The sequence below is a fragment of the Hakea prostrata genome, chromosome 10 (genome assembly GCF_041222555.1).
Source record: "Hakea prostrata isolate BN-2017 chromosome 10, UWA_Hpros_2, whole genome shotgun sequence".
Classification (NCBI taxonomy): domain Eukaryota; kingdom Viridiplantae; phylum Streptophyta; class Magnoliopsida; order Proteales; family Proteaceae; genus Hakea; species Hakea prostrata.
Genome location: NC_142609.1, coordinates 30,976,970 through 31,049,058, shown reverse-complemented (window position 1 = coordinate 31,049,058; position 72,089 = coordinate 30,976,970). Strand labels below are relative to the sequence as shown.

The 72,089-nt window shown below is 39.4% G+C and overlaps 1 protein-coding gene across 1 annotated transcript; it reads right to left on the bottom strand.

Moving 5' to 3' along the window:
- Window positions 1-15,486: 15,486 nt before the first annotated feature.
- LOC149002464 (P-loop containing nucleoside triphosphate hydrolases superfamily protein) lies at window positions 15,487-62,712 on the bottom strand. Its single transcript, XM_089137005.1, has 5 exons — window positions 62,358-62,712; window positions 53,317-53,448; window positions 36,366-36,557; window positions 16,399-16,748; window positions 15,487-15,856 (listed from the first exon to the last, which is right to left on the bottom strand). The coding sequence occupies exons 1-4, from the start codon at window positions 62,649-62,651 to the stop codon at window positions 16,410-16,412; spliced, it is 957 nt and encodes a 318-aa protein (XP_088993131.1). The 5' UTR covers window positions 62,652-62,712; the 3' UTR covers window positions 15,487-15,856; window positions 16,399-16,409.
- Between the last annotated feature and the right edge of the window lie 9,377 nt (window positions 62,713-72,089).

The following is a 72,089-nucleotide window of genomic DNA, read 5'->3' as shown; positions in this document are numbered from 1 at the left end:
TTCAAGGCCTCCAACAATGAAGCTGAATGTGAAGCACTACATGTCGGACTTTGACTTGCTGCAAGCACTCGGTGTTCGAGATCCTGGGAGGTCGAAGCAATTCCACGACTAGTCGTGAACCAAGTGAACCAGGCATATGAAGCGAAGGAGATGAGGATGGCCAAATATCTAACTAAGGTAAAGCAGCACAAGCATCACTTCACAAACCTGTTGGTACAATAAGTACTTAGAGTAGCAAAATGACCAGGCAGAGGCATTATTTGGCCTGGCCATAGAGGAGTTAACTCAAGAACCTTAGCACCTATGAAGTCAAGTAGATGCAAATAGAAGTTAATCACGGCTAGACAGAGTTGATCATTTGTTTTCTAGAGAACAACCAACTCACTGAGGATAAGAAAGAAGCCCAAATTATTTAGTAGCATGCAACTTCGTACACAATCAGAGGTGGTTTACTCTATAAGAAATTGGTCACTGGACCATTACTCGGGTGTGTGGGACCCACTTGAACCAAAAAAGAATCTCAAGGAGATACATGAAGGAATGTGCGGAGCACACATTGGGGCTAGGGCACTAGACAAAGCCCTGAGGAAGGGGTATTTTTGGCCGACCATGCAAGAAGATGCCAAGGCCTATGTCTAGAAGTGTGATAAAGGCCTAGTGCACACTATAGTGTTTCACAAGGCCACTGACCTCTATATTGTGTCCCACATGTTTTGCAATGTGGGGATAGATCTAGTGGCAAGCTGCCAAAGGCCTTGAGGGGAGAGAATACTTGTTGGCTGCTATTCACTACTTTACAGAGTGGGTTGAATGAGAACCCTTAGCAACAATCACTACTACCCAAATGGAACACTTTATTACATACTACATTATTTATAGGCATGGAGTGCCCAAAATTATAGTGACCGACCACAACACACAATTTGAAAGCCCGACATTCGAGATATTTCGTAAAGATCAGGATATAGAGCATTGTATGTCTTCGGAGCCTATCCCTAGAGTAACTGACAATTTAACTTACCAATTGCACAATGATTTATGAGTCGAAGAAAATTAAGGCTCAATCAAGTGAAAGAGAGATGGGTCGGTGACTAACCAAGTGTGTTGTGGTCATACCGAACTCCACGGATGACCACCGGTGAAACTCCCTTCTTCCTTTCTTATGGAGCAGAAGCACGAATCCCAATTGAAGTATAGGTTGGTTTGCTTAGAGAGGTAGAATTTGAGGAGGAGGCCAACACAGAAGGTCTTAGAGCTAGTATAAATCTCATTGATGAGGTCAGAGACAAGGCACAATATTGCCTAGAGGAATACTGCGGAGGCGCATACTACAATGCCAAAGTGGAGATGAAGCAATACCTCCCCGGAGACTTGGTCCTGTGCCCAACAGCAACACTTGATCCAACCAATCAAGGAAAGTTACCACCATACTGAGAGGGTCCCTACATAGTGATCCAACAAGTTTGAATAAGTGGTGCTTACCACATGCCCGACCCAGAGTTTAGATAGGAAATTTCTCCATCTTGGAACTCTAACAACCTCGGAAAGTACTATCGAAGAAACTAGTTCTTTTTGGTTCTCTTATCAATCTCTCAAATTCCAGTCTAATTTCTACATGTTTCTTTGCCATAGTTTTATATTTCACTTAGCTACTATGTTTTTTATTTTCTTTAATTAGTTTGTTGCAGCCCTCATAGGATAAGATATTTTTGAAATTTCTACTTTAACTAATAGACTTGATATACTACAAGAAGCAATCAGATAATATTTTCCTTGCTTCAAATCTGTCCAATTCAACTTGTAATACTTTTCTTAGGATTAAATTCTGTTTCTTACATATTTATCTTTAGCTCCTGCATCTTTTCATATTTGCTTCTATTTTGTATTTGTCCCCTGTAGAAGTTCCACGCTTGCAAATCCTTTCTCTTGAAATCCTACTTCCAGGAAGATTCCCAACTTGCATTACTTAGAACAAACAAACATAAATTGGCCTTCTTTACAAGTCTAATTCTTTTATGTTGCTTTGTTCCATCACCAATTTATCTTTATTAGTTCTTAATAACTCCTTTATCCATTTAGAGAGGAAAGAAAAGAGAAGGGTGGTGATAGGATTCTTTATTAGATCTCTGATGGTGACTTGCAGTGCATCTTTGTACCTAAGGTCTAGGGCGATGCTTGGGCATGTCCCGTTTTATCTCGATGGTGTTTGATCCCTGCATGGTCTGGGGATGTGAGATTTGGGTATTTTGTCTATTGTGTTTTTGTCACCTAGTAATGTTTGTGCTCACCATTGCTTCAATTTGATGGTTTCTTGGATATGGGAGGGTCTATTTGGATGGTTGATCCGCCAGTTTTCATAATTGAGATCCCAGTGGTGTTGATGATACAAATCAGTAAGTTGTATGCCATCAGAGCCAGACTGCAAAACTCATATGTTTATACCTCAACTAAAAGGATATTCACAGGAGTGTACCAACCTTGGAAGGTTGAGGTGACGACGGATGTGATTGCTACCACTAGTTTTGTTGGCATCAAATTTAGCAATTCTTGGCCTTCATTTGTGGAGTAGTCACCCCATAGAATTAGGAGCATTGGTGTTGAACTGTTCGACAAATATGTTAGGGTGATGAGTAGTTGAAACCTAGTTTTTGAATCTTCAAATAATAATAGATTTTGTGACTTCAAATGTCTGTTTGGGCATATCTTGGGCTACTGAATCTCCCTTTTGAGTTTGATGGAGGAACTTGTGGGTGATTTGATGGGGACTATTTTTTGGGCTCCATTGACTACCGCAGTGACATCTACATTTTACAATGTAGCTATTAGAGAGTTTTCTCATAAGTTAATGTGGGTGTTTTGGGTTGTCGAATGGCTTTGTGCTATTGTTTCTTACCGTACACCCTTTCTTGTCCTGTGGTTTCGCTGATCTCCTTGAGGTCGACGAAGTTATAGTTGATGTTGCACATTGTACGATTGCTTTTGTCTTCCTCTGTGGTTGTCCTATTGCTTAGAGTAAGTTTGTACCTCTCATGGATGTTCCGGTAGTTGAGGTATACTGTTTTGACTGTACCATGCATAAAAAATAAAAAAATAAAATAGGGAAATAGTATATAGAATCAAATTATTTATAGAATAATCGAAGAAATCAAGAAAGAGCGAATATAAAATAAAATCAAATAAAATAGAGAAAGAGTATAGAATCAAATTATTTATAGAACAATCGAAGAAATCAAGAAAGAAAGAATATAATATTAAATAAAATAAGAATAAAGAAAATAAAGAAATAGTATATAGAATCAAATTTTTATAGATTAATCGAAGAAATCAAGAAACAGAGCCAAAAAAATTCGAGACAGCGAGAGGAAAAAATAACTAAATTGAGAAATGAAGAGACAATGCCTAACATATAGAAAGAAAGGTGAGCCCATGAATGCGAAAAACAAAAGCCTTGCACTGCAAAGGAGAAACTGAATTGGCAATGCCCTAAATCACAAAAGCAGAACATCATAATGTAGAGAAAACCTACCAAATTGTACACCCAGTTGGAGTGTGGTTTCTGTCGGGTTATGAAGAACCCACCGAATAGAACAATCAGCAAATAAGAGAAAAGAAGAACACAATAATAACAACTAAGAGAAAAGAAAGATACAATAATATATGGGCAAGAGAGAAAACTCCACTATAAATAAATAAATATCTAAGAGAGAAGATATTTGGGATGATTAAAGAAGAAGGAAGATGCATTCTTTTATAGCCTCTTCCTCTCCACATATTCCCACATCAGTCGATGTGGGACTAATATTACAACAATCTCCCACTTGGAGATTAGATTGAGAACCAATCAATCTCCACACCAGTCTCTATCTTGCCACCACCATGCTGTCTATGTCTCTATCAAGCCATACAAGGATCTCGCACCAAATGAACTTGTCGGTATTGATTGCTTTTGTCAATGCATCTGCTAGGTTCTCTTTCGTGTGGATTTTCTCGCATATCCACCCTTCCGTCTTCCACCACTTCACGAACAAAATGATATTGTACTTCTATGTGTTTTGTCCCGGAATGAAAAGTCGGATTCCTTGCAATGTGCAAGGCACTCGATCGTCACAATACAAGAGAATCTTCTCGTGTTTGTGCCCAAGTTCTTCCATGAATCTTCTTATCCAGATTGCTTCTTTACAAGCTTGTGTAGCTGCCATATACTCAGCTTTGTAGACAAGTGCTACAACCGTCTCGTAGTTTAGATACCCACTCACACAGCTCCTTCGCAATTGTAAACACATAGCCGTAGTGGATTTCCTTTTATCAAGATCCCTTGCAAAATCGGAATCAACATATCCTCTCGACAAGGAATTCAAATCCTCCATAACATAGAGCAGCATCCAAGGTTCCTTTAATGTATCTTAGGATCCTCTTCACTATAATCCAATGCTCTTGTCCTGGATTCGCCATATGCCGACTAATCACTCCCACCGCATGTGCAATGTCCGGTCTTGTACATATCATAGCGAACATCGGACTTCCCATCGTTGATGCATACGGTACTCGAGACATCTCCATCCTCTCGCTTCATTGCTAGGACACATACTTGAGGATAACTTGAAATTAACAGAAGAGGAGTAGAAATTGGCTTACAGTCTTGCATATTGAAGCGGCGCAAGACTTTCCTTAAGTAACTCTTCCGAGATAGCCAAATCTTCCCGTTATTTCTGTCTCGGTGAATTTGCATCCCTAGAATCTTGTTTGCGGGTCCCGGATCCTTCATTTCAAATTCCCTAGCCAATCGAGCCTTTAATTCTATGATCCGATCTTTGTTGGGGCCTCGACACCAACATATCATCGACATACAACAGTAAAATGATGAAATCATCATCACCAAACCTCTTGTAATACGCACAAGGGTCCGAAGCAAGTCTCGTTGTATCCAAGGCTCAATATGAAGGAATCAAATCTCTTATACCAACATCTTGGCGCCTGTTTTAAGCCGTATAGAGATTTGTTCAACCTACAAACCAAGTTCCCCTTTTCTGGTTCTTCAAAACCTTCTGGTTGGAGCATATAGATTTCTTCTTCAAGATCTCTATGAAGAAATGCAGTTTTTACATCTAACCGCTCAAGATGTAGATCAAACGTAGCACAAAGTGCCGTAACTATCCGGACAGTAGTAAGTCGAACCATCGGAGAAAAGATTTTCGTGAAATCGACACCTTCTTTTTGAGCATATCCTTTGATCACCATTCTTGCACGATACCGCTCTACTTGATCATCACTGTTTCGTTTGATCTTGTAAACCCATTTGTTACCAATGGGCTTCCTTCCGTGCGGTAAAGGTACAAGCTCCCACGTCTTATTCTTATGAAGAGCTTCTAGTTCTTCCTGCATAGCTGCCATCCAAAGTGACGCTTCGAGCTATCAATCGCTTCTCTCGAATGTTGATGGCTCACCATCTTCTCGTTAGAAGACAAGATGCAATGTTGCTCTCCATAATATAATCGACCGCAAAGTTGGTGTATGTCTTTCACGAGGTGACCGTCGAACTTCTACAGCTTGTAGACTCAATCGGTACTTGTTCCTCATTTTCTCGATTCTCGCTCCGGAAGAATTTTCTGCTCAGAAGAATTTTTCGGATTGGACTTCTCTTCCTCCCGAACCGTTGTACTCTCCGGAATTTCTATTGAAATGCTACTCACATCTTCCTTTTGCAGCTTATCTTCTCGCAAAAATGACATCTCTCGCTGATGACGACTTTGTGGGCGGTGGGATCCCACAATCGATACCCCTTGACTCCATCAGCATTTCCCAAGAATCTCGCATTTTCCGGATTTTGGATCCAACTTCGAAATTTCTTGGGTATGATACATCACGTACACAGGACTCCCAAATGTGTGCAGGCGTGAATAATCAACCGGCTTGCCAATCCACATCTCCATCGGTGTCTTCAAATCAATCGATCTTGTTGGTGATCGATTAATCACATAGCAGGCAGTGTTTACGGCTTCTGCCCAAAAGGACTTAGCCATACTTGCAGTTCTCAACATCGCTCTCGTTCTTTCGAATAGAGTTCTATTCAACCGCTCCGCTACTCCATTCGTTGAGGAGTGTAAGCCACCGTGAGTTGTCTCTTGATGCCTTCTTGATTACAAAACTCAAAGAAGTCATCCCCTCGTATATTCACCGCCATTGTTCCGTCCCGAGGCACTTGATTTTCTTCTCGTTTCTCGTTCAACTTGCGCTTTGAATGTTTTGAAAACCGAAAACACATCCGACTTCTTCTTGATAGGAAACACCCAACATCTTCTGGAATAATCATCAATGAAAGATACATAGTACCTTGCTCCTCCCAGAGATGTAACCGGTGCTTGCCATACATCAGAGTGAACTAATTCCAGAATACTTTTACTCCCCGGAATCGGATGCATTGAACTTCAATCTATGTCGCTTGCTTGTAACACGTTGCTCACAAAAGGGTAATGAAACCTTTGTGAGACCCGGGAGTAATTTCTGCGTTCTCGAGAACCTTCAACCCTTGCTCGACATGTGGGCCAATTTTTGATGCCACACTTTTGTCATCTCTTCCGCATTTCCGGTTGATGCAACCGATGCTTCTCGCCTCCGGACATGTTTCTCCCATTACTTCGTACAAATTTGCAGCGCCCCTTTCAGCTTTCATTACAACTAGCGCTCCTTTGACGATCCTCATCATTCCATTTTGGATGCGTGTCTTGCACCCAATTTCATCTAATTGTCCCAAAGACAATAGATTCTTCTTTAAGCCCTTCACATGCCGCACATTTTGAATAGTGCGTACCATACCATCGTACATCTTCAACTTGATGGTGCCAACTCCAACAATCTCCAAGGCATGATCATTTCCCATGTACAAAGACCCCGTAGAGATAGGTTCATAAGTTTGAAACCAATCTCTGCGAGAGGTCATGTGCCATGTTGCTCCCTAATCCAAGATCCAAGCATCACTATGTTCCAATCTATCCTTGGTCGCCATTGCTGATTCGCCGTAAAGAATATCTCCTTCAAAGCAATGCACCCTTGAGATGTCTCTCGCCTTATCTACACCCTTTTTGAATCGACACTCATTTTTGAAGTGTCCCCTTTTGCCACAATTGTAGCACTTGAAATTCTTCTTACCCCCGGATTTTGACCTCCCTTGATTGTGACTCCCATCGGAATCACGTTCCGTTGACCTTCCTCGAGTCATAGACAAAGCTTCGCTTGTTGTGAGCTTGCTTGTCTATCTTCCCCGCCTTTTCGTCTACTTTCTTCTTCAAGAATTGTAGCAGCGACATCATCAAATACCAAATAATCGAGAGGATATTATCTGGTTAAATTGATGATGATTGGGTCATATGAATCGGGAAGACTTTGGAGTAGAATTTCAAAGCACGTTCTGTGGTGAAACATTATGTCCCAACGTTGAAAGTTGAGAACATAACGAAATCGAGTATGTAAGTGCTCAGAATCGATGTAGATTCCGACATCCGTAAGGTATACAACTTTCTCTTCAAAAAGATTTTGTTGTGAAGTGATTTGGCTTCATACAATTTGATGAGATGATCCCAAACCTCCTTAGCAGTTTTCTTCTCTTCTACGCCCGCTAAAATATCATCCGATAATGCTAGATGCAAATCAAAAAGAGCGATCGCATCTATTCCGTTACACTTTTCGTTGTCCGTGAACTCCGCCGGCCGAACACCGATGGCTTCCAGTGCGCTTATCTTTTATCAATAATGCCTTCATCTTCAATTTCCATAATGAGAATTTCGTGCCGTCAAACTTGCCGATATCAATTTTTACCGCCATTGCTTCTATCACGAATCGTTGTTGGCTGCAGAATAACTCCCACTATTTCACGTGAAACTTGTCTTCTCAAAGTTATCTCCACCGGTATATGGTTGAACCAAAATGCACCAGGAAAATTTCAGAAAGACCGGAGGGACACAAGCGGTCCGCTTAAAAACCAGACTCCTTAGACAAAATTTTCCTAGACATGCACTTAATCACCCAATACACCTTTCTAGGATACCCGAAAAGAAACCACGTGAAATTGCGACTTCGCAAAGCACCTCCGTAGGATAAAAAACAATATCTTACTTATTTTTCTCGATGTGAAGGATCCACCTAAGTGGCAATCACAGAGCATACTATAAGTAGATACTCACACCCTAAACCAAACAAACAAACCCCCAAGGAATTTTCCTTTTCTCGATGTGGAAGCTCGGACTATGCCGCAACCACAGAGCATACTTCAGAAAAACCTCGCTCGATACCACCGTGTCGGGTTATGAAGAACCCACCGAATAGAACAATCAGCAAATAAGAGAAAAGAAGAACACAATAATAACAACTAAGAGAAAAGAAAGATACAATAATATATGGGCAAGAGAGAAAACTCCACTATAAATAAATAAATATCTAAGAGAGAAGATATTTGGGATGATTAAAGAAGAAGGAAGAGGCATTCTTTTATAGCCTCTTCCTCTCCACAAAACCCCCCCCGCGGGGGGGGGGACAAAAAAAAAAAAATAAAAAAAAAAGAGAGAGGGGAGGAAAAAAAAGTAAAGGAAGAAGAACACCCTCTCCTCCCGCTTAGAAAAGGCGGAGCAAAAGAAAAAAAAAAAAAAATTAAGAATGCAATGATTCCACTACCAGCAGGAGAAATTTTAACCATGAAACCTCCGCTCATACCTCTACAAAACTTGGTTGTCTAATAATGACTCCCTCTCTTTGTACATGAAATGCTATCACAGATGATACTTTATAATTTTTTTGATAGACTAAAGTGAAACTATGTACTGTCATCTAATACTTGCCCTGTAACAGAAACAATGAAAACAAACACCCATTCCTGCCTTTCCCGAACCCCCACCAACACAAAGAATTTTAAAAAAGATGGAAAATATTGTTAGCAGCACCAATAGGGGTGTGTTGGCTGTAGCTCCTAGTTTCACCACAAGATCATATCAATAAATATATCAAAAAATGTTGAAAATATTAAAAAGTTAGGTGATAAGCTCTTTACTTTCTTGTGTATTATGTTAATTTAGTGGTTAGCATAAAAAGGGGGGAAAACTCAAAACCCAGTTCAATCCATCACTGGAGTAGGTTACTGCCAATATTGATAGAGTAGAAAAGAACATCATTTTTTTTAGGGATAATTACTGTTGCCCCCTTGTACTTTGATTTTATTACTATTTTATCCCCTGTACTTTTTAAAATTGCTAATCCAACCTTTAACTTTGTCTACAATTACTAATGCCCCCCTACCATTAAATTCCGTTAGTTTACTGATGATGTGGCATCTCTATATTTATTCAATATCCCAAAATTAACCCCGCAATTATCTTTTTACTTATTTACTCTTTTGTCAAGTTATAATACTATCCTTAATTAACAATGGGAAAAAATTAACTTTTCTTTTTAAAAATAAACCACCAAATAAAGGAAAGATGTGATTTTTCTTCTCTAAAAAGAAATCACCAAATAAATGAAAATAGAAACTAAAATATTAAGAAATATCAAATTAAATTCAAAGTTTGAATTGAAAATCACCTAATATATGCTGACCATAATATATATTACCAAATTTTCTATCAATTAACATCTTATATGCTAATTTGTTTGTAAAATTTCCATCATGGTGATAATGAAAAATTTAAGTGGAATGTGAAAGTTTCAACAACCATAAGTATGTGGTCCCACCAAATCCAAAACTAATTTTAAAATATAAGATTTTAAGGATATAATTGTCATTCAATATAGTTTCTATAAATGAGTGTAATGTAATATTTTTGACTTCTTAATTCTAAGGGCAAAATAGACATTTCATATTTGATGTTAACAGCCACTTAACACCGTTAAAAATGAGGGGGGCAATAGTAATTTCACAAAGAATAGGGTTTGATTAGTAATAAAACCAAAGTATAAGGGGGCAATAGTAATTATCCCTTTTTTTATAGTAAATAAATAAGAAGTAAAGAGCTGCAGTTCTTTGGAGTATATGAGAGGAAGTAAGCAAGGGGATAGAGACCCAGGATTCATCGATCGTCTACAAGAACCAGTATTCATTGAGAGGTAATTCCTTTCCAATATGGTGCATTGTAATTCGGAATTATCATTGTCCATACAGGTATTTTAGGCATTGTGATTTGTGAAACAACAGATAATAGTTGATCTTATCTGTGTTCTTCAAGCAAAAGGAAGGAAGACTTAAAATTAAGGTAACCTGTTTTGGATATTTCCCACCACCATCCTTCATCCACATCATAGTGGATACTACCTATCCGATGCTTTTCTTCCAGTTCACTAATTTTCTTGAAACTCGTATATTTATTCCCCCAGGTCAATTTGAAAATCTGATGGGTTTTAAGGTCTAGAGTTCTTCAATTAAGTAGACCAATTAATTCATTGTCTCGTATGTGGCACCCGATCTAATTTGAGGTTTTCAAATTCAACAACATATATTAAATTCAAAAGAATCCAACATTATTTGAGCACGAAACAAAGAAAGAATATTAATTTTCTAGGTATTTAAATTTTTAAATCAGAAAAATTAGAAAATATTAGCATACTTCAAAAATCAAATCCAACAACATATATTTCTAGATCTAGCTACTAAACTAAACATATATTAAAATCAAAATAATACAACATTGTTTGACCATGAAACAATAAATAATATAAAATGCGGGAAAATTTCAGTTATCTTGCGAAAAACCTTGAAATGGCCATCAAGAATTGTCCAAATCACCAAAGGAATGAAGAAGAAAAAAAATGCTTTAAATGACCTAAAATCAACTTAGAAAGCTCAAAATATAGGGGAAATGCAGCGTAAAAAATCTGGTTTCTACCTGAATTTCAAATAAAACTTTGCATTTCGACAAAGTTACATCTGAAAAAGAAGACTCTTAAGTGAAACAACCACTTGGTCAAAGCGGCAACCTAGGTTTTGACCTAGCATGGCAGGTTCCAAATGTTTTGGCCTAGTTTCGATGAAATTTTTTTCTTCGTGCCAATTGAAATTTGTTATTTGTTTTGGTATCCACATGTTTCATTTTGACATTTTCAAAATGAAAATTTTCTCATGTTTCAATAGAATTTTGTACCATGTGTAGCATAGGAGAAGCATGAGGAGATGGGTAGATAGGTCAAAATCAAACTACCTCCTATAGATGACTATGCCCTCCATGACCAACCTTCAAACAAGCCAGTCCAGAAGGGATGGAATTTTGCCAGATATACTTGTCATGCCCGGATTTACTTCCTCTAGCCTATTTTAAAGAGAAGAAATGATGAAACCCAAAACAAACAAAAACCCAAATCAACATTGTACTTAAGCTTACACAACGTGAGACAACAAATTAGAAAGCTTGTTCGTGGTCTTTAACTAAGATGCATTGATGGAGTGTAATTGAGAACAGATGAACTTTGAGAATGAGAAATATAGTCATAATGATGCATCTTCAGTTTTGAGAGCAGGGTATCTACCAAGCAGCCAATTACTTCAAAAACGTCTGGAGAATAGAAGAAAAAGAATTTTGACATGCCATTGTAATAAATTGAAGGAATTCCTATTAAGAGGAGGACATTTTCTTCATGTCACACACCCACCCTAGGTGTGCAGGTCATCACCCAGATCCCAAAGCCTGCCCGTACCAGGCCCCCTCCTAACCAATGATGCAGTACCTTAAGCAATCATAAATTCATAGTACATAATTTCAGGCACAAAGTAAGCTGCCAAAAGAAGAGAGGTCAATGGAAGTTCGTAATTTTGAACTAAATTGAATACAAAATCATGTTTGAAATAATAATTGGACTAAAGTTTAATTGCAGTGATTCAATTGTACTGTTCCTTTTCCAAGTAAAGTAAGAGTTATATAGGAATTCTACTGTCTACCAGATCACTCATTCATGACCCCGCTCTACAGATCCACATGTGAACCATACACATGCACAATGAGAACACAGGGTCATGCCCTGCATCAATTGTCTCAGTACCTTCTAAAACAAAGGGAACGCTCCTAAATTACGCCACCTGCTCAATTGGAACCTCAATTCCTGAACCATCATCTAGAAGAAAGAGTCCCACGGGGGATAGTTCCACCACCAAACTCGTGAGGAGAAGCACACATGTCCAAATGTGAAAGAATTATCTGCTAATGCCATTCGCAAGTACAAAAATAGGAATACTAGTCAGATATCTAAGTAACACTCTTTAAATAAGTACCAACCATCCTGGAGAGGGTCTCATCTCATAATACACACAACAGGGCAAGGGGTCTGATCTCCATTCCATTCCTCATCACAACTGGGTATATTGGTGTTAAGTCTGCTCCACTTTCCATCTCTCAAAAAGAATGCACAACCATTGGTCAAGGGCTGGCATGTGTTAGGAAAATACATAGCAATGCAGAAGTCAACCATCCAATGTGCTACTCAAGACTAGGGGCCACTAACCCTCAAGTTCCCTCTTGTGTTTGGTTAGTACCCCTACAACCCTATTGGCATTACTCCGAACCCTCCCTCAAGTCCCCTCTCATGTTGGGATTGTCCCTCAATTTGCCACGATTGGCTTGCTAGTGTTACCTTGTGGCCCCATAGATTTTGCCCAGAGTCTTGGAAAACCAATAAGTAACACCTATAACAACAACACACACAGAGCACTCTTCCATTTTTCATTTCCTCACATCACACATGCTGAAATAAAGAAACCACACCACGGGTTGCTCCTAGTTTAGCCTCCCATTGGTAGGGAAGAAACACATATGGGACACAACATAGCAATGCAATCTAAATGATGCTCATGCATGGGATGAGATGCAGTGCAGCAGAGGTTGTGGTTTAGCCCAACACTCCCACAATGAGTACATAATACAATCGCAACACTTCCATATCATTTGCATTCCAGATGCATAATACCATTCCCATTCATACCATTTCCATATGCAAAATGCTATTCCCATTTATTCCATTTTCCAATCACTCAAGCAAAACCATGTACACCAATACTGTATCCTTAACATAAATCCAATTAGCATCTATCTCATCATTCCATCGTTATGCATAGCCCTAGATGAATGCATGACATGTTGATCAAATATCATAATGCACAATCATCATGTTTCGCACACAAGCATCTATAGAGGAATTAAATATAAACAACCTAGAGGCTAGCATCTAATTCCCATCACCTGATGCTATGAATCTCGAATAATTTGAGTGCGATCTCCTAAGATGTCCTCCCAAGCTACAAGGTAGTCCCCTAAAAACCATATTTCTAAGTTAGTAACTTCGTTCAGCCCTATTCTTTGACAACTGACCATTTTGATACAGCAACATTAACCGATCGATTGGCTGGTACCCAGTTAATAAACAGATCAATTGACAGCCTTATACTATGCAGAACCAATCTAGATTTTGGGGCTTCTTTTTCCCCCTTGATCCGAATGAGTCCTTCCTTGATTTACCTTACTAATCCATGTGTTTATGCTAGTGCTTTTGGTTTAGTAATTATAATTAATTACTTCATTTAGCCTATTTTGATTAAAAACACATTACTAGGATAGAAGGCTTGGTTCAATTGCAAATTTTGCTATTATTAAAACCCACAAGGGTTCTTTGGGTTCCTCTTGGTGAGGAGATCACTGAAACATTGGATTACAAAGCCCCTTTTGATAACCCCTTATCTAACCCATAATCATTAGTTGACTCATTTAATTTTACTTGAAATTGATGAAAGCTATATGTAGAGGTAGACAGCTGTGATATTTACTTGATTTGAATGTCTATCGTAGAGTTCCCAGTAGTTTTTTGGAGTTCTAATGGTTGAATTCTAGCTCTCTTGCCTATAACCTCCCTTTCTCCCTTCTTCAAGCCCCCAAATGACTCTAAAAACAAATAGGGATTATAAGTAGAGCTTTAGGACAACATCTGATGGCATTTAGGTCGTTTTGTTGGGTTAGTTTTCGTGCATAGATTTCAATTCAGTAACCAGACGATCAATTGAACTGGGAACCAACCAGTTGATTGGCAATTGACCAGCCAAATTTGACCACTGCTTACTCTTTAGACCATAACTCCCTTGAAACTTGTATGTTTGACTTGATTATTTTTGCATTGGTTTGTAGGACTTAAAGAGCTTCATTTCATGTGAGGAATACTTCGTCTCATTCCATTTGTAACTTCCCCTAATATGGGTTGGAAGTCGGCTGTTGTGCTGCTAGGAAGGTATTCGACCCATGCCTATATTTTGGAACATAGCTCCATTGATATTAGTTCAATTGATTCGATTCTTTTTGCATTGCTCTCTAGGCTTAAAGAGACTTTTTTTCTTTTTTCATGTGAAGGACACTTGATTTGCTTCCATCTATAACCTTCCCTTTATCTGGGTTGGAACTCAAGTATCATACTGTCAATAGAGAATTTGTTTGTCCAATGTTACCAGATCCTCGAGTCCATCCCTACATCACACCAAGGGATTAGGATGCTAGGTAGGGATTTCACACTTCATCACGCTCATTCTCCTATTTTACGTGGAACAGCTACTTCCAGTACTTAGGTCTCATATCATCCATCATATGGAAACCATCTGAGATGGAATTTCACTCTGGAACAAGCAAAAACATATTTGATATAGCTATACCCTCTTATTTTTTGGATGAATAAAATCAAACAGACAACTACACCCATGTTATACACTGTACTACTGCAAATGTTGAATACAAGATTTGGAAGAAAAAAAATTATTGGACTCTGCCCGATTTATTTATTGTCAAATTATCATTATCCGGAATTGCCTTCTTAACAGGACATGTTTGTCAAATAGATTTTATACTGCACTGCCATGGCTGAGTAAAAGATCCGTTTTCCTTTCTTTTCTTTTTTTGGGTTGAAAAAAAAGATCAATTTGTAGAACATTATGAAGTTTTCAGCCCAACAGATTTCATTATACCCTCCCCTCCTTTCTTTTATTTTCTCTCTTTCCTCCCCTTTTTCTTCTTCTCTTCATTGATAAGGGAGTGTTTGAAGTCGAAGAATATTGGCGGGGTGTAGGAACTGGCCTGTGAAAAATTCCATTTGCATCAACCACCATGCGCCTCTTTCCTGAAATAAGCACAAAGAAACAACAGCTAGACAATCTTTATGCCTGCTAGCTTATATTATGATACGAAACCTGTGGACAAGGAAGGTGCCACCAAGGAGGGACAAGCTGAAGCCTATGTTGCAAGGGAGCAGAACCTCCAAGGTCTCAGCAGATGGGGAGGATCCCTGCTTATCTGAAAGAATATACTTGTTAAAGGGCAGGAGGGACATTTGTCATACCCTAGTTAGTTTATCAATGATTGCCAATAAATATTCACCAATCCCTGGGTCTAACAATCTTGACAGACTTGTATAAAGTGAAGGATTGAACCCTAAGAAGGCAATGAAGATAGATATTTCCCCCTATCTCTATCTCATCTCCTCCTAATGGCTCTGTTTCTCCTTTAACCCCTTGCTTCTTATTTCTGATCATAAGACATTCTCAATTCTCAAAACTTCAAATCAAAATCAGTATGGTCATTAAAAGAGTCTCCACAAATCCTTTTCTGAACAAAAGCATAATTGGCCCATAACAACAGATGAAAATCGGTGGGCAATCTAAAATGAATGTTATCAACCTACAAAATGACTGATCATGTGCAAATGTAAAACATGTAAAATTACTTGTTCTAGTTTATCACAGTATGACTTCTTTGAATGATGATCTATTGACCACTCAAATCAGTAACCAGAATGATTAGTCATCTCCCTTACATCGAGGGTAAAGATGGTCAGAGCTCCTGTCAGAGACACCAATAACCTGTCAACATAACCAGATCAAACATCAGTCTCGTCATTATGCTTCTAGTAAGAACAAGAAAATGATACAACTGCGTAATACTCATCAATCCAGCCTTCTGTTTTTTTCTTCCTTAACATTATGCAGTATAGTACACTACAGCTTCTGTGTTTCAAACAAACAACTATGCTAGACAGGAGGTATTTAGTTTGTCTCAGAAGGGAGAAAATGACTGCTAAGCCTAAACATATCCTGAGAAATGACAAGAAACAGGAAATCAGACCAATACAGGGAAAAAGAGAAGGCATGAAAAATTTAAAAAGACCTTCCTCTAAGTAGGTTCTTCTCTCCCCCCCCCCCCCTTTTCCAAAGTCTTCAATTGAAGTCCAGGATAAATATGGTGGACGATATGAATGGTGATAGATTACCGCCATGGCTCATCTCTGCCAACACATAAATAGGAACTACTAATTGCTTTTGTCAATTCTCACATTAAGTGTATCAAACTGCAAAAATAATTTCAACATTAACATGGGTATGCACAGGTCTAAAGATGAGCTCACCACTGAACGAACTAGATAACAGCAGTGCGTTGCTGGACTTTAGCCTTCTCTGCATCAATTATAGACTCAACCAGCCTAACTGCATTCTCAAGCTTTCCTTCTGCATTCACAACCACATAGTCAAAGTCCTCGATATGTTTCACCTCCTCACGAGCCGTAGCAATTCTCACAAGAAGTGCCTCAGTGGTCTCTGTTTTACGACCAATAAGCCGCTTCACAAGAGCAGATTCACTTTCAGCAACAAGGAAAATGAAGATAGCAGACTTCCCAAGAATGGATCTCAGAGTGGCAGCCCCTTGTATGTCCACCCTCAGTACAATGTCAAACCCCCTGGACATGAAATCGCGAATCTGGGAAATTTAGAACAAAAATATCAAGCTACCATCCAAAATGACAATGCAAAATCTTTTTTTGATAAAGACAACAGCACCAGAGGAAATATATCTGGAGTTACTGTGTCATGTGTCGCCCTTCAAACCTTGAACAGAGTTTTGAAGGACTGTAATTAAACCGACCATATGGGGTCAGGAAAATTAAGGGCCCATGACACCATTCACATAACTTTCAACTTCATTTTCTTCATATTTGATCTATATCGATGGCCTAGCAAGGATCTAGTTTCTCAAGTTTATTTCTTTTTCTTTCTTTTTTTTTTTTTTTTTTTTTTTTTTTTTTTTTTTTGGGGGGGGGGGGGTACAAGGGTGCTTTTTATATATAGATGGGGATATATTACATATACCATCAACGAGCTTTAACCCACGACCTCTTTGCTAAGATGTGTTGGTTATTAACAATTGAGCAACCCTACAATGGTACTGGAGAAGACTTTTGATATTGGTAGTATCTTTTAGAATTCCAAGAGTAAGTTAATTTTTTTGGATTGTGATTTTCTTTATGAACTAGGGATGGAGTTCAACATATTAAGGTTTCAGTTTCTATGCATGGGAGAATCAATATTCTTGTTTGGAGTTCTAGACTGCATTTAAGACTTCTTTATGTAACCAAGAGGCAACAACAGCCTTCCCTTCTCTTTTCCCCCCTTTCAGCATATACGCTGAAATGCATGGGTTGCTATTACAACATACGGAGTATGAAAACCACTTGCTTGTGTGACTGGTAGTTGTGGGACTCGGTAATATCCAAGTTGAGATTCCTATGACTGGTAAACTAGTGGCTGGTAGAACTCCGGTTCTACATCTATCGATTCATCTCCATCACTCATCCATTTTCATCTCCAACACCATAAGAGCTAACCTCCATATCAGATCCAAGTCTTCATCTTCCACCTTCATATTACCTATAGATCCCAAGATCTAAACTTTTATTTAATGGCCATCACTGAGAGCACACACTGAAGTTCTATAAATTTCTTCCAATCAATACTGGCAGCCATTGATGAAACTGAATAACAATAGTTGTGCGCCCACCCCAGCCAAACTCAAAGGGTCTAGCAGGTGTGTACAACCATCCTGCAGCCCAGATACTTCAAATGCATATATGGATAGAAGAAATATGCGGTTCAGGAATCTATCTACATGATGTAAGACCCCACGCCCACCCCAAGAAAGGCCCCAAGGCCTGAAATAAGGCCTAGGCTTGCTGCCTGGCAGCCAAGTGTGAGCCAGGATTTAACATCAAGAGGAGACAAGTACTGATATTTCACATAGAACACAATGAATTTTCTAACCATTATCTTCATCGTTAAAAATTTTCTCCAATCTGGGGCCAAAGTAGACATTTCACACATGGAAAGCGGGATAGAGTGGAAATTTCAAAATTTTAGGAACGGAATGGGGGAAATTAAAAAAATGGGGGGGGGGGGGGGGGGAAGTGTTAATGCTTCATACATGGAAATAATATAGGGGAAATTTCAAAAAATTAGAAAAGCGAAAGGGAAATTTCAAAAATTGGGCCATTTTGGCCCTAATGTAGCTCCTCCCATGTCAGCAGCATAGGTTGGTTTGAATGCAGGGGCATTTTTGTCTTTTTAGGCAGTCCAATTTGACCCAGCTAGGTCTAGTTACATTCAGAATTTTAGTAACAGTGCAATTCTATTTTCAGCAAATTACATATAGACCCCCTGGGTTTTACAATCAATTACATCTACTACCCTTGAAAAGAAATCAATTACAAATACCCCCTAACGGTTAAGTATTGCTGTTACGTGATGATGTCATTCATTAGATAAAGAGCCAAAATACCATTTTTACCCTTCCTTATTGAAGTATTTTTCTAGTACCAATTTTACCCTTTTAAATATTTTTCTATCATCTTCCTCCCCCATCACTCTCACCCTCCCACTACTCTATAACCCTTAAAACCCACCACCATCCCAGTGAGCCAATCCACCTGCATCTGCCTCACTCTCCAACTCCCGGTGCCCTTACCCCATCACCCTCATCCCCCTAACTCTATTGAACAGCCATGAGTCCAAACGCAGCTATTCACTTTTTTTTCATTTGGGTAGACGGAGCTAATGCAAGATCCAGCTTTTTCATATTCTGAAAGTCAGTTACAAAATATGGAAAATCTCCACAAACTTGTTACTTAGATCCAAGACCTATAAATCGCCCTAAATCAAGTTGGATAACTCTAGTTTCAAAAGACCATCAAAATGATAAGAATAAACTTGAAAGGTAGCACCAATCTTGAATCGTGTAGCAATAGAAGACGTCGATAAACACTGAAAAAAACTTCACCCAGAAAATAATCAACACCAACTTTAAAAAAAAATTCAATTCTTCATGTTGAAAAGTACCATCCAATAATGAGAACAATCAACAATGTTGAAGACGAACAAAGTCCATAAGTATAATAGGATCAAAGACATTATCCCCTAATGCTAGTAATAGGGAGAAACATCCACACTAAATCTTCAAAATTGTAACTCCAAAGTCCATATAAATGCTTCGCACGAAGACAAGTAGTAGGTAAAGTATGGGCAGGCAAAACACATTATCCACATAATGCCGATAGTAGGGGGAAACATCCACACTAAATCTTCAAAATTGCAACTCCAATGTCCATACAAATGCTTCGCAAGAAGGCAAGTAATAGGTAAAGTATGGGTAGGTAAAAAGCAATATTGACTATTGTGGAACCAAGTAGATAGGTAAAAGACAGTATAGGTTACTGTGGATCAAGTAGGTAAAGTAGTATGGGCTACTATGGACCAAGTAGGTAGGTAAAAAACAGTATGGGTTACTGCAGACCATATAGGCAAAGTAAAAGACAGGATGGATTACTGCGGACCAAGTAAGTAAGGTAAAAGACAGTATAGGCTACTACAGACTAAGTAGGTGAGGTAGTATGGGTTACTACGAACCAAGTAGTTAGGTAAAGTACAATATAGGTAAAGGTAGGTAATGATATTGTTGTAGAATGCCATAAGTTGAGGACAAAGATCTTCACAAATTATATCCATTAGCATATCTTAAGCAGACATAGAATAAGGTACCATTCTCCCCCTCACATGTAGCATTACACGTGGACAATTAATGATAACCAGTTACAAGCATCTTAAAGTATGAACACAAACAAACCCCAGAAGGAAAAATAGCAACCACAAAGTAGAGTATTATTCACCAATAAAGCTGATCAAGCAACAGTAAATCATCTCACAAGACAAAGTCTTGCTCACCAAGGGGAAAAAAATTCCTTATAGACAACCACTAACCCTCAAATAGGCAAGAGCAAATTAGATCAAGAGAAAATTACTAAACCAGCTTGGAATCTCAGAATTGCAGTAGTCACTTCAGCAATCCACTATAATATTCAATAGTGGCACCGACGATAATACTTAGAAACCAAGTAGAATCACACCAACAAGGCAGAGAATACCTTAGAAGAAGTGCAATAACAATTGTTGCAGTAGTAGATAATATCAAATATGTTTACCAAAAATACACAACAGCCATTGTAAATGAAAATTGGATTAAATTCATAGTTAGTAAAAAAACATCCAAGAGGTCCTCGCCAGTGTAGTCTGATCTTCAGAAGAAAATAGACATCTTGCACTGTACCTCGGACCATAGCAGCAAACTTCCGCTAGATTTGAAACTCTAACAGATCTCAATATGAAGGAAAAGTAGTCCTCTAGGCCTTTGTAGAAGTGTTAGATAAAGAGAAGGCTAAACTTGATTTTGAAATAAACAATGGAAGTAGTAGTAGTAAAGCAAAGCCAGTAGCAGCAGAATTTTTCGGAACAGAGAAATTCAATGAAACATGGGTACTAGCATACGACTTGCAGCAGAACTTATAGCACAAAAAATGGAAGACAATACTTAGGTCTTGCAATCCGAATTATGGGCATATCTTCGCAAGAATCAAGAGGAATCCCAGGACATCAGTATAGTGCGGATCAAACTTCAGATTTGCACAAAAAGTAGGGTAGTAGCAGCCTCAATTGAATCAAATAGGTAGACATATCTCTAGAAAGCCTGGGCCTTTTGTAGTATTAATACATAGATACTTGGTGTTAGATACTTGGTGCTTCAAAAGTCAAAGAATGACAGCCATTCACAATTACTGCAGAAGGTTGGGGCTGACCTAGATAAGAAAAAGGAAAAAAGAAGAAGAAAAAAAACTGGGCAGCCAAGAGAGAGAAAACAGTCCCTAGGCTGATTTAACTTGCTCTGATGCCATGTTAGAAAATAAACTTTAATAAACCAAAACAGTGCAACAACAAAAGAACTGAGAAGAAGAAAGAAGAAGAATTGATAGGAATCACATAAGCCTGCGATTCTAGGGTAACCTAGAATCGCAGCCTCTTATTTATAGATATAAATAGTCTAGATTACAACTTGAGAAGCAAGCCATCTTGCCCTCTAAAAACATAAATAAAAAGTACAACTTATTGATAGAATTTTCTAATCTTCTAACTCCTAAAATCTGTCCAAAATAGGAAGTACTGAAAAAGGAAAGTTCTGAAATTAGTAACAAACAGAAAATAAAAACTATGCTTTCTAGAAACTCCCAAAACTTGTGTAGCAAGATTTCTACATTAGAAATAGAAAGTAGAGTAGCATATCTACAAAGGAAACAAGGAATAATGGCATAACACTGTTCATGTTACTACTGTTCACGTGAACAGTAACAGCCCAAACTTCAACAATTATTGCCGTCAATGACACCCAAAAAAAAGGTTTGTCACTAAGATTCTAGATTAAAGAAGGGGGAGACCCCCTTAAGGCATTGCTGCTTAAAATGATAGGCTAAATTGTTGTTTTATCTGATTAGGAATGAAATATTAGGCTCATGATTTAGGAACCACATACCCCTCTCTGTTACTTTTTACATTCATCTACCGCTTTCATTTAAAGAGCTCAGATTGGATGGAAACCTCAAGTTCATCACAATTCACAAACCCCTCTCTATCGTAGTGATCGATTGCAATAGTGTACTAAATAAGAGGGAAGGAAGGGGGAGAGAAACTAGAGAAGGGAGACTGCGAAAGGCATCGATAATCTCAGAGTGCAGAGCAAGCAACAAACTGGAGACCAAATAAATCAGTTCCTTATTGCACCCCCTTTGATCTTCTATTAAAACTTCAAGTTGATTTTTGAAACTACATTTCATATAATCTTCATCCCAACCAAATTATATCAAACTTTCATCTAATCAGTTCCTCACTCGACTATTTCTTCTTATGCAATGTGGGTATGATCTGGGTGAGAACTTGGATGTGGGCCATTTGATCATTAAAGACAATCTAAGTAGGTTAGTAAGGGTAATTAGGTTATCGTAATTAATATTAAGATAAGTAATGGTATTATGGTCCTTTCAATTTCAAGTTTAACAGTGTTAACTTTCAGGGGCTGTCTTTGTAATTGAATTTTTTTTTCAAGGGTAATAGATGCAATTGACTGCAATCTAGGGGGTCTATATGTAATTTTCTCTTCTATTTTGATTTGTTAATTGAGTCAGCCTAGAAGAAGATAAGTAGAAGTCCTATTTTAAATAGAAGTTCTATTTAATACAGAAGTGCTTTTTAAATTATATTTCAAAGTTGAGTGCTGTTAGGCGTTGTCTAATAAAGACAGCCTAATGCTTGTAACAAATAAGTTTTAAATGAATAAAATTATTGTAGAGAGTTACAGCAGATATCAAGGGATCAAGCAGGATTCTAGGGTTTTCATGTGCAGGAATTCCTGCGGCAGCTTGGTTGGTTGTTTCTCTTTCATTCATTCAGCCACCACAGCCCCTAAAACTGGTAAGCCATCAACCCTAGCCTTCCCTCCTCTCTTCCCTGCATCACACCTAGCCCAATTCCCCCTACACCATTCGACCCTCCCCAAAACCCTAAATTCTTCCTAACCCCACCATTGAATTCCCTTCCCTAAGGTCTGCCACCATCTCACTCCCCCTAGCACTTGACTCCAAGTAGCGCCCTAGTCACCCCTAGAAATCCTAGAAATTAATACCCTAACTTTCCAAGAACCTAGAACTCTGGAACTTGAATCTGAAACCAAAACTGGCAAGGTTCAGATTTGTGTTTCAACAACTGGAAGCCCATAAACCCTAGCCGAACCTAGTACACCCCTCCTATAAACCCTAAAAATCCTAAACAGCCTGTAATCCCCCTAGCCACAAGGTTTTGTGAACCCTAACTGCGTGTTATGCATCAAGGATCCTTGGGTTTCGGTCCTCATCCCAGTGAGGCTACATCACCACATCAATGAAGCAACCAACTAAGGGCTTTGTGGTTTCTCAATACATGACGTTACTGCACCTACAGTTAGGGCACCCACACCAAAATTTCCCAGCATATAACTGAAAATTATGTCAATATAGAGATATTACCCACTACCATATTGAACACCCTACGAACTATAAATGTCTTTGGTTTATAGTCAGGACCCTAAAATCAAGCACAATCTAGTATAGGTATTCCACAATTAATCCCCTATGACTAGTCACAAAATAACAAGGATTCAGCTTAAATAATTACTAGGAGGAGAATGCTTACAGCCCTTGTTCCAAGATCACAATGTTATAGAAGTGCACAGGATGCCACTGAAACTCTTCTTCCATGTTTTCTTCCTTTCTTGCCTCCTTCCACAAGCTTACTCAAACAACTTTATATTGTCTTTAAAAACTCCAGATATATTTTCAAGATTGCTCACACAAGGTAGATAAAACAATAAAAATAAAAAGCCCAATATGTTTCAATCAGAATGATTAAGCTCATTTTTATTCCGCTACCTCTCACCAGATGTAGTTGCAGGAAGTATAAGGTTGAAGAGTTGTGAAAACCTCCCAAGTCGAAAGAGCCAAAAGCAACCAAAAGAAGGACAGATATGGAGTCTTAGTATAAACGAGGGAGAAAAAAAAAGGAATCTTAATTCTTGAGGTGGGTATGATGTACATGCAATGCACCAAAATATTAAACTTGAGCTTTCACGTGAATGAGGTATGAGCACGAGGTGGATTAATCTTCTAGCAGAATTTCAGCACTACAACAGCGTAAAACCCTCCATCTTGTCTCTTTAGGCGTAAAAGGTTGATAGCCCTTAATTTGACTTCTGAATATTAAGAACAAAACAAAGATCAGATTCAGGAACCCTTGATAACCTTATCACACATACAAAAAACTTACTGGAAGAGCTTTGAAAAGCTTGTGATGGGACCTACAAAGCTCTTAATGAGCAAGCAATCAAGAAAGTCTCCAAGGATAACAAGTTGTCAAAACTCTTCACATGGGAAGCAAGTCTACATTTCAGGTTTGAAAATTTCAAACCCAAATGAAGTATCTTAAAGTTAGTCCTGACGTAAACCAAAACTCTATGGTTTCCCTTGTATTGATGTAGCCCTAGAATTAGGTTCGCCCAAGATCCTCCTCAGTGAACCAGCAGTCTCATAGGAGTTTTCTTGGGGGAATAGGGTTTCAATCAGCTAAACAGTACCCTAGAAGGGTTCAGTCAGGCTTAGGACCAAAGGGTATGGGCTCTGAGACTTGTACTCTTGCTGTAAATTAAGTTTCAGGTCTAACGGTAGGTTTAGGTTCAGTTTTCTGGGGTTTAAAAGCTTGGGAGGGATGATACCAAAGCACCGTGCTGCTGCTGCTGTCTAGTTCCAAGATAGGTTTTATAGGTTAGGGCATAGGGAATACTGGTATTGAGTTTTGGTTGGGCTTGGGAAGGAGCTGTTGTAGTTATTTATAATTTCACATTATGTCTAACAGGTTTACTTCACTCCTAGGTGGTTCAGGAGAGGTTTGGAGAGTCGGGATTCTTGGACTTGATTGGAGATTGGGATCCAATGTAGAAGAAGGGGTGGGGAAGCTAAATCCTAAAAGGGGAAGGTGATTGGAGTTGGGGTTGGAGAGATATAGGAGTTCTAAATAGGGTTTAGGGTTTATAAAGGTTGAAGATGAATTGCAGAATTTTAAAACCTAATGGAGGAAGGGCTATGAAGGAACAAAAAGTAGGGATAGGGGAAGGGGCAAATCCTATAGGGAGAAAAGAGAAGGGATGGAATGGGGATCTAGGAGTTCTCAGAGGGGGCGCCACGCCACGAGGGACGAGGGCTGGTAGGTAGGCAGAGGGGGAGGGGTTAGGGAGTGGTTGTAGTGGTTTGTACTTACTTGGAGGCTGATTAATGCGCTGGAATTGAATAGGACCGTGAACTTGAAGAGTCAAGGCGGGCCTTCCCAAGAAGCCCAGACTGCTTGCACAAAACACAGTTATTTTATCAATTTCAACAGCTTCGAGAATGGAGATACCAAACCCCAAAAAAATATAAAGGACGTAAGATCTATAATAGGAAGGTTAAAAGTGCAAGAATTAAAGTAGACCTAGTTCGGTGTAGCACCCCACACCCGGTGAGGGTGAAGAAGAAAAATAGAACCCCACAGCAAAACAAAAAACACCCAGCAGGGCCAAGGGAAAACACCGTCCCAAGAGATGGAAATTGATGAAGTTAGAGGGGAACGGGAAAGGACAAGAGGGAGAGAAGAATAACACGAAGCAAAGACGGCAAGGAGAACACACAAGAACACAGAAAAGAGGAAAGGAAAAAAAAGATAGGGGGAAGGGGGAAGCACAAAAGGAGGGGGGGAAGAGAGGCAGCAGAGGGGGGGGCCCGGGGACCGGAGGGGGGGGGAGGCCAAAAAAAGGGGGGAAAGGGGAAGGGAAGGGGAGGGGAGGGGGGGGGGGACACCGGGGGGGGAAGTGTGATGCTTCATACATGGAAATAATATAGGGGAAATTTCAAAAAATTAGAAAAGCGAAAGGGAAATTTCAAAAATTGGGCCATTTTGGCCCTAATGTAGCTCCTCCCATGTCAGCAGCATAGGTTGGTTTGAATGCAGGGGCATTTTTGTCTTTTTAGGCAGTCCAATTTGACCCAGCTAGGTCTAGTTACATTCAGAATTTTAGTACAGTGCAATTCTATTTCAGCAAATTACATATAGACCCCCGGGTTTACAATCAATTACATCTACTACCCTTGAAAAGAAATCAATTACAAATACCCCTAACGGTTAAGTATTGCTGTTACGTGATGATGTCATTCATTAGATAAAGAGCCAAAATACCATTTTTACCCTTCCTTATTGAAGTATTTTCTAGTACCAATTTTACCCTTTAAATATTTTTCTATCATCTTCCTCCCCCATCACTCTCACCCTCCCACTACTCATAACCCTTAAAACCCACCACCATCCCAGTGGAGCCAATCACCTGCATCGCCTCACTCTCCAACTCCCGGTGCCCTTACCCCATCACCCTCATCCCCTAACTCTATTGAACAGCCATGAGTCCAAAGCAGCTATTCACTTTTTTTCATTTGGGTAGACGGAGCATGCAGTCCAGCTCCTTTTCATATTCGAAAGTCGGTTACAAAATATGGAAAATCTCCACAAACTTGTTACTTAGATCCAAGACCTATAAATCGCCCTAAATCAAGTTGGATAACTCTAGTTTCAAAAGACCATCAAAATGATAAGAATAAACTTGAAAGGTAGCACCAATCTTGAATCGTGTAGCAATAGAAGACGTCGATAAACACCTGAAAAAAACTTCACCCGGAAAATAATCAACATCAACTTTAAAAAAATTCAATTCTTCATGTTGAAAAGTACCATCCAATAATGAGAACAATCAACAATGTTGAAGACGAACAAAGTCCATAAGTATAGTAGGATCAAAGACATTATCCCCTAATGCTAGTAATAGGGAGAAACATCCACACTAAATCTTCAAAATTGTAACTCCAAAGTCCATATAAATGCTTCGCAAGAAGACAAGTAGTAGGTAAAGCATGGCAGGCAAAACACATTATCCACATAATGCCGATAGTAGGGGAAACATCCACACTAAATCTTCAAAATTGCAACTCCAATGTTCATACAAATGCTTCGGAGAAGGCAAGTAATAGGTAAAGTATGGGTAGGTAAAAGCAATATTGACTATTGTGGAACCAAGTAGATAGGTAAAAGACAGGATAGGTTTGTGGATCAAGTAGGTAAAGTAGTATGGGCTACTATGGACCAAGTAGGTAGGTAAAAAGCAGTATGGGTTCGGACCATATAGGTAAAGTAAAAAGAGGATGGATTATCGGACCAAGTAAGTAAGGTAAAAGACAGTATAGGCTACTACGGACTAAGTAGGTGAGGTAGTATGGGTTACTACGAACCAAGTAGTTAGGTAAAGTACAATATAGGTAAAGGTAGGTAATGATATTGTTGTAGAATGCCATAAGTTGAGGACAAAGATCTTCACAAATTATATCCATTAGCATATCTTAGAGCCATAGAATAAGGTACCATTCTCCCCCTCACATGTAGCATTACATGTGGACAATTAATGATAACCGGTTACAAGCATCTTAAAGTATGAACACAAAAAACCCGAGAAGGAAAAATAGCAACCACAAAGTAGAGTATTATTCACCAATAAAGCTGATCAAGCAACGATGAAATCATCTCACACGGACAAAGTCTTGCTCACCAAGGGAAAAAATTCTTATAGACAACCACTAACCCTCAAATAGGCAAGAGCAAATTAGATCAGAGAAAATTACTAAACCAGCTTGGAATCTCGGAGTGCGGTAGTCACTTCAGCAATCCACTATAATATTCAATAGTGGCACCGACGATAATACTTAGAAACCAAGTAGAATCACACCAACAAGGCAGAGAATACCTTAGAAGAAGTGCAATAACAATTGTTGCAGTAGTAGATAATATTAAATATGTTTACCAAAAATACACAACAGCCATTGTAAATGAAAATTGGATTAAATTCATAGTTAGTAAGAAAACATCCAAGAGGTCCTGTGGTGTAGTCGGTCTTGAAGAAAATAGACATCTTGCGTACCGTCGGACCATAGCAGCAAACTTCCGCTAGATTTGAAACTCAACATATCTCGATATGAAGGAAAAGTAGTCCTCTAGGTCTTTGTAGAAGTGTTAGATAAAGAGAAGGCTAAACTTGATTTTGAAATAAAATCAATGGAAGTAGTAGTAGTAAAGCAAAGCCGTAGCAGCAGAATTTTCGGAACGAGAGAAATTCAATGAAACATGGGTACTAGCATACGACTCTGGGCAGAACTTATAGCACAAAAAATGGAAGACAATACTTAGGTCTTGCAATCCGAATTATGGGCATATCTTCGCAAGAATCAAGAGGAATCCCAGGACATCGGTATAGTGCGGATCAAACTTCGATTTGCACAAAAAGTAGGGTAGTAGCAGCCTCAATTGAATCAAATAGGTAGACATATCTCTGAAAGCCTGGGCCTTTTGTAGTATTAATACATAGATACTTGGTGTTAGATACTTGGTGCTTCAAAAGTCAAAGAATGACAGCCATTCACAATTGCGAGAAGGTTGGGGCTGACTTAGATAAGAAAAAGGAAAAAAGAAGAAGAAAAAACTGGGCAGCCAAGAGAGAGAAAACAGTCCCTAGGCTGATTTAACTTGCTCCGATGCCATGTTAGAAAATAAACTTTAATAAACCAAAGCAGTGCAACAACAAAAGAAGCGAGAAGAAGAAAGAAGAAGAATTGATAGGAATCACATAAGCTGCGATTCTAGGTTACCCTAGAATCGGACCTCTATTTATAAATATAAATAGTCTAGATTACAACTTGAGAAGAAAGCCATCTTGCCCCTCTAAAAACATAAATAAAAAGTACAACTTATTGATAGAATTTTCTAATCTTCTAACTCCTAAAATCTGTCCAAAATAGGAAGTACTGAAAAAGGAAAGTTCTGAAATTAGTAACAAACAGAAAATAAAAACTATGCTTTCTAGAAACTCCCAAAACTTGTGTAGCAAGATTTCTACATTAGAAATAAAAAGTAGAGTAGCATATCTACAAAGGAAACAAGGAATAATGGCATAACACTGTTCATGTTACTACTGTTCACGTGAACAGTAACAGCCCAAACTTCAACAATTATTGCCGTCAATGACACCCAAAAAAAAGGTTTGTCACTAAGATTCTAGATTAAAGAAGGGGAGACCCCTTAAGGCATTGCTGCTTAAAATGATAGGCTAAATTGTTGTTTTATCTGATTAGGAATGAAATATTAGGCTCATGATTTAGGAACCACATACCCCTCTCTGTTACTTTTTACATTCATCTACCGCTTTCATTTAAAGAGCTCAGATTGGATGAAAACCTCAAGTTCATCACAATTCACAAACCCCTCTCTATTGTAGTGATCGATTGCAATAGTGTACTAAAGAAGAGGGAAGGAAGGGGGAGAGAAACTAGAGAAGGGAGACTGCGAAAGGCATCGATAATCTCAGAGTGCAGAGCAAGCAACAAACTGGAGACCAAATAAATCAGTTCCTTATTGCACCCCCTTTGATCTTCTATTAAAACTTCAAGTTAATTTTTGAAACTACATTTCATATAATCTTCATCCCAACCAAATTATATCAAACTTTCATCTAATCAGTTCCTCACTCGACTATTTCTTCTTATGCAATGTGGGTATGATCTGGGTGAGAACTTGGATATGGGCCATTTGATCATTAAAGACAATCTAAGTAGGTTAGTAAGGGTAATTAGGTTATCGTAATTAATATTAAGATAAGTAATGGTATTATGGTCCTTTCAATTTCAAGTTTAACAGTGTTAACTTTCAGGGGCTGTCTTTGTAATTGAATTTTTTTTTCAAGGGTAATAGATGCAATTGACTGCAATCTAGGGGGTCTATATGTAATTTTCTCTTCTATTTTGATTTGTTAATTGAGTCAGCCTAGAAGAAGATAAGTAGAAGTCCTATTTTAAATAGAAGTTCTATTTAATACAGAAGTGCTTTTTAAATTATATTTCAAAGTTGAGTGCTGTTAGGCGTTGTCTAATAAAGACAGCCTAATGCTTGTAACAAATAAGTTTTAAATGAATAAAATTATTGTAGAGAGTTACAGCAGATATCAAGGGATCAAGCAGGATTCTAGGGTTTTCATGTGCAAGGAATTCCTGCGGCAGCTTGGTTGGTTGTTTCTCTTTCATTCATTCAGCCACCACACCCCCTAAAACTGGTAAGCCATCAACCCTAGCCTTCCCTCCTCTCTTCCCTGCATCACACCTAGCCCAATTCCCCCCTACACCATTCGACCCTCCCCAAAACCCTAAATTCTTCCTAACCCCACCATTGAATTCCCTTCCCTAAGGTCTGCCACCATCTCACTCCCCCTAGCACTTGACTCCAAGTAGCGGCCCTAGTCACCCCTAGAAATCCTAGAAATTAATACCCTAACTTTCCAAGAACCTAGAACCTCTGGAACTTGAATCTGAAACCAAAACTGGCAAGGTTCAGATTTGTGTTTCAACAACTGGAAGCCCATAAACCCTAGCCGAACCTAGTACACCCCTCCTATAAACCCTAAAAATCCTAAACAGCCTGTAATCCCCCTAGCCACAAGGTTTTGTGAACCCTAACTTGCGTGTTATGCATCAAGGATCCTTGGGTTTCGGTCCTCATCCCAGTGAGGCTACATCACCACATCAATGAAGCAACGCAACTAAGGGCTTTGTGGTTTCTCAATACATGACGTTACTGCACCTACAGTTAGGAGCACCCACACCCAAAATTTCCCAGCATATAACTGAAAATTATGTCAATATAGAGATATTACCCACTACCCATATTGAACACCCTTACCGAACTATAAATGTCTTTGGTTTATAGTCAGGACCCTAAAATCAAGCACAATCTAGTATAGGTATTCCACAATTAATCCCCTATGACTAGTCACAAAATAACAAGGATTCAGCTTAAATAATTACTAGGAGGAGAATGCTTACAGCCCTTGTTCCAAGATCACAATGTTATAGAAGTGCACAGGATGCCACTGAAACTCTTCTTCCATGTTTTCTTCCTTTCTTGCCTCCTTCCACAAGCTTACTCAAACAACTTTATATTGTCTTTAAAAAACTCCAGATATATTTTCAAGATTGCTCACACAAGGTAGATAAAACAATAAAAATAAAAAAGCCCAATATGTTTCAATCAGAATGATTAAGCTCATTTTTTATTCCGCTACCTCTCACCAGATGTAGTTGCAGGAAGTATAAGGTTGAAGAGTTGTGAAGAACCTCCCAAGTCGAAAGAGCCAAAAGCAACCAAAAGAAGGACGAGATATGGAGTCTTAGTATAAACGAGGGAGAAAAAAAAAAAGGAATCTTAATTCTTGAGGTGGGTATGATGTACATGCAATGCACCAAAATATTAAACTTGAGCTTTCACGTGAATGAGGTATGAGCACGAGGTGGATTAATCTTCTAGCAGAATTTCAGCACTACAACAGCGTAAAACCCTCCATCTTGTCTCTTTAGGCGTAAAAGGTTGATAGCCCTTAATTTGACTTCTGAATATTAAGAACAAAACAAAGATCAGATTCAGGAACCCTTGATAACCTTATCACACATACAAAAAACTTACTGGAAGAGCTTTGAAAAGCTTGTGATGGGACCTACAAAGCTCTTAATGAGCAAGCAATCAAGAAAGTCTCCAAGGATAACAAGTTGTCAAAACTCTTCACATGGGAAGCAAGTCTACATTTCAGGTTTGAAAATTTCAAACCCAAATGAAGTATCTTAAAGTTAGTCCTGACATAAACCAAAACTCTATGGTTTCCCTTGTATTGATGTAGCCCTAGAATTAGGTTCGCTCCAAGATCCTCCCTCAGTGAACCAGCAGTCTCATAGGAGTTTTCTTGGGGGAATAGGGTTTCAATCAGCTAAACAGTACCCTAGAAGGGTTCAGTCAGGCTTAGGACCAAAGGGTATGGGCTCTGAGACTTGTACTCTTGCTGTAAATTAAGTTTCAGGTCTAACGGTAGGTTTAGGTTCAGTTTTCTGGGGGTTTAAAAGCTTGGGAAGGGATGATACCAAAGCACCGCTGCTGCTGCTGCTGTCTAGTTCCAAGATAGGTTTTATAGGTTAGGGCATAGGGAATACTGGTATTGAGTTTTGGTTGGGCTTGGGAAGGAGCTGTTGTAGTTATTTATAATTTCACATTATGTCTAACAGGTTTAGTTCACTCCTTAGGTGGTTCAGGAGAGGTTTGGAGAGTCGGGATTCTTGGACTTGATTGGAGATTGGGATCCAATGTAGAAGAAGGGGTGGGGAAGCTAAATCCTAAAAGGGGAAGGTGATTGGAGTTGGGGTTGGAGAGATATAGGAGTTCTAAATAGGGTTTAGGGTTTATAAAGGTTGAAGATGAATTGCAGAATTTTAAAACCTAATGGAGGAAGGGCTTATGAAGGAACTAAAAAGTAGGGATAGGGGAAGGGTGCAAATCCTATAGGGAGAAGAAGAGAAGGGATGGAATGGGGATCTAGGAGTTCTCAGAGGGGAGCTGCCACTGCCACAGGAAGACGAAGCAGCGGAATGAGAAGGCTTGCGGGTAGGTTAGGCAGAGGGGGAAGGGGTTAGGGAGTGGTTGTAGTGGTTTGTACTTACTTGGAGGCTGATTAATGCTGCTGGAATTGAATAGGACCGCTGAACTTGAAGAAGTCAAGGTCGTGGCCTTCCCAAGAAGCCCACGACCTTGCTTGCATCAAAACACAGATTATTTTATTCAATTTCAACTTAGCTTTACAGAGAATGGAGACTTTTACCTTATAACCCCCAAAAAAAAAATCATAAAAGGACTCTGATAAGATCCTTATAATATCTTGGAAGGTTAATACAAAGTTGCAAGAATTAACAAGATAGACTCTAGTTTCTATGGTGCTAGTCACCCCCACACCTCACGGTGTCCCTTAGCCTACGGCTGCCTAAGAAAGCTCTCATAAAATATTCGATACCCTCCCCACTCACTTGTCCCTCTATTTATAACCCTCAAATAACCCTCAAATAACCCTAATTTTCTCTCTCCTCCACCTGGCCTCATCCTAGGGTCCTAACACTACCGGCCCCTCGAAAATCACCTTGTCCTCAAGATGATGGAAATTTTGATGAAGTTTAGCTCTCACATGCTTGCCAGACACCAGAGACGCATATTCACATGCTTGCCACATTTATTTTTTTTTCGATTTTCCATCGCTATCCGGAGCAGCAAGAATATCACCACGATCAGCCAAAAGACTTCGCCAACGAGCATTCTCTAGCAACAGTATGACACTTACACAAATCTGATATCCTATTCCTAAGCAAATCATCTGAGGAAATGCTCTGCTTTTGCAACTCATAAATTTTCTTCTTTAAATGATTTTCAATCGGCAGTCCCACGCAGAGTTTGTTTTGAAGATGGTGTATTGAATTTCGTAACGTCTCCAACACCTCTTCCAAAAATAGGTTGCACCCCCGCAAACTCGCTGGACGCAAGCGCTGTGTCTCCGCCTTGGGGTGTCACAAGTCCAGATCTCCATCGCTGCTGCCCCATTCTCACAACGTCGCTTTCCATCTTTGTTTCAAGAGGTTGAAGACAATGGTGTGTCCCCTTCTTGGCTCGGTCGGACCACTGGTTCATTGGTTCGAACTGAGTCTTGGGTTGAGCCTTAATTGGGCCCAAATTAATAATCAAAAGAAGTGGGCTTTGGGACATAAAAGTGGAATGGGACCAAGATAATTCGTTTGAATGGGTTAAGAAATATGGGTTAATAAAATGAGATGGGCTTGGGGTTAATGAAATAGGTTGGGCCCAAGGAGGTTTCTTTGGGAAACAAGCGGCTCAATCTTTAAATTTGGTTCGTTTGGGCCCTATGTGGGAGGCTAAGTGTACCTGAGTTGGGCCCAATTTAGAAATACCTAGACTCTTAATGAATGAACTGAACCCGTAAACTGGTTTGAGTTGGTTCAAACCAACCCTAAAAATCCTCAACCAGCATCGTCTTCTCCCTTTCCTACGAACAGAAATTCTTGCCGCTTGCAACTTGCCACCGACTAAACGTGGCCTTCTTCTATGCTTCTTCACTTCACTGCATCTCGAAGTTACCGCAGAATATTGCTCCTCCACTCTGGTCCAGTAGGTATCCTCACTCAGTCCTATCTTCGTCTTTCCAACCTTCTCTACAGCTCGATTTGGCGATTCATTCACATTGATACTATACTCTGATCCAACCTGGTTGGTGTCTCTCTTCAGATTTGATCTCGGTTGTTTCCCGTTGCTAAACTCACACCTCAAGGCTTCTTTGAATCCCATCCAAATAAATGCCGTCCAATTCTTGCGATAAATCCAGTTGAGTGCCTCTCCTTCCAGATGTTGGATCGCCACCCCCAACCACTACTCTTCCTCAATCTAGTTCTCCTAGCAGAAGAGAAGAACCTCTAGAATCCATCTTTGAACTCCTTCACCAGAAAACGAAGGCAGTGCCATCACCTCCCTGGATCGTGAATGCTTTGATGCCAATTGATAAGATCCTTATAATCTCTTGAAAAATTAATACAAAGTTACAAGAATTAACAAGATAATACTCTGGTTTCTATGGTGCCAGTCACCCCCACACCTCACGGTGTCCCTCAACCTATGGCTGCCTAAGAAAGCTCTCATAAAATATTCGATACCCTCCCCACTCACTTGTCCCTCTATTTATAACCCTCAACTAACCCTAATTTTCTCTCTCTCTCCTTCACCTGGCCTCATCCTAGGGTCCTAACAAACTCAAAGTTGGAAAACCAGTTAGAACTCTTATTGGCTAGCCAATTCTAACACAAGCTACTAATTTGACCAAGACTTTAACTTGCAAGGAACCCTCATAACTTACTCTAGAGGACTCCAATTAAAATTCTAAGAGTAGATGTTGGTTCCTTACAAGGACAAAGACAGTTCTATTGGACTCCATCACAAACTTGGAATCCAACATAAACAAGGACACTAAAATAACTTGCAAAATATGGACTCAAATAATAAAACAAAATAAATCTAGGGTTCAGACAACACACTGGACTCAATGGGACCCAGACCTAGAATCCATGAAATTATGTAGAATTACCAAGATAGCCCTAGTTCGAATTAGGGTCCTAGGGTTTGCACAAAAAACTCCTCATGACAAGCCACAATATTACAATGCCATAGAGATGCATGCTACCAATGCCCTTCAGTCAAAAAAAGTTGGATCTTCCATCTTCAAATATCAAGTAGATTGCACCAGTGAAAAGGCAATCAGATTTAATGCACTTAAAACCCTAGACCCCAAATGTTGTACAAGGTTGTGAGAAAGCCAACACTTTATTATCCCAATATATATATATATATATATATATAATAAACAACAACAACAACAACAACAAAATGACAAGCAAAGCTTGACCATGAAATATAGACTGCTTTTTACACCAGGGTTTGGCACACAAAGTATAATCCCCAAATTAGACTTTTGGTCAGCCACTAAACCTGGACTGTATCTTGTATACATCTCCAGATTCATAATGGTTGTTGTGTGGTATCCACCTTGTTCAGGTTCCTCCATTTTTCTTTTTCTGCCACTTCAACTCTGTGAAAGAGATTGATTGTTGGAAGCTACTTGCTTTCCCTGGAACTTGAAAACCTTAAAAGGACACAACTCAGCTAAATAAATATGTAAGGCTGGCTAGTATTTGTTCAGTATGAGGGGGCCTCATGTTCATCCCTGCCACATAGGAAACCTCTTACATCTGGTAGCCTTCAAATATTCAATGACACTATATGTTATACTTATATCTGATTATCTGATGCCTAAAAGGACTCCTCTTGGGCATGCATGTAACTAACTGGTGATACAGTTTGCGAATGTTATTAATGTACAGGCAGAACATATATATGCCTTGCATCTCAAGCATAAAGAGCTCAACCTTATGCTATGTGTGGCATCTAGGTGCAAACCTTCCAATGGGTGCATTCATGATCTTGGTCAAACCAAGAATGCCTCAATGAAGCTGCAATTATCACTGCAGACAGTCAAAAGTGATCCATGTGATTAAGGATGTGATGCCCACTGTCACAAATTAACTTGGTGTAAATCAAGTGACTGGAAGTCAAATAGAAGACTAATAAAACCTAAAAATGAAACTGTTAGTCTGTTACAATTAGATCTGGTGGCATCTTGGTGAGTTTTTGTCAATTACATTCATTTTTTAATCCACTTACCCTATCTATCTGTTCAGTTGAAACACAAACTACGAAATCCTCTATCACATGAAACGCAAGCAAAGTGATATGGCTGATGGACTATAAAAGTACATGCAGGTTTTAAAAACTAACAGCAGAAACGAATAGAGACAAGACCCCAACTTTTTTTGTTGCACGGGGGGGGGGGGGGGCAGGAGGGGCCATGAAGGACAAGCATGGGAACTTCAATGGAGCAAAGGATAGACAGGAGCCAAAAATCACATGACACCAAGCAACAACAGAAAAATTCCTACAGAGTCTCAACAACTCGTTCACAGAGCAAAATATAATACCCCCCCCCCTCCAATGCCACATTACATTATCCATAGCTGTAATCATATTCTTTTAACTGATTGTGTTCTACCATTTAAAACAAAACTTGAAGAGCATAATAAATACTGCAGAAACTCAATACCTGTTGCTTTGGGATCCCTTTGTAATCTCCATACACCAGAGCATACTCTAACAGTTCATTCCTTTCGATCATTGAAAGGAAATCTTCCTTTGAAACAAAGTAGTAATCCTTCCCATCCACCTCACCTGGTCGTTTTGGTCGGCTGGTAGCTGTGACAACAAAATGAATGCCCTCCCGAACCTCTTGAAGTCTCTGTCATCATATAATTTATTAACTTAAAAACAAATGATTCTGTAATTAACCAAAACTGTACTCATCTTAAGCAATAGCCAACAGCTTAATGGTTCTTGACATAAAACATCCAAGGCTCAAATATTCAAGATCTATGTTAAAATATCACATTCTATTTTAGCATAGTTTTCTATTTTGCTTACTTTCTATTTTAGTTATTTTCTAGTTTGGTTACTTCATAATTTTCTTATTGTTTCGTTGACAATTAATCTCCATAGGATAGTTTCCTTTTTAGTAGAACTTCATTTTTTCTGTAATTCAGTTTAAGAAAGTTTTCCTAAACTGAGATTTGATTTTATATTATAAATATACCAGGAGAGAATCAACATACACATGCAAGCTCTCCCCCTTCTTCTCTTCTTCTTCAGTCCTCTTCTTTTCTTCTACTTTCTGAATTTCCTTTCAGAACCCAGGCTGATAAGCTGACACAATTACTAAAATTCTAACATAGTATCAGAGCAGGTTTAATCAGTCCAAGGGCTGCTTTTGTCTTTTGACTACTTAGTGCCCCCCCCCCCCCCCAACCCTCTCTTTCCCTTATCTAGTGAGCAGCCACCCATTGCTGCCTTAAGTATGCCTTAGAACCTTCTCCAAATAAAAGCATTAAGTGATCATCTTTCTACTACAGTCGAGGAACCTAGAGGAGCTATGGAATTACCCACTGCACAACCTATCTACTGAATATGACTGATCTAAAAAGACAAAATAAGACAGTAATCTGTTTTTCTCCTTCCCTCACAACTGCGAAGGATTCTGCACTGATGTTTCTTCAGATAAGTTGGTTTATTTTTGGTTTTACAATAACCGCAACCTGCCTGTGTACTTTTTTCTTAGTTCCCTGGGTTACAATATTCATTAGATTCCTTGCATGAAGATCTGTCTGGATGCCTGATTTATTGTGATTACTACTACCATACTGTCCTATTACTACCTCTGATGGATAATATACTATTTACCCGAATCAACCTCAGCCCCTAATTCTTCTAGTACATAAGAGTTTGAACTGCATCTCATTTGCGGTTGCCGGTTGTTTCCTGATTACCAGAATTGGCTTTAGGGTTTTATCTTCTGGTAAATAAAACAGATATTATTTGGACTGCTGCTTGATCCACTGCTACACTAGTTATATTACTGCTGCCCCTGTTTCATTCAGTCTTTATAATGTAAAAAAAAAATTATGCTGGTATCATATTGCTTCCATATTGCTACCACTGATTGTTTTGGGGGACACAGCCCCTGGAAAATTTTGTTTACATGGTATATCTGTCATACATACCTGAATCGACTGCAGCCCCATTTTCATGCTTCTCAATCTACCAAAATTGACTTCAATTGTGTAATTCTTTTGGTAGATTGAATAGTGTATTAATGATCATTAGTTCCACCAGTAATTTTTCTCCGAGCTACTTTGCTACTTTTTGGATCTCTATGACATTATTGGTTACCAACTCTTCCTTTGATATTGTTGGGTGCATCCTTTATTGCTAAGTGTTTGCCACTACTATGTTGTGAGAACTACTTTCGCTACTGCCTCGCTTGAGTTGATGTTGGTGGTTCAGAATTTTCTACTGCAATGACTGGAAGTTCTTGTGCCTAGTTTCATCACGTAAAACAATTCCACAATGCCGACTTTGAGATGTTGTCAATTGGTTGTCATTATTTGTCTATATGTAATGCTACACCTGAGGGGGAGATTGGAGGCTTATTCAATATCTATCCAAGACATTTTGAAGAGTATTATTTGTGGAGATTGCAACACCTATCTACTTGTCCACAGTAACTCATATTGCCTTTTATCTACCTACTTGGTCCATGGTAACCCCATACTACCTTTTATTTACCTATTTGGTCCATGGTAACCTCATACTACCTTTTACCTACCTACTTGGTCCACAGTAACCCATACTTCCTTTTATCTACCTACTTGGTCCATAATAACCCATACTAGCTTTTGCCTGCCTACTTAGTCCATAGTAACCAACACCACCTTTTCCCTACCTAGTTGGTCCACAACAACCCCTAATAGCTTTTGCCTACCCACTTGATCTACAGTAACCCATACTTCCTTTTGTCTCTACCTACTTGGTCTGCAGTGACCCATACTACCTTTCACCAACCTAATTGAACCGCAGTAACCCATACTGCCTTTTACTTATACGCTTGGTCTGTAGTAAGTAGTAAACCCTACTGCTTTTTGTCTACCTACTTGGTCCACAGTAACTCAATTGCCTTTTGTCTACATATGTGGTTCGTAGTAACCCATATTGCCTTTAACGTACCCATACTTTAAAACCTACTATGTGCCTTCTTGCGAAGAGCTTATATGCAACCTTGGGTTGCACATTTTATCTTCTTGTGTGGATATTCATCCCTACGACTGGCATTATTTGGATAACGTAGTTGCTGCTGCTATATGGATCTAGCTCATCTTCACCACTGCGTCATTGTTGCATGGTTCGTTCCACATGAAGATTGCTCACTTAAGTTGCTATTAATTATCTCCTAGGTGAAATTCTTTTAGCGTGCATCGGCGTCTATTATTGATAATGCTCAAGTGTAATGAAGTTTCTTGATATGCACTTAGTATTCCAAGCTGGAGCCTTTTGATATGTATACTCCAGCTTGAGGGGGAGTGTTAAAATATTACTTTCTATTTTAGCTTAAGTTACTATTTTGGTTACTTTCAATTTTGTTACTTTCTATTTCTATTTTGGTTAGTAATTTTTTCATTGTTTAATTAACAAGTAATCTCCGTAAGATGGTTTCTTTAGTATATTTGGGAGATTCTATGCAATATGAAATTTTCTTTGTTGCTATAATTCAATTTAAGAAAGTTTTCCTAAATTGATATTTGATTTTATGTTATAAATAAAGTATTAGGGAGAGCCAACACACACATGCAAGCTCTCTCCCTTCTTCTCTTCTCCTTCAGTCTTCTTCTATTCCTCTTCTTTCTGAATTTCCTTTTAGTCCCTAAGCTGATAACTGATTACAGTTACTGAAATTCTGACAAACTATAAAGAGAATCTTCAAGAAAAGGAAAAACTAACTCAAACATGAGCATAAAAGAGCTATATTTCCAATGAGAGAATAAATAACCCACTACTGCTTTTACATGTGGGCTTAAAAAGTTTCTTCCATTTTGGGGAAAAGTGAAAACTATGGATCACCCAGGTGGATGATTTCCTTATGGCACTAGCACAAAACACCTAATTTACAAAACCCCAAACTTCAAGCAGCCATAATTAAACCTCCACCTCCATATCTTTCATAAGTCACCCTTGAACTAATGAGAACTCTAGTTTATATAATCACACTCTGGAACCCCAATCATTTAGCCCAAAACATTTTCCACCAAAAATCATATAGCTTCCACAGCTTCATACATCCAAAGTAGCCTTTATCATACACTATGGTCTCTATAGCTTCACACATCTGAGCCCTATATGAAACATATTCCAAAAATTGCTACACTTCTACTATCATAGTTCCACTTCTTCTCTCAGTTGTCACTACTCAGTCTGTCTCTCTACCAATTCATTCCACTGTACCTAAACTCTACCCCAACTTCTGTGGCTTCCTTTCCAATGCTCCTTTATCCTACATTCTCTTCTTCTTCTTCTTCTTCTTCTTCTTCTTTTTGCGGGGGGGGGGGGGGACTAGATCTACCAATTATTTGAGAGATTCCTTATTTTTCCTCTTTCTAAGATCTATGCTTCTCTTTCATCGTATGTTGGATTTGCCTGATTTTGTTTTGCCCTTTTAAAAGGCCCTGGGTCATAAGACAAAATTGGGTAGTGATCTGGGCGTTCGAAGATTTACCTTTTAGTTTTAATTTCCATGTTTGTAATTGCCTCATTGAGGATAGATTTGTTAGAATTTTTTTTTCCTCTCTTTTCTTATAAGATTCCCACAAAACGAAGATTTCATTTGTTTTTTATTTAGTAAGTCATGACTATAAATAAAGCTCTTGTTGTGTTCAAACACAAGCCAGGATTTCTCCAACTCTTCCAACATGGTATCAAAGCCAACTTGATCCATAACTAAGCATCATTCCCTCTCATCTTCTCTTTTAATTGCAGAGCACAAGAAAAAACAAGGAAAAAATCCTTTGCAAAGGAAAAAAAACAAACCATCGCAAAGATCTCACCTTTGCTTCTTCTTTATCATCGCAAAGAACTCATCTCTACTTCTTCTTCTCTACTCGTCCTACCTTGTTTCAAACACAAGAAAAAGAGAGCGAGAAAGCGAGAAAGAGAGAGAAAGAGAAGGAAGAACCATCGCAACCTGCAACTCCCAACATTGCAAGAACCTACAATACCTACCACCACTATCTACAATCACCTATTGGAGCACCATCGCACCTTATTTTTCCTGTTTTTCGAATCACAGGAATTCTACAATCTCAAGGGGGAAAAAACTTAAAATAACTTCTCTGCCATCGTCTTCCACCACCTGCAATTTCTTCCACCACCACCTCCGCCACCACCTACAACCTTTTGTGCTAGAGTCCAGTGCACCTTCACCCACCAGAAGCTTCGCCACTAGCCTGCTGCTACTATCTCTGCCCTCCAACCATGATTGACATTTATGGTACACCTCCTGTTCATCACATCTTAGTGTTTTAACCCCTCTAAGGCCTTTGATACCTTTTTCAGGGGGGAGGGGGAATTCCTTGTTGCAATTGGTCCTAGGGCTGATCACCATGCTTTGCGGTTCGTCCTAAGACCATCACCTCCCTTCCACTACCTTCTAAAAAACTTTTTCTTTATAATTTTTGGAGGTGAGAACTTCTCTCCTACTAAAAGTATATTTTCCTATTACCAACACCTCTTTTGTGTCCCTGTGATGGCTGCCCCAATTACCCCTATCTCTTTTGGTACATCTAGTATTATGGATCCTCCCATTTCATTTATTTCTCAGGATCGTGATTTTCCCCTATCTAGATGAGTATTGTGAAGCTTCATGGGACCAATTATCTTTGCTAGTCTCAATCTGTTTCCCTTACCGTTAGTGCTCGTGGTTTGACTAGCCATCGTTAAGCTTTCTTCTCCTAATATAGCTCAAGAAAAGTGGGAAAAATATAAATGCTTGGTTATGGGATTTCTCCTCAATTCCATTGAACCAAATATCGCAAAGAGTTTTCTCCTTCTTCCCGATGCTGCTATAACATGGAAGGTTGCCAAAGAGACTTACCCTAAAGTTGGGAATGATGTACAGTGTTTTAAGATTCAAAGGAAAATTCATCAGTTGCAACAGAAGGAGCTTACCCTGCCTCAATACTACAACACTCTTCGAGGCTATTATCAGACCCTTGACTACCATGGCCGTTTTACTCCATCCTGTGCTACGAATGTTGCTGTCTATCAGAAGTGGGAAGATAAGCTCAAAGTAAAAGATTTTCTAGCAGGGCTGGATATTGATTATGATTAAATCTGTGCACATATTCTATCACGAGAACCCTTTCTTTCATTGGAGCAAGCTTATGCTATGGTTGACACTAAGAATAGTCGAAGGATAGTTATGGTACATACCCAGATACTTGAGATAGGTATGCATTAGAGGCTGGTTCAGGCAGCAATAAATCCAATTACGGTGATTCTCACACTCAGTGAAGTGTGAAGATTGTGGAAAAGAGCGTCATACAAAAGACAATGTTGGAAGTTGCATGGACGACCAGCTAATTCTCGTGGAGGAGATAGGAATGGAAATAAGGGCAGCAATCAAGCATCTGCAAACCAAACTAGTTTTAAAACCCTCAATACTCTAGCACCTTTTTCTTCAAATGAGCTCCAACACCTTTTCCAGTTGATGTCCAAACTTAACGTGTCTTCTTCAGCGCTGACTTCTAGTGCAAGTATAGCTTCTACCATTATTCCCCCCCTTCTGATTCACAACCCTCCATAGGTATTTTCGATTGTCACAGTGTCGACTCAACTTATCCCTCCTGGAAAATTGAATTTAGGGTAACTGACCACATGACTGGATCATCTTCCGTGTTTCATACTTATTTCTCTGTTCCTTTTGCTTAGAATGTTTGAATAGCTGGTGAGTCTCTTTTCCCCATCTCTAGGAAGGGACCTATTATTTGTTCGCATTCTCTTACTATTTTTGTTTTGCATGTTCCTAAGTTTTCAGTCAATCTTTAACCCATTAGTAGCATTACTCACCATATGAACTGCAAAATAACATTTTTCCCCTTCTCACTACGTTTTTCAGGATCTGGAAATGGAGGGCACAATTGGTAGTGGTAGATAGAAAGGGGGGCTCTACTTGTTAGATAGGTCTCCTTCAACTCTTTCTAGGGCCTCTAGCCCCACTTCTCCTGCATTTTTTCTTTATCGCAACGGCATCGTCGTCTTGGCCACACCCCTTTATCCATTTGTCCATGTTGTTTCCTGATGTAGTTAAGAGATGTAACTTGAATGACTATTATTGTGAGGCTTGCATTATAGCTAAGCAGACCAGACATGTCTACCCTATTTCAGATCATCATAGTACTGTTTCTTTTTTAGTTATTCACTCTGATGAGTGGGGTCCATCTAGGACTATGGCTTTGTCTGGTCATAGGTGGTTTGTCACATTTATTGACTATTGCACTAAGGTCACATGTGTCTACCCTAGAAAAGTGATAGTTTCCCTAGTTTTAAAACTTCTATAACATGGTTAGGACATAGTTTGGGGCCACAGTCAAAATCCTTCGCACGGATAATGGGACTAAGTACTTGGGTGATGCATCTTCTTACCTAGTTGACTATGGCATCATACACCAGACCAGTCACATCAACACTCCACCTCAAAATGGGGTTGTCAAATGCAAAAATAGGCATCTACATGAGGTAGCAAGTTCTCTTATGTTTATTATGCATGTGCTTACTCGTTTTTTGGGTAATGTGGATCTTACTACAGCATATCTGATTAACCGAATACCATTCTGAGTCTTAAACCAACGCTGCCCCCTTGAGGTTCTTTTAGAGACAACAGCCTTTATAATGCCCCCTAAGGTTTTCAGCTATGTTGCCTTTGCCCAAAAGCACCATGTTCATGGTATGTTGGATCCTCATGGGATATGGTGCATTTACTTGGGTTATCCTCCTATACAAAAGGGGTATAAGTGTTATTATCCTGTTCTCCTCATTTCTGTCTCTATAGATGTTTTTTTCCAAGAACAAGTTCCTTTGTTTTCCCCCACACCTATTCAAGGGGAGAGTCTTAGTGAAGAGTTTCTGGTCTTGATTCCTCCTTTAGATATTTCTCCTGAGATGCCTATAGATCGTCCTCCTTTGGAAAATGGAATGACCGTACAAGAATAGCTAGTGCATGATGTCCAGACGGAGCAAAGACCTTTGAAGACTTACCACAAAAAGCAGCGAGTACCCCCTTCTGTGCAAGCTAGTTCGAAGCTTCAGCTTTTGGTACTTCAACAAGTTTCTTCAGATGAGCCTATCTCAGACCCCTCTTTTGACCCAACTTTATCACTACCAATTAAATTGAGAAAGTAGCTGCGAACTCACACCAAAGACCCTATTTCCAATTATGTTTCATATTAGACCCTATCCCCAGAGTTTTAAAGTTCCATTTCCTCTTTGTCCTCTACTTCTGTTCCTAACACTTGGTAGGACGCATTGTTGCACTCAAACTAAAAGGAAGCAATGGATAAGGAAATTTATGCTCTAGAGAAAAACAAAACATGGGAATTGGTGACTTCGCCTACAAAAAAGCAGACTATTGGGTGCAAGTGGTGTTTGTGATCAAGCACGAGGAACAAATGGGACTATTAAAAGGTATAAAGCAAGATTGGTGGCCAAAGGCTTTGCTTAGACTTATAAGATTGACTACCAAGAGACATTTTCCCCTTTTGCCAAGATGAACACAGTTCGGGTTGTTCTTTTATGTGCAGTGAATAAGGTGTACATAGATGTGTCACCTGGGTATTCAATTGCCAAGACTCATAGAAAAGTATGCAAGTTGAAGAGGGCATTGTATGAGCTAAAGCAATCTCCGAGAGTATGGTGTGGAAGGTTTCATAAGGCCATGATCTCTAATTTCTACGAGCAGAACAATGCAGATGACACTTTGTTCATTAAAAGAGATGGTTCCCACACAACTATAATTCTAGTATATGTAGATGATATAGTGATCACACGAAGCAACGGGGATCAAATTTCAACATTGAAGACTTTTTAGGAATTGATTTGAGATTAGAAGATATTGGAAATCTCAGATATTTCGTAGGACTGGTCATGGCATATACATATTCGGCCAATGGTGTGTCTCTTTATACTCCAAAACTACTTAAGGAAACTCGGATGTTAGGATGTAAACTTGTTGAAACTCCTATCGAGCCTAACCTACGCTTGAAGGCAAAAGGAGAACCAGTTGACAAGATGAGGTATCAAAAGTTAGTGGGAAAGTTGATCCATCTATCTCATACCAGAACAGACATCACATTTGCAATCAATCTTGTCAGCTAGTATATGCATGATCCCGACTCCTCACATTTGGATGCAGTGTAAAGGCCACTTCAGGAAAAGGAATTTTGATTTCAGCTCATGGACACTTGAAGATTGCAGATGTAGATTGGGCAGGGTGTCCAGAACATAAGAGATCTACCTTTGGGTATTGCGTGTATATAGGAGGCAACTTGGTGACTTAGAGGAGCAAAAAACAAGTTGTGGTTGTAAAGTCCATTGCCGAGGCTGAATTTAGGGCAATTGCTCAGGGCATTTGTGAGGTACTATAGCTAAAAGGGTTGCTTTAGGAGATCAAGTCAGATCTGGAGGTTCTTATATAGTTGTACTCAGATAGTAAGTCAGCAATCAGTATAGCTCACAATCCAGTACATGATAAGAGGACCAAGCATGTGGAGATTAACAGACATTTTACCACAGAGAATATTGAGGCTGGAATGATTCATATTACCGTTGCTACCTTCTACAATCAGCAGGCTTATGTGCTTACAAAGAACTTAAGCACCAAGGTGTTCAGTGGTATCCCTAGCAAGTTGGGCAATGATAAATATCTATGCTCAAATTTAAGGGGGAGTGTTGTAAGACAAAATCCAAAAGTGATCTGGTGTTAAGAGATTTACTTTTTAAATTTACTTTTCATGTTTGTGGTTTCCTTATTGAGGATAGATTTGCTTGGATGTTTTAGGGATCTCCTTTTCTTGTAACATTCCCACACTGGAAAGATTTTATTTGTTATATATTTGGTTAGTGAAAACCATAAATAAAGCTCCTATTGTGTCCTTTAGACAAAAGTCAGAATTTCTCCAACTCTTCCAACACCCTTGCTTGAAGCCTTTTCGAGTAACTACTAAGTTAGGTATGATTACCAATCCGACTTCCCAAGGAACTTGAGAAGGAGTACATGGATGTCCCTCTTGGATTCTCAAGCAAAAAAAAAAACCCATTGCATGGTATAAAACTTAAAATGACCATTGTGTGGGTAGAAACAATCACCTTAAGTGTGGTTTAGGCACTTCCATAAAGCCAATGATGTCTGCAGATTACAGATAGAGTAATGCTAGTCATACTCTTTTTATAAAGAAGAATGGTGAGTTATCACTACGTTACTATATATGTTGATGCCATCATGGTTACAGGCATGGTGGGAGATCGAGCAAGATCTCGCCACTCCAAAATACAGAGATGTTGATCGAGATGGCGAGATCTCGGTCGAGATATACCAAACTTCTAAGGCAAACTCGGTGGCCCATCTCAGTGGGTTTTAGGGCCCCGGTTGGGCTGAAACATGGTATTTAGCCTATTTAAGGCCTTTTGAACACACTGGTGGCCTTAGATTTGTGAGAAAATAACCCTAAGTATGTCTTCTAAGTCAACCCTATGTGTAAAACCGAAATGATGTGAAATGCAAGGTTAGAAAACATGTAATGTAGAGATATCAAGTAATTCAAGTTATCAAGTATCAAATACATTAACATTACACATCAAACTATCAAAGAACTTAAATGTCTTCAAAATTTTACAACCATAAGAGGTTTTAGACTTTTAGTAAGTCATAAATCATAATCCATAAGTTCACAATCACAAGAGTATAAAAGTAACAAGATCATAATTTACAACTTACAAAGTTACAACTTACAAGACTACAAGACAGCAAGAGTATCACTCAGCATTCTGCACTAGCTGATTCTAAACGATGGCCACATATGACACCCAAGTCAACTCATCACTGTAATGTCACATATTGGTTTATATGGAACCGATATGTCTCCATGAAAGAATAATGGAGGAATAGCACTCTGGGGTAACCGTCAATTGTGGGTGGGTGAAAGAGCCATTGCTGCTCTAGTTGTTCATGTTGCTGTTGAATATATGGGTAGGGGTTTCTAAACACGTCAGTTAACAACCCACCTTCACTCCCATATGTGTACTCTCCAGGTGCAGGGTCTTCAAGAATAGCATGATCTCCATAAGAAGAATACCCAATGTAATCTAACCCAGTGCTGTGATCCCCCTATAGGTACCCCGATGACTGCCAACTGGCCAAACTTTGCTGTTGTGAACCACTATGACCATAATCTAGGCTCATACTTCCCATGTTCAATTCAAGATCCTGCATGCGCGCATCATCATTCATCTACCCCTGGTTTGATATGCACTTCCTACTCCTAGTATAACTCCAAGAGATAGAGGAACTGTGGCTCGCATGTGTCGGATGACTCGAACCTAGTGGAGGTGACTCCCTTTCTCGACCCTGACTTCCACCAGCACCACCACCAGCCTGACTACCTCCATGACTCGATGGTTGACTTAGGCCACTTAGCCCTCTGATATCATCGGGCATCATCTGAACTCCCACTACTAAACGTCACCACAGTTGTTCAAGTCGACCAAGGAGCTCCACAAATGGTACACTTGGTCTTGTTGATGTTGCTACAGCAACCTGACCCTTATCAGAAGACATGTGGTCAACCACAGCATCTAGGCCCATAGCAGCAACAATGGTAGGATCCGGCTACCCTCCTGGCCCATCCAGCACTAGGCCACCTCGATCCCTAAACCCACTAATATATAACATCATCTTCCTCATCCTTTGCAGGGACTCGTGGAATATATAAGTCAACTCAATTGGTACCCGATTTTCATCATCTATATCATCTTATATGTGCCCTACTCTCAATCTCATGTTGTAATGCACATACACTAAGTCCTCGAGCCTCTTACTCCCCAATATGTTCCTTACCTTATTATGGATGAGCGAGAAGGTGCTCCAGCTCCTCTCACAACCAGAGGATGAGCAAGTCTATGAGAGTACTTTAATTGCTATATCCCTGAGAATTGGCGAATTAGTTCCACATAGCACCCACCAAGTCACTGCATAACGAAATATAAGATGCATTAGGCAAGTAAATCTTAATACTTATATAATTTATCAATTATCACTTACAGAGTTATCGTAATATACTATTTACCAGATCATTTTTTTTCCTAGTTGCAACCGCAGAAGGCTTTCCAAAACTCCCAAAGGCATCCCTGAACTCCCTAATATGTACACCAATTGTTCAATTATTGTACTTTCACTAATGTATATGCATTAATGCAAGAAGTTGAAAAACAATTGAATAAGTTCTCACCTCTCCATTAATTGTCCCCTGCATTACCGGATTTGGCACAAGTTTCTCCACCACGTCTTGCACCGCTTTCATCAACCTTACATTAAGCCCTAGATCATTCTTGTAATGGTTACTTTGGGTTGAGGTAGTAAGCTTGTATTGTGGAAATAAAAATTTTGGTTAGTGATTTGGTTGTTTACTTGTTTATAAATTATAAGTTATAACTTGTAACAAATTAACAATGTAAATTAAAATATACAACAAAAACTTAAAGACTTAAAAGTGACTCACCAGCCAAGTGCAAAGGATGCATCAAGTGTGTCTCCCATCTATCATCAATGATCCTCTCATAGGATTTGAAGGAGCCAAGGGCAATAGCTATAACAAATTGTTTCATTTGCTGGAGGGCAGCATATATATGGGCATTATGGGCTTCTTCTCCGAATCCACCATCCATAAAACAAACACAATAAGCTTTAAAATGAACAATGTCCTATTCAGCTGCCTCCAAAAGGAATCATCAGCAATGGTTCGTTGGACTACTATTGCATTAGGATGACTAGATCCACACCAATTAAACCACTCTTCACTTGCAAACATGTGCCGTAGACCCACCAGTTTCTTCTGGGAAGCTTTTCGAGCTACATAGTTGGTGGCGAATCTAGTCAATCCAGGTCTGACTATATCATCCTTACAGTGGTTCCTCATCATCTTCAGCAAATAACCATGGTTATCAATAAAATTACTTACCATTCTAGCCCTGTCAACCACGCACTGATTGACTTTCTCTTCCCCAAGTCCTTCAACATAAGATCAATCGAGCGTGTTGCACATGGTGTCCAAAAGAGGTGGATCCTGCTGCTCTTCTTCTTCAACATTTCACCAGCTTTTTTGAAATTAGCACCATTATCTGTGACAATTTGGACAACATTATTTGGCCCTACCTCGAGGACCACCTGCCTAGGAAGCTTGTAAAGGTAGTCAGCATCTTTGATTTTATCTGAGGCATCTGCTGACTTAAGGAAGGATGTCTTTCCATTGCAACTCAGCATGAAATTAATGGACTGTCTAGTAGGACCGGTCAATCCATCAGCCATCACAGTAACACCATATGTAGTCCATCTTTCCTTCAATGAACCAATGTATTCCTCCATCTCTTGCTTCACCTTTGGTAAATATTTTATTCATTACTTCCCAAGCTGCTGGGCCTTTAACCCCTACACCTGCCCTAGCAACTGCATTCATCATCCCCTGATAGTATGGTGTTTTGGCTACATTGGCTGCAATGTTGTTGTAGAGCATGAATTTGTTGATTGCCAGCCTAGCTTCCTCCTCCCTACTGCCTTCTCTACCTCCAACAAACATATGGAATGCTTCTTTGATATATGTCTTGATGCTTAAAAAGGGAGGGGTCTTGGTCAAATGTGGCATCATAATGTGTAGTCTTCCTCCTTTCAATCCTCTCTTTTCCATGAAAACTATGTCTAGGTGGCATGGATGCCCCTGAACCCGAACCACCTACTCCTTTTGTCTGTTCATATTGCCTCACATTCTCAAAATGTAAGGACTATCTGCCAGCCTCCATTGTAGCATTCATCTGTTTCCACTCGACCTGTGACTCAATACCCATAACCTTCCTCCTCTCCTCATCGTCATCTAACTCCTCATCAACATCAACAAAAGGTCTGGCCAGCACTATATCCTCAAATTCCCTTTATTTTTGTGTCATCTCCTCCTTTTTTTGTCTCCCTCCCTTTAAAGTTGTTGCAATTGCTTTTTGCACTTCATAAGGAACCTTAGGACACTTGAAAACATTTTTGTAGCCACCAGCCAAATGTTGCTTTAATATGGTTGAACTGCCAGAATTCAAGGTCTTGAGGCAATACTTACATCAGGATTTTTTCTTGTCGGTAGTTGATGGATCCCCATGTTGCCAAGCAATGTCCTGAGTCCCACTACCAATGTTGCCAGTCCCACTAGTTGCCATTTAAGATACAAGTCTACAACACTGAAATACATACATGAATGTTCCCAAATAATCATTAGAATAATTTTTAGATAAATAAAAATTGTAAAAACAATTTATAAAACAACAAAACACACACTTTGTTCTAAGATAACATATATACAATGCTCAAACAGATATATTTTGTATTTTTAAAATAAACTACATAATATGAGCCTTATTTAAAAATAATAATAATAATAATATTTTTTTAATAAAAATATTATTTTTCATAATTTTTTTATGTAAAAACAATTTATAAAACAACAAAACACACACTTTGTTCTAAGATAACAAATATACAATGCTCAAACAGACATGTTTGTATTTTTAAAATAACCTACATAACATGAGCATTATTAAAAATAAAAAAATAAAATTTAATAAAATATCATTTTTCCTAATTATTTTATTTAATTATTTAAATCAAAAAATAAAAATAAATACATCAAGCATGATAATCAAAATATGAATACATTGGGTTGTAGCCCTCTCAATGTAATTTAACATAAGTGATAATCACATTCATAACATAACTATTTTTTTTATATTTTTTATTTTAATTTTTTAATCAAAATTAAATATGAAAACTCAAAAAATAAATTAATAACAAAAATTAAATTTGTTTTCATGGAAATATAGATCAAAGCTAGTAAATTAACATATATTTATACTACATTCACACACCTATTGTAGAACATTCTATTAAAAAAAAATTTTAATTTTGGGGAAAATTTTACCTTTGTTGAAGATCTAGTTGAAATAAGCTTGAATGACGATAATCTGATGTTGTAGATGTGTTAAAGATATTTAGAAGTTAAATCCCACAACAAATTCCAGCAAAAAATCAAGTTTTCGAACAAATTTTGAGGGTTGTAGCGAGAGAGAGGTGAGATATGCCTCTCTCGAGCGAGATAGGGGGTTTTAAAACCCCCTAAACCAGGTGGTTGGGCCACCTTTGGCAAGATCTCAAGAACGAGATCTCCCATCTCGTCTCTCCTCTCGTCTCATTATCCCAAGATTGCAAGATATCTCACAAGATCTTGCAAGATCTCCCACGATGATTACAGGAAGCAACACTAGTGAATCTCACCCCCCCCCCCCCCCCCCCAAAAAAGAAAAAAAAAACCCAAACAAACAAACAAACTAGCGAATAGCCAGATTGAAGACATCGCTTGGACTAAATTTTAAATTGAAGAGCTGGGAAAGTAGCAGTATGTCCTTACTATTGAGGATGCACAATCTGATCAAAGTTCCTTCATTTCTTGACAGAATTATGCATTTGACCTTTTGTTTGATATTGGGCTGCAAGGGCGCCAGCCACAAATTCCATTCTTGAAGCAAATTCACATCTGAAACAAAGAGATGATGAATATATGGACAAAGGGTCTTATCAGTGATTGATCGGGAGGACATTGCAATTGTAGTACATGTGTGATACATACTCTTAGACACTTGGAGGATGCTATCAAATCCTGAGATACCTAAAATATGCTCCTGGACAAAGGATTCTTTTCTCTTCTCATGATAATCTGCAGCTAAAACTCACTCATGCTGCTTGAGCAGGCTCTCTTGATGACAGACGGTCTACCTCTAGGTTTTATAGTATGCTCGGTGGAAGTATTGTCACCAGGCAAAGCAAGAAGCAGGCACTTTTTGTTCGCCCTAGTGTAGCAGTGTTTAGGGCTGTAGCCCATGGTATTTGCAAACTTCTCTGTCTTCAGGGCCTTCTACAGGATTTGGGTGTTCCTGTTCAACCGCTCATGCAGCTTCTTTGGGTAGCAAGTCAGCCAATAGCACTGCTCAGAACCTAGTTCACCACCACCAGCTAAAGCATATTGAGATCAATCACCACTTTATCAAGGAAAGTTTAGAACAAGGCAGACTTTTCAAGTGCCTATTATCACATCCTCAAAGCAGCTTGCAGTGTTTTTACCAAGTTTACCTAGTAATGTTTTTCATCTAATTATTTCCATCTTTGGCATGATTAATATCTACCAACTTGAGGGGAAGTATTTGTAATTTGGGATATTTTTATCTCAGGGATATTTAGGTCCTTGTATATCTCAAGGGCAAACCTAGCGATGAAGGCTTTGGCAAAGCAGAGTCTGGGGGAGAAATGTTCCTACACAGCCTTACGCCAGCAATTTTTGCTAAGAGGCTGTTTCAACGCCTTGACCTTAGGCTTCAACCCTGTTCCACCAACCATTGTGCCAAGGCCCGCCCCTGTTTTAATGTGTACAATGTAACTAAATAAGCAGTACTGTATAGGTTCATTATGCATATGTTAACTGTGCTGTATTTGTGTAAATCCTAAAAATTTTTGCAATGTCCTCAAACTCACAAATAAAGTGCTAACCCATATCATATTGACAAGCCATTAATCCTAATTCTTCCATTTCATAGGAACATATACCACACAATCATTGATACCATTCTAGCTCAACAATTTATATTGTTGATGACTATTAATGTAGGACGTAAAATTGAAGTAAGTTCCAATCATATGTCAACTTCTAGGTATCAATAATTAGAACTACAAAATCTATTTTAAGAACCATATCTACAGGCAGGCTAGAATATAAGATCTTATAATTTCATAATACAACATGTAAAAGACACATTTTATAAAGAATTGAGACTAAGAGTAGAAATAAAAAATAAATTAAAATTATCTATCAATTAATGTAATATGCATGAAAACCATATTGATGAAGAAATTGCTCCAACGTAGTATTGCAATTATGAAAGTAAGATATTCTAATTATCAAGAAGAATATAGAGGAGATCTGGAAGTGTCATTCTCAAACCCATAAGAAGGCAATCTGGCAATTTAGATTCTCACTGAATACACAGGAATCCTATCCTGCAAGACAGCATCAGTCCCTATTCTTTCTAAATACTATTTAGAGATTATTGAGTATCAGAATAAAAATTATGAGAACTCCAACCCTGATGTTCATCAAAGTCTTCATTTCAAAGTTTTCCACAACTTTAACTGCCTGAGAACTTCATTTTTAATTGAGGTTCCAATACGTGGAACTAATTTCCTTGAGCATTCAGTATTCTGTACCCACTAAATACAAATATGAATGGTGAATATTAAAATGACTAGAAAGGGGGAAATTGGATACCTTGATGACAGCATCTTTCCCAACACCGCTAGGTCCACTGATAACAATAATTCGAGGATTTGGAGACGGTGATAAAGGCTCCGAACTGAACGGTGAACCTAATGCTGTTTCAAGCCCTCTTAGCAATTCAGCCTGCCAGAACAACTCAAATGTTACTTAAAAGGACACATTCCAGAAGTCCAGTAATTAAAGACTGAAAATTCAAATTTCTTGTATGAGAGGTTCCAGAAACAGGGCTTAGCCGAGTTTTAAATTTATATTTACTATTCTACTAAAAGATAATGGGAAAAAATCATAAATTTTGTGGATCAGGCCTAGATCTTGATTGTAAGATTGCAGAAACTACTACTCTACATATATAAAAAAACAAACTACTTCCAATTTTCATATGTGATGACTACTTGGATCCATAACAACTTAATAGAAAGGGAATAGAAGATCAAGAGGTGATACACAGTAATATAGCCCTAGATTGAATAGGATGTCAACTGTGGACCAGTTCTTCCAATATCTCAATCAGCACAACCTCAAATTTGGAAACTAGAGGATTCTAGTAGAAATAGGACTGAAGGATAAAAGGACAATTTCAGGAAATTGGCTGGTTAGATTGCGACCAGATCCAAACAGTTTTGTTAGGGGTATACGTGGATGATATGGTCCAAAGGGAATAAGTTCAAGGGTTGGATTAGGCCAGGCAGCTTCTTTGCAAAACCACCTTGTCCTTGTGTATGTTCTTTTAAAAGATAGTTGTAGGTTCCAAAGTAGTAGTTTGTTTTGAACCTCCAGCAAGGTGGACCGAAGGTAGGTTATGCTATTGGAAATGTACTTAAACTAGGACACTAATAACTAAAGACCTAAAGCAATAAGAAACCACGATAGGGGGTACTTCCCCTTATGATGCTACATCATCTCATATATCTAACATGTTCAATAGGCCATGTTTCGACTTTCTATACAAGAGGAAAAAATAGACTCCTCTAGAAAGGGAAGGCCTAACCTAACCATCAGCATAATGGTAACTTATACTAACTAGAAAACTAAAAAAGACAGAATAAAATATTAGTCATATTTTACTAATTAGTCATGCACTAGTCACCTGCTAACTTAAATTGAACCACATAGAACTGGTTCAGTTAATCTAATCCCCCCCCCCCCCAAAAAAAAAAAAAAGAAGGTAGTAAATAATCTATTTTCGAACTCAACTTAATTGCCCATTCTTTAGGTCAATTAAGTTGGCCAATTACAATGGAACCCATGACCCATCCAATGAAGGCTCAACCCATACACGTATCAACCCTAAGTTGTTTCCTAACAAAAGAAGGCCTCTTTGGGTGAGAGAGTGTGTCTGAAGGGGGTGAAAGCGATGGGATGAGGCAACTGTGAAATAAATTGTTTAGCGAATGAGAAACCATGATTTGTGATACAGGATAGCGGATTTAGGGTTACCATAATGCCACATCATCTGCAACAAGTGCTGCTTCCTTTAGTTCAAAGAAAGGCTAGCAGATCTCTCATGTAGGAGCCACAACATGAAACTTTCTACAATCTTCATTACGTATATGATATACAACCACTGTTCCTTAAATTCTGTCTGCTTTGGACTTTTAGCTGATCCAAAACATCCACAGACACTTTATCCATTATTTTTTTTATTCCCTAATGCTTTTTGCCTTGACAGACTACTCCCCCACAATTGATTTCTTATGTTGTTGATAATGGTAACCTATGAAGAGATGATGCAGATCCAGCACCAACTCGGGCTATCTTCCTTTGTAATCAACCTAGGGTCGATAGATATGGGTTCAAAGCATTTGTTCCATAGGTTTAGGGAGTCACAGGCCTACTCTATGGGCCCAAAAGCTGAGTATCTAATCTAGATACGGAATTAATTTAATTGATTGGTTAGATTATATGAATTCTGCCCAACTTGTTATAAGGGCAGAATAGTGTCCAAGTCATAAACCTAGTAAGAGTCCTCAGTCTGATAGGTTTTTAATTCTATTTCTTTTAGGAGTTCACTTCATATTTCTATTATGAATTGGAAGGCTGATTGGAACCCTGTTTAAACCCCTCTTGAAGGAGAATAGATACATTTTGGCAGAAGATAGACATAGGAAGAGGAAGAGAAAGGGAAGAAGAGGAGAAGCAGCAAGAAGAGAGGCTGTATTGTATTGTATTGTATTGCATTTAGGTGGATATAAGGCAGCCTTCTATAGGCCTAAAATACGAAAAATAAAATCCACAAAGGAGGCAAGGAGAGATCCCCAGGGATCTTGAGCTGGCGCTAGCCAGAGCCAGCACAATCCTAAGATCCCTATCCTCCCCTCAAGCTGGAACATATAGAGAATGCCCAGCTTGTTAAAAATATACTCAAGTCTCCAAATCCCTAAAGATTTAGTGAAAGTAACAGCTAGTTGTTCACTAGTTCTGACGTGACCAGGAATAATCAAGCCATGTATCTTTTCTCGAATAAAGTGAGAATCCACCTCAATATGTTGTGTCCTCTCATGAAACATAGGATTAGCACGCCACATTTGCGTAGGAGTTGTAGCCTTGAAACTCAACTTAAGAGAGAAGTTATGTCACTGCATCACTTCACAAGTCAATGGTGCCATAGCACCATACTCCAGTTTAGCACTAGAGAGAACAACAGTCTACTTTTTGCTTTTCCAGGAAACCAGATTGTGTCATACAAAAGTACAATATCCAGAAGTTGACCTCGTGTCCACTGGAGAACCAACTGTCAGCATCGGGGAAACCTTCCAGCCTGCTATGTCTTTGGTTCTAATAAACAACTTCTTGTCCCGGTGCTTTCTTAAGATAACAAAGAATACGTAATTACCTCCTAGTGTAACATCCTGGGAGAAGAATAAAACAAACTCACCACACTAATTGGGAAAGCAATGTCCTTCAAGTCACTATTAGGTAGTCCAGGATCCTCAAATAGTTCTCCTTCCTCAAGAACAAGCTTCACATTCTGATCCACAAGAGAATCTAAAGGCTTCGATCTAATCATTCCTATCTCTATAAGTAAATCAAAAATATACTTTTGTTAAGAAAGGATACTCCCTTGTAGACTGAGCAACTCACACTCAAAAAATATTTCAATTTTCCCAAATCTTTAGTCTGAATGTCTTCAATGCATCTATCCCAATAAACATAACCTATAATAATGACATCATCAACATACACTATCAAGAAAATCTTCCCTATAAGTGAATGTCAAGAGAACACTAAATGATCACTACTGCACCAAGATAGCCAAAATAAAGTACTATCTCAATGAACCGGCCAAACCATGCCCGTGGAGACAGTTTAAGGCCATATATGAATTTCTTCAATTTGCATACCATCTCACTAGTCTCCCCCTCAGCAACAAACCCCGGAGTTTGCCCCATATACACCCCCTCCTGAAAGGAGACCATGCAAGAAAGCATTTCTAACATTCAGTTGCCATAAAGTCCACTAGTAAGTAGCTGCTAGAAATAGCAAGTGTCTAATATAAGTTAGCTTTGCCACAAGAGAAAAAGTGTCAAGATAGTCAACTCCATAAATCTGCGCATATCCTTTTGCAACCAATCTTGCTTTCACGTAAGCAAAGGAACCATCAAGATTAACTTTGACAGTAAATACCCATTGACTACCAATTACAGACTTCTCTAGGTGCAATGGAACAAGATCCCAGGTTTCATTCTACTTTATACTAAGAACTTTTTCTCCCATAGTTGTCCTCCATCCAAGATCAGATAATGCTTCTGCCACAAACTTAGGTAGGTGATGAGCATCAACAGTAGATAAAAAATAACTATAGGTAGGAGAAACAGAAGAACAAGAATTATAGTTATCAATGTGATGCTGAGTACAACCACGAATACCTTTTCTGTGAGCTATAGGTTATCAAGATCTAAAGTTATTGGGACAGGAGTATCCATAAGAGGATCTGCATCCAAGGAGGTCATGGCAAAGTCAGTGAGTGATACAGGAGCAACGATTACACAACGACGACCCATATACACCTGTCTCTAGACATCTAGGGCATAGGTTGAAACTTGAATTGAGACCTATGGAGAAGAATGAACCACACTGATAGGGAGGTCGCTGCCAATTTATTGGATGAAACAGAAGTCAAGAAGAATAGGATGGACTCAAAAAAGGATACATCAGCAGTGACAAAATACTTTTGTAGGTCTGGAGAATAACAATGATACCCTTTCGAGTCCCGGGAATATCCAAGAAATATGCATTTCAATGCCCTAGGATCCAATTTGGCCAATCCAGGACAATGATTCCGAATAAAAAAAGTGCAACCAAAAATACTAGGTGGAACAAGAAATACTGAGATATGAGGGAAAAAGACAAAATAAGGAATACCTCCACGTAAAATGGATGAATGTATCATAGTTTATGGGAAAACATGTGGTTAGAATAGCATCAGCCCAAAAGAACTTTAGGAACCTTCATTTCAAACATCAAGGACCAAGTGACCTCCATCAAGTAGCAATTTTTCCTTTTTGCTACACCATATTGTTGTAGTGTGGTAGAACAGGAAGACTCAAAAAGCATACATTTTTGGGTCATAAACCTAGAAATGGGGTTAAGAAGTACTATTTTGAATTATCGCTATGCACGACTTTCACGTTCACATCAAACTAGGTTTTGATTTTAGATTAAATGCACAAAACATAGAAAATAGCTCAGACGATTCTTCATTAAATGTAACCAAGTGAACGTAGAATTGTCATCAATAAATGTCACTGAATATCTAAAAACCTAACTTAGAAGAAACAAGGCAAGGCCCCCAAACATCAATATGTACTAATGCAAAAGAAGAAGTAGAACTATTAATAACTCTAGGAGGGTAACTCACACATTGAAGCTTCCCAGACTAACGTCTCACATTCAAAACTAGAGAAAGACTAAATAGTGGGATCCAACTTCTTTAAACTTTCCAAAGATGGGTGACCAAGGCAGATATGGGTTTCATGATGAGCAACACTCGCACAGGAAACAAGGGACTCAGTATCCTCAAGCAAATACAACTTGCCTGACATCCGCTACCAATCATCCTCTTCTTCGTAGCAAGATCACGAAAAACACAAGAACTAGGGTATAAAGTTACTGAATAATTAAAAGTTTTGGTAAGCCTACTTACAGACATGATATTAAACAGAAAATTAAGAAGGTAGAGAACTAATGTCAGGGACAAGGTTTGGCTTGGTTACAATATACTGGTGCCTTTAACTTTTGGTAAAGACTTATTGGTGAATGTAACACTAGAAGTAGACAGGAACAACAGAGAGAAAATGCCTGGCACTCCAGACATATGACCGGAGGCCCCAAGATCTATAATCTAGGGATAGGAAGTAGCAGAAAGACAAGCAGTCACATTACCTGACTGAACCAGAGTAGCAGTAGAAGAAGTAAGCTGTGAAATCTGAAACTGCTTGTACCCAGCAAGTTCTTCTCTGTCATGTATATCATCTTCCCCTCAAAAGTGTTAAGACTGTGATGGAGTATCAGTACTAGTCAATGAATTGGCATAACATTGCTGCCTAGGTTTCCCATGTATTATAACAGAAATTCTAAATATGGCATGGCTTACCACAATAATGATGCATACAGACAGTCCCCTGACCATCAGAAATAGTAAACTATCCAGTGGTTAGCTGCTTTTTTATTTTGACCTCTCCCTGTCCTGCATCCTCCACCGTGACCACCTCCATGACCAATATTACCACCATGATCTCCACCATTCCCACGGCTGGTGTTATTATTCACATTCTATGATAGAAGGGCTCAAGTTTCAGTAGATGGTGTATCCTAAGAATCTTCTCATGCAACACAGAGAACACAAGCGAAAGCATCGATGAGGGACTCAATAGTTTTTCCTCCCAACATGGAGCATTAAATCAGCTACATAATTTTCTATAGAATTTAACATTTGCCCCAAGAAAATGAGCATCAACTGTAGTCCATAAAGAATAAACTCTTAGGTGGATTGTTAGGTGGGCCTGCTGACCCCTACCAGTGAACGTGTTACAATATTATGCCACTGCTAATAATTACTAACTCCATAGAGTTTCTTGTGAGTAAATCTCGCAGAAGAGAAGGATACCACTGTCACAAGTCACAACCGAACTCTTTTCCTTATCATCCATTATATCAAAAAGGAAATAATACTTCACGATGGGTTACAAACATTACCGGATAAATCAGAATTAAATTTGAAAAACATCCATAATCAAAAAAGAATCATAAACTCACATCAAAGAAAAATTCTATAGGACCGTTTCAACCAGCTATGATGTATGGCACAGATCGTTGGGCTGTTAAAAAGAATTATATAAATAAACTCAGTGTAACAAAAATGAGGATGCTATGATGGATGAGTGGCAAAACTAGGAAGGATAAGATGAGGAATGATCATATTAGAGTTGGTAGGGAGTAGCTCCAATAAGTGATAAGTTGTGAAAAATTCGTTTGAGGTGGCACAGTCACATTAAACGAAGGCCAATAAATGCTCCAGTAAAGAGAAGTGGTAAAATCAGATTGAAGGAATTAGAAGACCTAAGATAACTTTAAGAGAAGTGGTGAGAAAGGATATACATAGCTTAGGCCTTGCATCTAGCATGGCCTCAAACAAAGCAAATGGAAAGGCAAGAATCCATGTAGCTAGCCCCATTTAGTTGGGACAAGGTTTGATGATGATGTTGATCCATCATAAAAAATAGCCAGAACTACTGACAAGTCAAGAAACCACTGAAAACTGATCTCCTTCTAAAATCCGTAACATCATCCGTCAATTGGCATCATCAATTCCTCCACAAACAATCACCAAAAAAGAAAAGGAAAAAAATTCTGCTTTAGTTGATGAGAGTAGATTTACATCATCATGTACACAGCAACAAATCATAGACAAGCATCCAGGGGTGAAAAAACACCCCTTCTGCTGAAGTTGTGCCTTGTAGATAGGTAGGTAGAAACCTCTGGTTAACCAGCAGAAGAAAGGGAATGAAAAGAAGGCTATGAGTTTAGGGATTGACCAGTATCTAGAGGGCTCTGATACCATGTCAATCGAATGGCAGAAAATAGAATAAAAAACAGAAGAGATGAAGAGAAGAAGAGGAGGAGAAGCAGCCAGAAGAAAGGCTGTATTGTATTGCATCTAGGTGGATACACCGCAGCCTTATGTAGGCCCAAAAATACCAAATATAAAATACATAAAAGAGGCAAGTAGAGATCCCAAGGGACCTCAAGCTGGCGCCAGTGAGATCCCTTCGGATTCGGGACTATTGTAACTATTCTCTAACACAGTTCATATTATTTGATTATCTCTCTCAATCCTCAAGTGCTTTTATGTGCATCTTGCTGCTGCAACAATGTCTGTTCAATTTGGAAGATCCATGATTGAAGAACATTTAGGTCCAAGATAAAATCAAGCCTAGATTCTAGCAGCGGCTGAAAGGACAGCCTTCTACAACTCCATTTTCACTCAATCCAACCATCTGCACAGGCTCCAAACGAGTACCTAGCAGCCTACACTTCATTCCCTTTTCCTATCACCTTCTTTTTATTTTCCAAATTTCTTTAAATTTCAACTTCCTAAAACCCCAAAAATGAGAACCTAGATAAAGCCCAATTTAACCACAGGAACATCATCAAACTTGGGAGGATCATCCCCCTATATTCTTACCCACATTTCCTCCCAATTTCTTCCTACTTTGTTCACATACTCTAGAACTCCTTGAAACGCAATCTAATCTATTTGAAGCCTAACCTAACCTAACCTAACCATCACGTATAAGATCACTAGGCCATTAAACATTAGCAAAATCATCCCATTACAACCTAGAGCACAAAATACTCCCAAGCCCATAACCAAACTTTCAAGAAACCCTTTCTTGGTCCCATTCAAACTAGTTCTCTTAAAAGATCTTGGAAGTACTAGCTATCATTGATTTTAGGCTACATCAAGACATGTTGTCAGTCAAGGGTAAGCTGAAAAAAATGAATTAACAAAAGTGGGCAGTCCAGAAACTAATTGGCATACCATTTAATGTGCATTTGTTTCAAAAAGGACAGTTTAAAGGCACAAAGGGAGTATCTGAATCAACTAAGGAAAAATATGCTCCCTAAGACTATACACAAGCCTGTCAATGCTCCCTGTGAGCAACCAAGAATATACATGAAGCTACACCACCTTGCACTCAATTACATAACTGAGGTGCATAGTATCAGGAAATGTTTGTGCTTTAGCTGCATTCACAATGGAAAGTCAAAATAAACAGAATACCCTCTCATTCCCGATATCTTATCCTTCTTTCTCACCCCACAATAAGAAGCAGAAGTATGGATATATCTTGGATGTGTTACATGCTTGTTTCCTTGACGTAAGGGGCTTCAACACATAAGAGCACCTTCTAAGAAGGAATCACTTCCAGACCATTCGTATCAGGTACAGAATGAGTTCGTTTCCTGAAATTCTAAAATGGGCATTCTCTTTTCTGTTTGACTAGGAAGGCTAATTTATTGACCAAAAGGAAAGTAACGCAAACACAAAAGTACATGCAGGACAAGAGACAACATTTGGGACAAGGGTGCCAACATTTCAAACTGCCAGAGAAACAATTTTGGTCATACTTGTTCCCCCAAAAACAGAATTTAGTTACAATTCAAATGTTATACAAAGCCACATTGAAACGATTTCATTCAACATGGTTCAGAAAAGACAAGCAACTCCAGTTCCCTATTTGGGGCTATGCTGTCCTAAACAAGTTAAAACTGTGTGGCATTTTGGATTTTCTACATACAGAATACTAAAGACAATTTGATGAAAGCAATGAATGATTTTCCTATCTGGGGCAAGATTGTCATTGACAAGTGAAAACTGAGTGGTATTTGGATTCTATGCGGAATATTACAGTCAGCTGGGAAGCAATGAACGATTAATCTGTCCTTTTCATAAGATACTTGATCAATACACAGTAAAAGTCACTGCATTTAAATAAACAGATAATTTCAACGCAAAAGCAGAGAGAGACCTTATCGGCAGTGGCAGCGGGTAACGGCACCATGGGAGGTCGCCTGGCATCGCCCATCCGGAATCGAGAAACGCTGAAAAGGGGTGAGAGCAAGTTATTACCTCTTTCGAATCCGAATCTCAATCCACTTCCTTCGGAGAGCCTTGTCCTAGAGGGAACTGAGAGATGGCCAGAAATTCCTCTAGGAAATGGGAGACGATGAAGCTCAGAGCGGACGATAGAGGTAAAGAAGTGCCTTTGAAAGTGCATCGATGTAGGCAATGAGCTTTGAAGTCTTATAACCAATCCTCCCATTTCTCCGCTGCCATTAAACCTCTGGCCTCTCTAGCGGAAGACTCTCGCTGTCTTCTCTCTGGAACGCAATGCGACGTGATCGTTTAGGCGGTAAAAGTAATATAAAGTCGGCAAGACGGCACGGGTTACACGCAACCCACATTCCGATCCGTTACCAACTCCATTTAAAAACTCCTTGTGGCGGTCCAACCGGAAATTAAATAAGTACTTTTGCTGATTTTCATGGATGCGAGTAGGAATCCCACTATGAATCCACTGAACACTCCTCTAACTATGAGTCGTGATCGCTTTACTATCGGTTTTTTCACCACACATTTTGTACAGGAAACATGTGAGTCCCACTCTTGAATTATTTTATTAGTTTCACACATGGACTCTATGCAAAATGTGTCTTGTGAAAGAATTTGTATGCGCTCCCCCAACAGGGAGGTGATCCAGACTCCTATAATTATTGCCCATCGAATACTTTGAGGTGAGAATTCCATCGTGCATGTGAGAGTGCTGGAGCTTTAACACAGGGTATAGGTGTTGATGCTACAGCAGCGCCCTTATTTGTTTCAATTCTCCCATCCCATGGATAAGTTGAATATTCTCAAGGCCTGGTCTGTCTCTGGGGACTTGATGGTACTAGAACAATGGAAAAGCAGAGATGGGTTTCTTGCACGACAACTTTTGGATGAAGCTATATGGGGTTCCATTGGAGCCAAGGAATAAAGAAACTCTTATTTAAATTGCAAGGAGAACTGGTGAGGTTGAATCTATTAATAGAAGTGAGAGGTGTTCAGTATGGAGAATGGTCATTACTTTCAAGGGCGAGTTTAGCAAGACGTGAGGAAACCGATTAAAGCTCATCCCAAGATAAGGAGAAGTATTGGAATGATGGACTAAGCAGAGATGAATGTTGAAAGGTCCCCACCATATGCTACCATTGTGGAATTCTAGGACACGAGGAGAAGAGGTGCTCAAGGAAGTTCGAGATGGTGGGGAATAGCAATGATACAAGAGTGCAAGGAAAGCTTAATCAACTAAAATAAGGATTGGAAATCAAGGACAACACCAAATGAAGGATTTTGCATCAAGCTACACTTATATTCCAAAGCAGCAGGAAAGAGGGATGCAAGGTAGTTTAGGAATAGCAAGAAAATCATAAGAAAAGTCAACACCTTACCGGAAGCAATAGGAGAAGAACACAATCATATCAAGCAAATCCACAAGGGTTAGGGAATGTGTGGGAGGTCAACATGCCTTAGTTTCAATGCTGCTTACTGTAACATCCAGCCCAAACCTAGCCCGAACACCCTATTTATTTTGGGATAAAGAAAGACTGATTCAATGTTAGACCTTAAAAGTTGGACTTTAATTTCAATATTATTGTCTTTGAAAACCTTTGGAAGCCATGTCAGACCTTTCCCTTAGGGTAGATTTGTAATGTTTGGCCTTATCCTACCTTGGCCCGGCCCGAGACCTATTATGTTTGTAGGTCCAAAAACCCAAAGTGGGGGAAATGAGACTTGTGGACCCTTTTGGTTGATGATTTGGTGTCGGAACCCAAGCCCGTGGACATTGACGATGATGCCCCTCACTTGAGAGCATTGTCAGTGTTAGTTTTTAATCTGCACACCGAAGAGGGGTGAATTAGTTGAAATACCAAATGAACTCTTGTGCTCAATCCAAATATATTTCCCAAAACTAGACTTCTTGATGGACTTGTAGGAGAAAACCCCACTCAATTTGACCCCATATAGCCCTCCAAATCCCTATCCGAAGTTGCTGAACTATGTTTGGCAAATCCTTCTTGCGCATTGAAGAAGGTGAGCTTAGTTGGTGGACCTAATGACCTCCCATGCTTGATTCAAAGATATTTCTAGAAACTAGACTTCTTGATTGACTTGTAGGAGAAAACCTCACTCAATTTGACCTTGTATAGCCCTCCGAATCCCTGTTCGAAGTTGCTGAACTATTTCTGGATTTTCTACTGAAACCTGTTACCTGTTTTGGTCGATCCTTTTGGTCGATGCCATCAACCAAAACCAACGACCAAAGTTACCCAGAATCGAGAAAAAGATGCTTTTTGGATATTCCTTCATCTATTTAAGTGAAACCTCAAACCTAGAACGATATTTCACTCATTTCAACACCTGAGAACGTGGGAAGGCTCCTCTTATGCTCCTCTTTGGCTTGGGTGATGATCTTCTACAAAAATCATTGTCTCTTTTCTCCAACTATCATCTTCCAAGGTATGATTCCTTCTCTTGCTCTCTATCCTACCCACTTCTCTTCTTCTTTTTACTGATGAGACCATGGCCAAGGTGCTGCAACCTTGCAAACACCTTGCCATGAACGTCTCTTCCCATTTATACTTGCTTTTCCTTCATTCTTGCTATGCTTCACTTGCATCTTGATCCTTACATATACATTACCATGATTCATTGCTTAACAACTTGATTTCTTATACTAAACTGAGATGTGGAGTATGATTAGTCTAATCTCTGGCTTGCAAATGATTGTAATCATGTTCTTAACCTATTCCCCAACTAATTCTCTAGCTTCCCTTTCAATTACATCAATTTCTCATGAATGCTAGGATTCTTGTCTTTAGAACATAGGACCTCAATTTGGGGGTTTTCATTTGGACCATTGGATTGTGATAATACTTGCTAGGTAGTGTTCTTACATTGTTATGAATCATCCCTCCAAGTTTCAGATCGATTTGAGCCCCGGAAGAACCATTTCAGACCAAAATCCCCAAAATCCACTATTCTATCCCGAAGACAATTTTGGTCGATCCTTTTGGTTGATACCATCGACCAACACCATCCACCAAACTTGTTGCTAACAGCAACCTTGCTCCATTTTGATCCGTTTGACATCCGATCTTCCCGACTTCTTCTCTAACTTATTATCGATGTTTGTTTAGGGTCTTTGTAATATCCAGCCCTATTCTAACCTTGACCCTGACCCGGATCCACTGTTGTATTTAGGTCCGAGGACCCGAAGCGGTGGAAGAAGAGATTTATGGACCATTCTGATTGATGATCATGATTCGGAGACCGAGCCCATGGACATTGACAATGATACCCCTTGCTTAAAATCATTGTCAGTGTTTAAGAAAAGTCTGCGCATCGGAGAAGATTAATATGGTTGATGTACCAAATGACCTCCTGTGCACAATCCGAAGGTATTCCCCGAAACTAGACTTCTTGATTGGATTGTGGAAGAAAACCTCACTCAATTTGACCTTGTATAGCCTTTCAAATCCCTACTTGAAGTTTGCTGTTCTAAACTTGAGTTTTCTGCTGAAAATATTTTGGTCGATCATTTTGGTCGATACCATCGACCAAGGACCATCGACCAAAATATCCCAGTCTGCCAAGTTAATGATTCCATGGAATATTCCTTTTCTATTTAATATGACCTCGAGCCTTGAGCCTTTTGCAATCATTTTTCTCACCTGGGAACGTGGGGAGAGCTCCCCAAAGCAGCTCCTTGGTTAGTGTGAAGGGTATCTCATCAAAGACACTTAGTTTATCATTGATTCTTGTCTTCATCTTCCACACTAAGGTATGACTCCTCCTTCCACTCTCTACCCTACTCTTTTCTATTGTCATCTTGCTGATGGGACATTTGGAATGGTGCTGCAACCTTGCAACCACCACTCCAAGTGCCTACTCATGTTCAATCCATGATTCCCTTAGCCATTCATTGATGCTAATGCTTATATCTCATGCCTAGCATATGTATTCCATGATTTACCTATTAACATCATACCATTTGATATCAAACTGAGCTATAGAGTGTATTATGTTCATGTTTAACATTGCCATATGATTCCAATCGAATTTCTATTAGTTCCTCTAGCTATTGCATGCTATTCCTCATCAATGCAATCAATTCCAACTCATGCCATGATGTTTATCACTTGAACTTGATAGCTCAAATTGGGGCTTTTTAATTGGACCATTGGATTGGGTTAATTCCTTGATTTATAGTGTCCTACTACTGTTGTCAAGTATGCCTCCAAGTTTCAGATTGATCCGAACACTGGAAGACTCATTTCGGACCAAAATCCCCAAAATCCACTATTCTGCCCCGAGGACAATTTTGGTCGATACTTTTGGTCGATACCATCGACCAAGACCATCGACCAAAGTTGTTGCTGACAGCAACCTTGGTCAGTTTTGACCCAAATGACATCCGATCTTCCCGACTTCTTTTCTAACTTATTATTGATGTTTGTTTAGGGCCTTAACAATTCTATTGGACTATTCTTGGTATTCTCAATTCATCATCAACTCATCCAAGGTAAGGATGGTTATATCCATAAACATATAAGTCATCAAATATTGAACTGTGCTTTAATTAAAGAATGAAATCCCTAAATTCCTTTCAATCATTATGAGACTGTTACATATGTGTTAGAACAGTAGCATTTAAATCTTTATACTTTTGTTGTGTTACTTTATCATTTGATTTGCTTATGATTATAATGATTCATTTCAATATCATGACTTGATTACTATTGTGAATATGCATTGGATACATGAGAAATGATGAGATTTGATGTTTGATTGCTTACGTATGACTTGGGATTTGGGGGGTGTCCTACTGACACTTCTGTCTTTGGGCATCGGAGGGAATAGTATGGGATGTTCTCCGATGGTGCCTATCGACACCCTCCCGAGTTATTGGATGACATACATAGGATTGTCTAGTTGTGTGGCTAGGTTCATCCTTGTCGTGTCAGACCCGAATCGGAAGGGCATTGAGACCGAACAACCCGTGGTAGTGTATGGTTGGATGGGCGCTCTAGGCCGGTAACCAATCCGGTAGGGGACATAAACCATGCTACGGATACCTGAAAGGGGCCATTTATTGGTAGAGTTGCATATGGATAGACTTGGGCTCACGGGCGCTCAAGACCGGTAACCAATCCGTGAGAGGACGTGAGAGCTTCCCGTTTACTATATGTGGATGACCAATAGGGTTGATGAGTCCGAAATCCGGGATTTCGCTGACTCTAGTGTGAAGGATACCGGAAAGGATCGCCGGGGGTGAGGAATGGACGTATCTGAATCTGACTTGACCGACTGAGTAGATGACTTGCATTGGGCTAGGCTTTACTGTGACATGCGCCAGTACTTGACCAAATGGTGATGTGAGAGAGTGATGACCGATCCCCTTACCACGGCTCTTTGATGACTTTACCGATCTTCCCCGGGCATTCCAAAGATATGGAAATGGGAGAGTGACTGACGACCCAGAGAAGTACGGTGCTATGACTTAAAGCATGTCTACCCTAGAGACCAAGCATTCATAGAGTTAGGCTCATATCTCGCATCATATGTTCCATATCACATTGCATTATTATATGTTCTAATGTGTATGATTTCTAATTATGGAATAACTTCCTTGCTGAGTTCTTCGAACTCATTCCTTTTGTGCAAATGTTTTAGATTACATTCCAGGTACCGAAGATTACGATGGCACCTCCTATGAGGCGGACTATGATTCCACATACTACCCTCCGAGTAGTGGCGTCGGTGAGGATCCGTATATTGGAGCCGAGGAGGATTACTATCCGCACCAGGGTTAGCCCCACAGTTGTGCGGGAGCGGCAATGCTGAGTTTACTTCATCTGTACGGTTGAGGAGACTACCATTAGTATAGAAGAAACCCTAGCATAGTGCCCCATTCCCCTGGTGTATTTGTGGAACCTTGGATATTGTAATTAACTTGTCTTTGAATTATTCCGGTGACACTTGGATATGTAACTAACTGTTACCGCCGGGGGGGGGCCCCCGGCGGGGGGGGGGGCGGGGGGCGCCCCCCCCCCGCGGCGGGGCCCAAAAAAAAAAACAACCCCCCCCCCCCCCCCGGGGGGGGCCTGGTTTTTTTCTTTGATTTTCCGGTGACACTTGGATATGTAACTAACTTGATTTAATACTTTTCTGCTGCTCTGAGAGGGTGGCTACCACACCTTCTCACCCTTTATGATTTTGATCATACTTTATTATTATCTATATTCCGCACTCTGATTTAGTTAATCTTGTCTTATTCATGATACTTAGTATTAGCTGTTTTTTTTACCATTGATTATTACTGTTCATGATTGTGTTACCGTGTATGTGGGAGGCATGGACCTCAGATCATTGATCCTTGGACTGTGGATCACATCCCGGGTATTCCAAATGGGGTACCGGCTGGGTGGATGTGACAGATTGGTATCAGAGCCCAAGATCAAGTGGAACCCCGACCACAGAAACGGTGACGGAACATTCCGAGTCACAGATCCGGAAGTGACTCAAGTGCTCCTAGAAGTGAATAATAGATAACCTGGACTAGAAACCAAAATATTGAAACATAATTTGACTCATGAATAAGACACAATAATATAGACAAAATAACTGAACTTCATTGATTTCATAGGGAAATTTTTACAAGTCTGAAAAAGAGAAATACATCCATGATGACATAAAAGAAAATTTCTAGTGCTGTCTATGTAGGTGAACGACTCCCGCGATCCGTCCGATCCCTCCTAGATCTGAACTCCTCCTCCAGCCGTGCAAACCTCTCACCGAGGGTGCACATGTGTAACTCCATCCTCTCCTCGCCGAGCCTCGATCCTCTCAAGAATAGAGTAAATCGATGACTGATGAGAAGCCACATCTGGAGCCTCGAGGTCGTGCGTGATGGGCCTCCGACCTCGCAAATCGTGGAGCGGGAACCTCCTCATGCCTCGGAGCCTCATCATGACCCCGATCATCATCCTCACTATGCTCATCATCGCCACCACCATCATCATCATCGCACTATCATCCTCTCGAGTCGTCATCTCCCGATGCATCATCGATATCATCCTCATCCTCCGATCCGACCGCATCCCGGAGCCCCATCTTCCCGATCAACCATGTACAAATGGGCTCACCTAAATCTCGACCCTGAATCGTAGTTGTATGCTCCAAGTCCACACCAAAGTACTCAAAGATACGAGTCAAGAGTCGACCGAAAGCCAAGTTCCTATCCCCAGGAAACTCAATCCGATCAATCATGACATTTTGCATGATGTATGCTAAATCGATTTGTACTCCAAAGATACATACTATAAATGATCAGTGCCTCCATCGCCGACACTTTGCTATGATGCCCCGCCTTCGGAAGGATGTTTCGCCCGACGATGCGAGCGATAACTCTAGCTGAAGGACGCATTGCGGTACCACACCAGGGCATATAACAACCAATGTCATCCCATAGAGTCATGCACACCTCGTATACCTCATAGGGAAGAAGCACCTCCGTGATATCTGTACCAGCGGGAATCCACCAACGGGAATCTCGTACGATCGGTACATCTAAGATGCGAGCCGTTGTCCTCGTAGTGAAACCGATCTCTCTACCTCCGACCATGGAATCTATGACAATCCTAGAACCATCCCTCGGATCATCCTCTATACGGTAAGTCAGATTACTATAGAAGTATCTGATAAGATCTGGGTAGACTGGCTGTGCCGTAGTGTATAAGTGAAGCCAATCCATAGCCTCTAATCTCTCTCGGATGCGAAATACCTCTAAATCATCCACATCCACCAATCGTCCGTGCTCGATCGGTATATCATGGAAATAATGTTCGGATAGAAACTCCGCCATAGGAGTAGTGAAATGCTCCTCGCCTATGACCTCAGCCCGGGGAACAAGTCCTCTACCCCCGTCCACTCGCCTCCCTCCTCTAGGCATGGTGTATCTGTTGAAACAAGGAAAGAAACTCATTTGGATTAGTCTCAGTGTATGATTGTTAGATGAAGGGCATTTTAGTAAATTTTCAGAAAATTCGATTTTTGGTGAAATTTTGATTTGATCATTCTAACATATGCATAAGACCTATACAAGCATGCTAGAATACTTTATTTGGTGAAAATCCATCTTTTTGGCATATTCAAGGTGAAAATTCAGCAAGTAAGAGAGAGAAAAATCCCTCTTTTGGCTTGCATTTGTGATTTTTGAAAAATTGGGATTTGACCGAATGGAGAGTGGGAACACTTTTCCCCTAGTAGATCAGTGTTGTAGAAATTTGTTTCATGTCAAAATTCCTTTTGGGTTGAAAATGAGACAAGTGCTTGTAAAGTTGAGTTTTTGTGAAATGAATAGTGTTTTGGTAACCAAAATAGATGCAATCTTGTGTTTAGAACTTAATCTTACTTGAAAAGTTATGAAAACATGTTTCTAATCATTTATATGTATGATTCTAACCATTAGCTACAAGTATTACTCAGTTTTATTGAAGAACACAACAATGGTGAATGAAGTTTACAAGAAAAGAGAAAAAAGAAAGAGAACTTACTTGTGTAGATGATCAAGTGAGATTATCAAGAATGATTGAAGCTTTGAATCAAGTCCTAGCACTTTTGAAAACCCTAGAAAATCGCTTTCTCCAGAGCAAAACTCGAAATGGTTGAGTGAGAAATGAAAACGAAATGAGAAGTGGGCCCTTTAAATCTGATTTTCGCTGATAATTTATTTTGTCGATCATTTTGGTCGATACCATCGACCAAGAAGCATCGACCAAAATCCTTCATTTTTCTGCATTGGGTTATTTTGGGAATTTTTGATTCTTTGACTCATTTCCTCTAGATTTTGATCAATGCTGATTTATTTTACTGTTATATTGATAATTCTAACCATGATTTGGTTATCCTATTCGTTGGCCAAGTTGTCTTTGTCAAATTTGAAATTTTGGTATCCTTATCTTTGATCCTTGCAGAATGGTCTTACTTAGAAATCGTTTCGCCGGATCCGGAAGCAACGGAAACGAAGAAACCCCCTCGCTGGGGGCTCGATCAGCAGACACAGATCGATAGCCACACCACGAATGGCATTCCCGGTGCCCCCGATATCGGAAGCTTTAGAGATATCGCCAAGCGCCATGACCAACATGATGCAACAGCAGCTGCCCAATTTAATCAAATGATGACTGGTTTTGCTACCCTTCGCAATGAGAACCGTGCCGGAATTGGAACTTCTGGAGCCGCAGCCCCTCTTATGGAAAGATTCACCGGGACACCCCACACCCGCTTGATGGAAAGTTTCCTAAAGTTACAAGTACCTTCCTTTACCGGTGTAACAAAGGACACCCTCTTTCCGAACAAGTGGCTTCGTGAGTTGGAGAAGGCCTTCAGACATTTGCAATGTTCGATGCTCGAAAGTGTTGTTTGCCGAGCGAAGCTTCAAAGCAAGAAGCCGATGCATGGTGGGCTTCCACTAGGCCTATCCTTGAGACCTTGAATGGTGGTGTTGTTACCTCGGGAGAAGTTTAAGGAAGCTTTTTGCAAGAACTACTTTCCGGAAGCTGTAAAGGACGCAAAGGAGGCCGAGTTCATGGCCTTAGTACAAGGTACTTTGTCTGTGCTTGAGTATCAGCAGAAATTTGAAGAACTTTTCTTCTTC

What these genes read in the sequence shown, in the direction of transcription:
- LOC149002464 (XM_089137005.1), bottom strand. Translation starts at nt 62,651, where the DNA reads ATGGGAGGATTGGTTATAAGACTTCAAAGCTCATTGCCTACATCGATG. An exon ending in GGAAAGATGCTGTCATCAAG is followed by an intron (nt 36,558 to 53,316) that starts GTATCCAATTTC and finishes ATATGATGACAG; the next exon opens with AGACTTCAAGAGGTTCGGGA. An exon ending in AAGGGATCCCAAAGCAACAG is followed by an intron (nt 16,749 to 36,365) that starts GTATTGAGTTTC and finishes TAAATTTCCCAG; the next exon opens with ATTCGCGATTTCATGTCCAG.